The 72,089-nt window shown below is 39.2% G+C and overlaps 1 long non-coding RNA gene across 1 annotated transcript; it reads right to left on the bottom strand.

Moving 5' to 3' along the window:
• Positions 1-30,940: 30,940 nt before the first annotated feature.
• On the bottom strand, positions 30,941-49,001 carry LOC138920416 (uncharacterized). The gene is made up of 2 exons (XR_011431567.1): positions 48,775-49,001; positions 30,941-31,057 (listed from the first exon to the last, which is right to left on the bottom strand). It is a non-coding gene; the product is annotated as an uncharacterized lncRNA (long non-coding RNA).
• Between the last annotated feature and the right edge of the window lie 23,088 nt (positions 49,002-72,089).

Below are 72,089 nucleotides of genomic sequence, written 5' to 3'. Positions count from 1 at the left end.
AGGGTGAGGTTCATAGGACTAGCATATTTGGAAGACCAAGTTTTTAAAGACAGGATTAACCATAAATATTTGTACAGAATACGTGCCTAAAGAGACTGAGACAAAATACAATATACAGAGAAGCAGCAGGCACGATTACAGCTTCCTCCTCATGACTTAGAAGCTTCAGATGACGCATTCGTACTTTAAGGTGTCTCATCCACCTCTACTACGTTCTCCATCTCTCCCTGCAGAAAGCCAGGCCACCTACAAATACAATTTTTTTGAAATTCCCTCTCCCTTGTTGAGAGCGATAACAATTCCCAAGGTCCCCAACCACTGCTATCCACAATGCCCACATTCTCTTTCATCTAGACAAGTTGTGACTTCTGAGAACATGCTCCACATGGCTTTTGCTTTCAATTTGATCAGTCTCCTGAGTACACTATCTCAATAGCATTATTATTTTTGCTCACAGGCACCATTACGACAACTCCCCAGGACCGCAACTCCCACCTTTCCACTGAGGCTACCTGAGCCTGCCACAGGGAACTCAGAGGGCACCACGGAATATTTTAAATTGCTAAGGGAGCCTAGCAATATTTGGTCACAGGGAATTTGGGCACCATGCAAACCACTAGCTCCAGGAAGTTGACAGTTTCAACATTAGATTGCACTACATTGCTTTGATGATGTCATATCTATGTGTAGCTGGATATTAAGCGATGGCTGTAATATAAAACACGTACTGTGTGAAAATCAATGTGGACCAGGAAATGAGAGTGGCAGCATCCAATCTGATTCCAAGTTTGAGAAGTTGTGCAGTGTACAACAGGTACAACCACTCTATTAGTAAGTAATTATGATTACCTAAGAATAAAATAAAAATAATATTTTTGTCTTTCAATATATGTCTATTATTTTCTTCAGATGGTTACTAAGTTGTTAGGACATAAATGCATATTGAGTTGTTTGGGCCTAAGTACTTAATAAACAACTGTTCAGTATTTCTTTTGGCCTAGGGACACCACAAGAAAATTCCTGAGACACTAGCGTCACCACGAACTGACAAAGTTGGGGAACTTCCGCTCTCGGAGGTATTAGAGTTGATGTTGTGGTGACTCGAAGTGGTTTGAGTCCCCACAAAGAACTGTTGTGAAAGGCGTGCTTGTTCTGTGCCAGGTTATCAATGCCCCAACACACTTTGTGACAATGATGACAAGGAGGAACTCTATTACCAAAAAAAGTTGGACAACAGCAGGCAATGAAAAGCTACTCAGAAATAGCACTGCTAAGCAATTGAATATGGCTCCCAACCTGAAACTTAAAGAGATTCTTTGTCTAAATGATGTTCCTAAAGCATACTGAAGAGTCAGCCATCAGTGGCTCTGCTTCTTGGAATCGTATACCAAGAAATTCTCATTCTGTTTTAAAGCAGACAAAGTACAGCAGCCCTAAACAAATTTCCCTTTAGTCTTGACATTCCTGACCCCGCCAAAAAGCATCAACGAATCAACACCAATGGGGCACCTGCAACAATCATCTCTTGCTGAGACGCATTTCCAGGTAGGAGCCTCCAGGTAAGAATCTTCATTACCTTGCACATTTTCCTGGAAATCTGGTTTCCTGGATTCCAAGTGTGATTACAGTGTCATGATGATACTCATGGAAAGAAGTCATGTGTGGCGTTTATGTGTCACTATCAAAGAGAAAAACAAGTGATTTTAGATTTTCTAGTACCATATTATTAAGCCTTTTCTTGATGGTAAGAAAGACTCAAATGCTTGAAATGGCCCTAATTTGATTTAAAAGTCCCCTGTCACAGTCATAATTCTGTACCAGTTGGTTGCAACACATTGGCTGCCAGCAGTGATCATTTCTGACCATGTTCAGGTTTGGCCTTTCTAGTCCAATTTTTCTCATGTCTTTTGTTAGAAGCCACCTCAAATATATTTGGAAAAAAGTGGAGTAATACATTCCAGTAAAAAATTATGGTGACATTTATTTGGACTTCCTTGAAGCAGATTTGTCAACAAAATTGATTTTTCATCATTCAATGTGTTTTTCCATGTTCAGAAATTGTAGCTAATCCTGCCAAATGGGGAAACTCTTGGAGACTTGTCTTAATTATCTTCATCCATAATTAGCTAATGACCAGCAGACGTACAAGAATGTATCCTAGATGTTCTTTTCCTTGTATCTAGTCTTCATTCATTTTACCCTAAGAGATTTTCCTTGTTAAAAGCCATGTGGCTGGGACAGATGGCCCGCATGTGTTGTCTCCAACTTCATCAGCATCGAGGACACTTCTGTTGGGGTGACTTCACAGTAGTGGAATCTTCAGGAGCATCTATCCTACAGCCATCTGGCACTGATTTTTCTGCTGCAACCCCTGAGGTTTCATCAATGTCTCAACATGAAGGAAGTAATAAGTCTCTCGCCCCTGCAATTGCTGAAGTGAGTGACCGGAACTTTCTGTGCCTAATAATATAAGACAAAGATAATCTTGAAAAAGGTGCTATCTGTTTAATAGTCAAAAGATTGTAAGATTAAACTGTTTGTTTTATGTTTATGGGATAATGTTGAAATCAAAGGAACTGAGTGCAATCCTAGCCCCTGAACTTAGTAGCAGTGAAAGTTTGAGTCAGCATAAATCTCCCTGGCCTCGGTTTCCGAGTATATAAATAGGAATTATCTTAACACCTCAGTCGCAGAGTGGTTGGGAGACTAAGTTTGAAAATGATATTCAAATATGAGTTATTACAATTACCTAAGGGAGAAACTGGTATTTTGAACTCAGCAGGGTTGGGTAATCTGTTTGATTTTAGCATTTTGATTATGTTTAAGTTCCTGTTCGTATTTCATCGATTGTGAGTTACTGGTCTAACTGGGATTGCTCAAGAGACTTCTTGCACTAGGAAAGTGCTTCTGTTGAAGACAGCCCTGTTCCACCACTTCCTTAACACAACAGCTAAGTACCCGTTTGCTTAAAAAGGTACCTGGTTAGCACCTCGGTAATTTCTAACATAAAACTAGTGTTTAGATTACTTCAAAAACCTCATATTTTTAATAAAGCTTTCAGTAATGACACAGTTATAATTCCATAACCTTCTTTTAACCCTTGAAATTTTGAGTTTTGGAAAATCTCTTCCTAATTTAAATTCCAATTTTTAATTCTATCTTTTTCTCTCAAAAGCCAGAGGATATTTTCCTAGCTTTGTTTTCTCCTTAGTTGCTCTTAATTTCATTTCATGGGTAGAATCTTCTGAAAGTCATTTTCTTGTTGGAAATTAGTAAACAAACTCAAAGAGGGAGGCGTTCTGAGTGCTCAGAATTTTCCTTTCCACTTGCCTTCCTGTTACCTACACAGCACCCAGGGGCAGCACCGTCACTTGAACAATTTCAGTAGAAAATGTGCAGTCTTTTGGGTTTTTTTAATTGACTTAAGATGGACTCAGTCTGAGACTTGCTCTGGATGACATGGCTGACCATTCTGTTCCTGTCAGGGTCTGGAGAAAAGGGAGACTTTCCTGCTTCTCAGTTAATCCAAGTCACTTGAATTACATCCTTCCCTTATTGCTGACTCTGCCTGGCGGATGCAAAGACATTGATAAGCACTGATCTCCTACAGGTGAGTGAGATTGAGGTGCTTCTGTGCTCTTGACATCAGCTTGGGCCCACTTTACCTTTTGATTTACTTTCGTTAAATGGTCATTCTTTTATCCTCATTCTGTGGTGGTGGTTTTATTTTATTTTATTTTAAATTGCAATCATAAAGAATTGCCTAATAACACTTCTGTTGACCAAATACTAAGCAATTATTTAAGGCAAACCTTACACGTAAACACTTAGATGTTTTTCCCAGATGTCCACCCAGCTTGAGGTACTGCACAGGTGACCAACTTGTCCCAGGTTGCTTGGGACTCTCAGTTTTAGCCCTGAAAGACTCTAATCCAAGAAACTCCTCAGTCCCAGGGGAACCGGAAGAGTTGATCATCCTGGCACTACTGAATAGTGTGAGGAATTTGGCCTAAATTTAGCTTCTCCTAACTTTCTCTGAAATCGTTTCCACACAAAGCTCTTTTTATAGACATGAGCTCTGCATACGAACAAGTTCAACTTGTTTAATAGTGAGTTGGGGTCAGGGAACTCTTTGCAAGACTGCCCTCCCTTTATGAAAAACTCTCTTTATCCTAATTCCCAGTATCCTATTTTTATCCCTTTTCTCGTTGTATCCTTTTGTAAGCTTTGGAGGATTTTATAAAATGTGATCACTGGAACTCTGTTTTTATGACTAAATTGGTTGGTTTTAACTTAAGCAGTCAGTTCAGTTAAAAGAAAAATAATAATGCAATTTAAAATATTAACTCCAGATTTATCTCATAGTAGAATTGGGTGAATTTGTTTTCTTTTCTAAATCACACTTTGCATGTACTACTTTTACAAAGTAAAATCTTTTTAAAGTAACTTTAAAATTGGATTTTAAATAATTTCAGTTAAATAAAACTTATACTGTTCACCAAAATCCATTCATAGGACCTCACCATTTCTAGTCAGGGCTGCCCATGGGAATACACAGAGAAAATTACCTAGATCTTATGTCTAGAAGATCATCCTGCCAGGAAAGGAAGACACTGACCAGGGTCCAAGAAATAAAGTGGGAAAGCTTGAGAATTGTGAAGCAGGTCAGCCACGTGACAAGCTGACAAGGTCAATTGAAGAACAAATGAAATTCAGGAACAAGAAGGCTAGAGGCAAAATGGAATTTGGATGGGTAAAAGGAAATGTTAGGAAAATACGTCTTAGAATGTTTTTTATTGGACAGGGAAACCGTCATTCATTCATTTATCCATTGATTCACTTGAAAATATTTATTGAGTACACTCTATGTGCCAGCATTTACATTGATGAACCAAAGGCATAAAAAATTCATTACCCTTATAGAATTTATATTCTAGTGAGGTAGAGACAATGGATAGCAAATATAATAAGAATATAGTATTTTAAAACGTGAAAAGTACTATAGGAAAAATAGAGTAGGCTAGTAGCGTCGGAAATGCAAAGTAGGATGGGTGGAAGAAGGATTGTAATATTAAATTGCAGAGCAGTGAAAGATTCAACAAGTCAAAGCTCTTAAAAGGGACCAAGCTTTATCTAGAAGAAACAGTGAATGCAAAAATGCACTGGGATTCAGAGTGCTAATTGACAACTGACCTGTAGACTTGGTAGGACAAAAGGGGAACAATGGGTTAATGTCAACTGGATCCTGCCCAACTTGGGCCTCCTTACCTTCCAACTTGTCTGTTCCTATTTGTCTTCACCACAGATGAGATGAGCAAGGCAGGGATGCTAATAGTTTCCAGAATATTATGGTAAGGAACTACAGAAAGGTTATTTTCTGTGGACAAGCATCATCTAGTAAAGTTTTTTCTTCTGTGATCTAGGGTAAGATGTAACCTCTTAGTGATTCCCTTATGGAGGAAACACGTAGGAGAGATTTTTATTTTTATCTTTTTTTTTCCCTGATATCAAATACTACTGAAAAGTAGTTTATTATTTTAATATTGATGGACTTAACTGTATGTATGAATACATTTGTGTGTTGCATAAGTGGATGACAGAAATAAAAAGATTTTAAACTACATAAATAAATGAAGTCATTAAGCCAATAATAACAAGAAAGCCCTTAGGAGGGGAAAAGTTGTGGTGCCGGTAACCCGGCATTCTATAACATATTTAAAGTTTCCCTTTTTAAAATTCAGCCTTGGTCTGAGTAAAACTCAGTTCTGCAAAAAAGTGCGGAACCGATATGTATCAATTCGATGGATGAATGAGTGAAAGCAGAGGTGAACGTAACAGTGGCTACAAACCCTCCTGCACTATGAAACTTAGTCATCTATCCACGGTTGCTTTTTATTAAGAAAACTAAGCCTCCCAGAGGAGAAACATTATATAAATTGTACTGTTTAAAAATTGCTGTGTTCATTATGAGGAGCTTAATTATGGTCATCATTTACCCAAAAAAATCAAAGTCTTGTCAAAGAATTCATAATAATGAATGTTTCTCATTAAAAATTAATGAACAACTGGCTTATTCTGAAGGTATAAAGTCTGTGGAATACCATCATTTTCCTTTCTTGTTTAAAGGAATTAATATTCATGCAAATTAGGTCCAAATTACTACAGTTTAGGTGGTTACTTAGTACTAGAGATTATGGATTTGTTTGTTACCATAGAAGCCAATTATGTTTGTCAGCCTAGGCTAGATTATGCTATGATAAACAAACCCCGAAACCTCAGTGGTTTAATAAAACAAAAGGCTTCTTTCTTGCTCATGCAAGATGCGATGTAAGTCAGAGGACCCCTCAAAGCAGGTCTCCCCTCTCCAGTGACTCAGCAGGCTATGCTGTTTCCATTTTGTATCTCTACCACTTCAGCCTTCAGGATCATCATGGAACAAAAAGAGGGAGGTAGAAGGTTATGCATCAGCTCTTGAATGCCTCAGCCTGGAGTGACACACATCACTTCTGTTCACGGCCCGATGCCACCTGGTTTTGACTAACACATCTGGGATATGTGGAGGAAGCAGTTCAATATTCTGTGAGTAACAATGTGCTTGCAACACCAGTAGGAAAACCAAAAGAAGAGATTGGTAAAAAGCATCTTACCTACTAGGTAAATGTTGCTAGGGTTTTTTGCATCACATTGGAAGGAGGGAGAGGGCAGAATATTCCAAAACACAGACAGAAACAGCTCTGTATCTTGAAAACAATAAAGTAATGCATGAATCCACGAGTTAGTGATGTAATTGCCGTTGTATTCCTGTGATGGGAAAGGCGCTATAATAAATGCTCACAGTCCAAGAGGGACCAAACCATCAGTACAAAAGACATTTGGTAGATCCATCTCTCAAAGAAAAATGGAAAGAGTTACTTCCTTGAGTGTGGGGTTATCAATGACACAGTCAAAGCCCCACTCGTCAGGTGGCTGTTCCATTGAGTTAAAGTCTGAGGAATGCTTTCTTGGGCAGATTAACAAGAAAGACAGTGCTTCGATGGGAAAGGAAAAACTCTCCTTTCCGAAGTTTTGTTCAGGAATGTGCACAATTTAATTTCACTTTCTTCTTCATCCCTAGGCTAAAATAACAAATAAATGAAGGACTGAGTTAATTAAATGCATATTTCAACAGCATTTATCTGGTATTGATTGGCTGAGGCCACTTACAGTAAAGTGTGGAATAGTTAATACAAGTGCTGGCCATCTCCTACAGGAGGTGACCTCAAGGTTACATAATTGTTGCAGTAATTTATTTAGCTGAAAATGAATGGTTCTCAATTAGGTTGGTAGGCATTATAATAACACAAGTGGGATTTATCTTTGCCTATGTCTTGGCTGTGAGGGTTTAGTTATTGGATTTGTTTGCCTATATTTAGTCCTCCAATTCATGATCACTCCCAGTAAAGATCAGGAGGCTTGTTCATGCTGATTAATAGGGGCCCAGTCCTAACGTTGCAGATACTGGCCTGATCTCAGCAGAGGCGGTGCGGGAGCAGACAAGCAGCACAGCCACCAGAAGACTAGATTATCTGGGGGGGGCTCTGTTCATGGGAACTGTTTCTCCCCCCAGGACAGATCCATCAGCATCTTTGCCCCATAAATCGGTGCTTAATATGAAAATATACCACTTAGGGGCATTGCAGGATGCATCACAGGATTCGTTTTGCTGGGATTTGTATTTTACACAGATGCTTCTCTTCCACTGATCTTCTGGTCCTCAAAGAGAATAACAGTTATCCATGCTCCCCTGCTCTCAAATTTGAACTTCTGATTGTACTTGTTTAGATAGGGGAACTGAAGCATCTTTACCATTCCTTGGTCAGATGTGGTAAAGACATTTTAAAAGTCAAAGTACAAATGGCTGATTCTTTACCAACCCCACCTACCTAGACCTCTGTGAATTTTTCCATCTTTGCATGCATGCCAAGCGTGCAACTAGTAATTCTGCATGAACGCATTTCATAATTATTATTATCCTTTTCATTTGTTTACAAGCTGTCAGAGATGAGGGGTTGGTCAATCCCAGGGTCCACAGAGACTGTTCTGGAAGCACAGGACTCAGCCAGTAGGTGTCTCTGTTAGACTCACAATAGTGAAGTATTCATGCCCCCTTGGGAGGCTGCCAGCCCTCTCAGAATGAGGATGGCCTGCTTGCAAAATGTGTATTTCTTTCCAAAAATTTTAAAAATCTCAAAAGGAAGTCTGGCACTAGTTGTGCTTATGTTCCGGTTTAGATGTTGGCTTCACACCACAGTTTGTTTAGATCACCCAGTGAGGTGGAAGGGCCCACTCATCTCCTGATGGAGAGCTGGTTATTGTCTTCCACTGCAGCCCCTGCATAAAATACAACCTGTGTGCAACCCCTGTCCTCTGGGGGAGCAGAAACTCATACTCACCTCACTGTCTGCTCAGAGGCTTTGCTATGTGGGCTTTCACCAGCACCAATTTATGGTCCTCGGGAATAATAGACTTTTTTTTGGACTGTTATGCAAAAGACTCGAGTAAGTGATCAAACCTGTGAAACTGCTGGAGATGAAAACTGTCACCAAAGCAAGCAGGCAGGTGTATAGATATGTTCTCCGAGGCCAAGAGTGCTCGCTACCAACTCATTTTTGTTTGTTGTGCATCAGTGGCTTTGCAACCCAGAGAAGCAGTTTCTTCCAGCATCTCCCAGCACATCAGTGGAGCATATGAGGGCTTTATATTTAAAGGTTGCATAACGGAGGCTCAATTGCTATGATGCTTCCAGTCTCAGGAAACACTGTCCATTGAAAAGAAAATTGGACTGGGCATTAGGAGACCTGTGTTCAACTTCTAATTCCTCTTTTCATTCTCTGTGTGATGCCGAGTTACTTAACTTCTCTGATCCTGTTTAGTTTTCTGTGGCATGGGGACAAGAACAAGAACAAAGGAAGGAAAACTTTTCGGAAGAAGTTGAAAAATTCTTACTTCTCAGGATTGTCCCAAGGCATAAATAAGTTCATATATATAATCCTCCTGAATCATACTCAATTACTGTTTATTCCTTTTCTGCACCTTCTTTTCTCGTTGATCTGATCCACAGGAAGGCTAAAAGTACTTTTAAAAAGTTAATGATGGGATTAAGTAACTAAAATAAAGCTTTTGGATATTAAAATTTATCAGAGACTTTTATTTACTATGCTTTGTAACACCCTCTCTATTCCTTTGAACATAGAACAGGCGTTCAGAGTCAGAAGAACAGCACCGGTCCTATGCTGTCAGGTTGTTCACATATTTTTGGTTTGAAAGTTATTGATTAAGCTATGTTTTCTTATCAAACTGTGATAGAAGGACAAGGACATTTGCACCAACCAATATAAAATATCAGAAGCAGAGTATGGATAACTTCTCTACCATCCATGAGTTCATCACTCTCCCATTCCCATGTTTATTGACAGGCCCCTTTATTCCTGGCCCAATACTGATGGGAAGATGACTCTCAGATCGTGGTTCTTGCTATTAAAGGGATCACTCCGTAGCCTGGGAGGAACATCTCCAAATGAATATTTCCAATGCTAACTGATAAGTTGGATGCTAGATAGAATTTAAAGCATTAAGAGAACCCAAATGAGGAAATTTTGCATGCTCAACATAGTGATAGGAGTGGGTCAGAGAAAGTCCCAGAAAGAACTAATACAACAGGTAGGACTCAATTGATTAAAGGAAAAACAGTTGGCCAATGGATGGAGGAAGAGGAGGATGGCATCTTAGGGACTGGGAATAAGAGCAAAGGAAGACAAACGTACTGGAAGAAGTTGACAAACTTCCCCGCACTTCACTGTGAGAAAGTGTCCTGGCGTTGAAGGGTATGCGCACTAAACACAGATGCGCGGAGAAAATGCAGATCCTTCATTCCCTAAAGCTGCCGTGATCTTCACGGATAGTCAGGAGAGGAAAGAGTAACTGCTTAAAACCTCGTCCAATCCAGTATTTCAGCAGCCTTCTTAGGTTTGACTCAGTCTCTTTGTGATGGCTGATCAGTTTTCCAGAATGTTCCTCTTTTCCCTAATTCTCTCCTTTCCTAGCCTCTGATGCAGGATCCCTTTGCTAGACTACAGAGGCCTCTTTCCATCCAGCATCTCCCTCCTCTCAAAGGGCAACCGAGACCTCTCAGTCATCCGATAAAGCTCTGAATACCGGAAGGCGAGGCACAGTTCTGACCCTGGCTGTCCCTTGCCTCAGTCCCCTCTCTCCCCTTCTCAGATGACCAGATTGTGGAGTGACATCTGTCCTCTCTTTTTCTAGAGGCATATATGTTCATGAGATGTCGTAGGAGAGAAACTGACTTGCCCATCAAAGAATATAAATTGAGAGATAATTCAAAAATATATCGATTTCAAAACTATGCAAATTAAACAGAGAGTTCTTATATGTGTGACATCAAAGCACTTTTAAAAATTCCTCTTTCAGCACTACAGTGGGTGCGGGTCAAGTCTGCATCTTGTTCACATTGCAGATAATCAGCCTATAGACGGGATACTTCTACTCTCATTGTTTTAGATTTTTGGCTCCCGAACAACAGATGGGAATGAGCTCATATTGTATAGAAACTCATCTTTCTCTTCAGCAGGGATGGGAATGCCATATAAAATTTACACCTCAAACAATTAGGATAGAACCAAACATTTGAATCCGTTTCATGCCGAAGATTTTTCCGAATATCCAATTTGTGATGCTTACGAGCCAGGCCAAATGGAAATGCTATGCAAACGTTATAACTACAACCACAGCCTCTCAGAGAGTAGTATCCTTTTTTTTGAAACAGAACTATCTAGAGAAGAGAAACATCGGGAAGGATGCAGCTCTGAAACACGTATGCTAAATCTGCAATCGCTCTGATCAACAGAGCTTGTGAAGTTTCACTCCGGGAAAGCGAAGACTTTCCCCAGAAGGTGATGGAGGCTGGCCTTGTCCTGCAGCCGTTTTGTAAGAGCCTGGAATAAATTTAAATTCCAATTTTAATAACTTCATTGGCATGACAGGGCAGATGTGTTTTGTGAAAGTCAATACAATTGCAGCCCTGTCGAGGGACTGGCTTCACAGCATCTCCATGTCCACGTCTGACTGTGTAGCAGATTGCTGAGGCCAAGGTTAACACTTTTTTCCCTACCTCCTTACTCCTCTCTTCTAATTTTCTATAATAAATGGTGTTCGGGAAAAGGAATTTAAGCAAATATGCTACTTTTAAGTGTCTCCAGTCCTTGGATTTTTGCCAAATATATTCCTATGTTGTGGTCAGTGAGCCTGAAATGGATAAATCTGCAGAGAGTTTGTGAATTGGCTTTTTAGAAAAACAAGGTAGGATATTTGTGAAATGTTCCTTTTCTGGCATGGCGGGTATGAATATTTCTACGTTTACTCTACCATTGCTCATTTGAGGACCTTTAACAGTCATGCCAGGATTGTAACTTGCTATGGTGTGGGAAAAAAACTGTCAAGAAATATGTAGCATTCATATACAGGGAGTCCATAAAAGTACAGAAAGATAGGCAAATACATATAATGCCATTAATGACATCTCCAATCTATAAGAAAAATAAAATAATATGGAATAATATAACGTCTTTGCTAATGTCAGCAAATCTAGTAATAATAATAATGATGTTAGCATAACTGATATCTTTTTTTCACCTATGTTTCCATACTTGGATACATGGCACAATATGATCCCAAATTTATTTTTTATTTTGTTTTTTTTGCTGAGGAAGATTTGCCCTGAGGGAACATCTGTGCCAATCTTCCTCTAGTTTGTATGTGAGTTGCTGCCACAGCATGCCCGCCAACAGTGGCATAGGTCAGCACCTGGGAACCAAACCTGGGCCACAGAAGCAGAGTGCCCCAAACTTAACCACTAGGCCACAGGGCCAGCCCCCCAAGTTTATTTTTTAATGTGTGGATATATGTGTGCATATTTAAAACACAAGAAAAACATATAACAAAATTTTAACAGTGGTTTTCTCTGTGAGGTGAGGTTATTTATCATTTTAATTTTCTTCTTTGTTTCTGAGTTTTCCAATATTTCTAACATTAGCATGTGTTACTTTTGTGTTGAGAAAAAAATTAAAAAACAGCAGAATAAACTGTGTGTCCACACGTCTACCACACAATGTAAGTACTGGCAGATAAATTCTACCATAGACACATTCAGCTACTTGGAATAATAGTTTCGAGGCTCACACTTTGATGCTAAATGACATGTTTTAAGACTCTAGGGAGCAAAGAAATAAGAGAAAAGAGGAGTAATAAGAAGTACCAGAGCATCCAAATGCCCATCTCCTGATGCATTTATAATAATCTTAATGTAACCATTTTCTCCCATAGACAACATTCTAGGAAAAAGACAGAGAGTAACAGAGTCGTTCCTTCATCTTTGATTTCTTTTGTTTTCTTTGACCAAACCACCAAAAGCATTCTGAAAACACAATAAATGCTCCATAAATGTTTGTTAATTGAATGGCATAAAATTTGCTCTTGAGAGGCTACCAGAAAGAGTGACATATATGTATATATACCTGTGCTAGATATTTTTAAATATGAAAGTGGTTTTAACTCATGTGGTAACAGAAACAAACTATTGGTTAGATTTATGAGGATTCACAGAGGAGAATATCCTAGTGCTGGTCTACCACCAGTTCTGGGAGAGCTTTTGTGTGACTCGGGTGTGTGTGTGTAGAATTAGTACAATTATCTATAGCAATGGTTGGTTCCAAGATGCCCTGTGCTAACACAGATTGAATTACGCAATCTAATAACTTTGGAAAGAGCTTTGTCATGAAACTGAACGTGTCCAGTGGTTTTTATACAGCTCAGACCTCTTATAGATTGTTTTCTCTGACACCATTTCTATAGCCTTATAAAACCTGCATGTTTAACCTCTACGTATGAAACTCGCAAGATGAAAGCCCGATACGTCGAGGTAGCAATTGCTTTCCCCATAAGGAAGACCACATGTTCCCTTAAACCTTAAAGACAGAACATAATTTTACTTTGCTCTCGTGGAATATTTCCAGTGCTTAAATGTAAACATGACCCAAGCACATCTGAGGTGCATTTGAAAGCTGCACAAAGACAAAACTGAAAATATTCAGGGACTCGAATGTTCTGTGTGTTCACAAAGGGCTGGCCGTTCCATCATAGAACACTGACTTTATGTCTCATAGGCATACGTTTCTCTTGCCTTTGAGAAAACGACTTGTGGGCTGTTGTAAGGGAAGGGTTTTCATTGTGTAGACACTGGCACTAGCGGATTAAGATCTAACCCGAAGAGAAAGATCACCACTACTCCACAGAAGACGCTGACTCACCTTCACTGAGCCACCTCTGAATTGTAAGAACTCTGCAGAGCACTTTGGTTGGAATGACAGTGTCACCAGCTATTTCAGTACATTTTTAATAAAAATTCTCCTACCTTGATCAATCCATGCTCTTCAATTTAGAGCTGAGATTAATTCTCCAAGACACATTATGGTACAGTATTAACACTTGAAATCATCTTATAACTGCTTGCTTTCATATTTGGCATAACTATTGTACCACCTTAGAAACTGCTTCTATTGACCTTTAGATTAAAAATATGTTGGATTATCATGATTGACACTTTCAAAAGGACTCATTCTTGCCAAACACAGCATAACAACTTTTTAACATTCCCTATTCTTTACAGCTGCCTCTCCTTTCATTATATGAAACACGGCTGTATTCTACACCACCTCTCATTGCCTAACATGCTCTTTTTTTCAGAGTTCAAGAAGATTTACATTTGGAGTTCAATGTTTCAGTGATTGCTCTGTTGGGTTTCATTATACCAGTATAGTCAATCAAAGCAAGTCTGGTCTTGCTACCATGATTCATTGTATGGTTTTTTGAACTTAATCATTTATACAGAATGAATATACACATTATCACCAGGGCTGGATTTCTTTAACAGCCTGCATGACACGGTACTGTAATGCCTTTGTCAACTGCTGGTTCTCGAGAACTCCACAGTTGCTAGGGTTTTCGTTAAGACATTTCTTTGATGGGCTTTCCATCAGAAAAAGGCAATAGGAAGCCCCTAGGTGGAGCTACAGAGAGCACAGCAAATGCTGGTTGACTTTACTTATCTCCAAGATGGGCTAAGTGGGAATCCTTTCATTTGTACATAACGTTTCTTTTCAGGGTGTGTGTGGTCTTCACAGTCATAACTAACAAGTAACCTTTCTTCACTCTCATTCCTAAACCTATCATAAATTATTAGCTGCTGGCATCTGGGTAGGATTTGGCAGATCTCGTATTTTAAGTACTGCCTGAGGGAATTGCTGGGATTGTTGTTTTTAAACTAAAGAAGCTAATTGTGTAAGTATTAACACATGTGAACCAGGTCTAGCAAGTCTAGTTTCTGCGTCTAACAAGTCAAGTCCGCTGATGCTCCCATTGGCACCCTATTCCTCAACAAAAGAGCAGATTCCCATTTAGTCAGAACCAGCAGAGTGCAGGAGCCTGCTCCAGGCTCATGGAGGTTGACTGTCAATTTTTCAAGAATTTTATAAACTGGTTGTTAAACACAGTCATTACTAAAAGTCAATAAATTTTATTTTTTTTTAAAGATTTTATTTTTTCCTTTTTCTCCCCAAAGCCCCCCAGTACATAGTTGTATATTCCTTGTTGTGGGTCCTTCTAGTTGTGGCATGTGAGACGCTGCCTCAGCGTGGTTTGATAAGCAGTGCCATGTCCGCGCCCAGGATTCCAACCGACGAAACACTGGGCCGCCTGCAGCGGAGCGCGCGAACTTAACCACTCAGCCACGGGGCCAGCCCCCTAAACGTCAATAAATTTTAATTAAATAAATATATATTTTAAAAGGTAATAAATACTCAAAACTCATCACTTCCTAAATATTTTACTGCATGTACTATTATCTATGCTCTTGAGCTGATTTGTGTCCAGTACACCTGTATGGTGGAAATACCATATGGCGGCGTGCTGCTGCACGTCTCTGCCCAGCTCCACGTAGGTTCAGTGACGTCATGTTGGCAGCCTGAAGTCAGCCATGATGAAAGTATGTACATCATAGAAACCCCAAAAGCTACAAACCACGACTTGACTTGTTGTTTTGCCTTCTCCTTGTGTATAAAGCAAGTACTATTTTATTTTACCTACCAGAAAACTGAGTCTCAGAAAATGAGTTGGCCATAGGATTTCACTTTTCTGACTTGAAAATCCATTCTCTTAAGTCTTGTGTTCTATACTTCCCTTCCAGTGGACTTTCTGCCTGCCACTCTACCTATACACTCATAAACCTACTAGTGGTATTAACTAGTGTTTGGTTGGTAAATTTGTTGTGTTCCTTGAGTAAGGTACAACTTAAGTAAGTTTAAGTCTGCATTTTTTTTTCCAGAGAGCCAGTTGTTATACATTTACCAACACATCACTATCCAGAATTTGGAGGTTCAATTTAAACAAATCCACCCCCAGGAATGACGGAGCTCAGCTTCAGCAATCCTGTCACTTTCACATCCTCATTGCCTATCTCCCACATCCTCTCCTAACCCAGAAAACACAGAAAAGGACTTCCGAGAAATACCTATCTTTTTTCTGTTAGTAAAAAATCCCAATTACTAGAATTTACAAATTGTCAAATCTCTCAACTTCTCTTCTTCAACCATTTGTCAGGACTCACTGTCACTACCACCGATTTCATTTTCTGCCATCAGCCAAAACGGTCCCCTTTGATTCCAACATGTAAGCAACATGAAGGCGACAGAATTAGAAATGAGAAAAGGAGGCAGTTACACAGACATGCAATGAAGAACCAGCCCAGGCTTAATGGGCTTTGAAAGAATCAGATACCGGCCCACTTGAGCCTGTCCTCTCTCTGTGCCATTCTGATTTGCTTTCCATGGAGAAAACAACCTCTCAACAGGAAACTCAGGGTCATTTTTTAACCAAATGCTACCTTGCTGATCTAGGATGAAGGAATTGAGTGGAGTGGTAGCTGAGAGACAGAGACCACAAGTCTGAGAAAATAATATGGGGCCCACCCACTTCCGTTTCAGATTTTCTGAGCGTTATTTGTGAGTACACTCACAAACGAAGTACCAAGTCCCTCTGTGGGTGTGTTCAAACATCTTACAAGATTTGTCTGACATTCAAATTGTGTTGGGAGTGAGGACGAAACACGCATATGCTCTACTGGTGGAACTTCTCCAATAGGATATTTCATCCCCACCCCCACCTCAAAGTGCTTTAAATGGTGATCCCAAAACCTGACCTCCTGACACATTTCAGTCTTTCTGCTCATTATTGGTACCATATGCAGCCAGAATTACCTTCAGCTTTACCACTGACCCTGGAAGTCATGGCTTTCTCACAACTTTATCTACTATGGCAGGAAGATTATTTCTTCAAAACTATTAGTCACAGCGAATACTTTCCTCATGTGTACCAGCATCAACATCCTTGCCTGTTTCGTAATTTCTGATGGAAAGAAATTGATAAGTTTCTGCCTCACTTCTGACTCAGAGAGACCTGTAGAGAGCTCATAATGGAAATTGTTTGGTGTGTTGCAATTAGATATAAATCACACTGACTTTCCAAGAAGCTTTGTTCTCAAACGCAGAAAAAGAAAAAGATAGCAAAACTCTTTAAGTAGTTACAAAACTTCTATATAAAAGTGATGTCAAAGAAAGAAAGTAACAATTCATTTAACAGTAAAACCTAAAAATAAAAAGCTGAAGACAGCTAATCACAAAATTGCTGTCAATTGTTGGGATTCTCCTTTTATTCTCTTATTAAAATTGTATTACAGCACTTGGTTTTCCCTGTACACCCATACATTTTCCTCCTCAGTTGGGTTAAGAATAAACTATTTTGCCAACTACTTTGGCAAATAAAGTATTTTGCAAGTAGTTGCTTGAAAACACTGGTCCACTGGCTGACTTCAAAAGCTGTGGGCTTCTACAAATTGACCCATTAAGCAGCTGTTCCCACCTAAAAGTTAGTCCTGCTAACACTAAAATGCAAGGTTAGACCTCACCTAGGCTTGGTAATGACAATCTCACCTAGTGTTTAAACCCAATAGGTCAAAATTCCAATCAGGTAACAAGATGCAGGAACGTAGGTGGGGAGGTGCCTGAAGATTTGATCTTCTGTTCTATTCCACACTATTTCATGAAGAAAAACGTCTAGCTAACTTACCTCGGGGTTGAACTGGAAGAAAAAATAAGCAGCAATTACATGCAATAAACCTTTAGGAGAAAAAAAATGAACAATGAGCTTTGATTTAATTCAACTTGGTCAAATGAGCAATTTCTATTCTGGAGTTTGGCTTGAGACTGCTAGCATGTTCTACAACTTTGGCCAAGTCACTTTAACCACCCCCCCCGCCCCCGTCACAGCTTTTGTGAAAAGGGGGAAATAATACTGTCTTCATCTGTTCAGGCTGCTGTAATGAAACACCCTGTGTGACTTATGTGTTATGACTGATGTGCTGTGCCGAGGTACCAAAGTGACTTATGAACAACAGAGATTTATTTCAGTTCTGGAGGTTGGAAGTCCAAGATCAGCTTCTGGTGATGACCTGCTTCCAAGATCACAGATGTCCATCTTTTCCCTGTGTCCTCGTGTATAAAAGGAACAAGAGGTTTCTGAGGTCTCTTGATAAGGGCACTAATCCCATTCATGAGTGCTCCATCCTCATGATCTAATAGCTGCTCAAAGGCCCCACCTCCCATCGCCATCACATTTGGAATTAGGTTTCAACATATGAATTTGGGGGGGACAGAAATATTCAGTCTATAGCAAATGCATCGCTGAAAAATTCCCCTGGAGTTCCAGGAGATGAGAGTCCTGGTCTTGATATCTGCAGGTGCTCAGAGGGCTTGGTCTAGGAGATTCCAGCGCATTCCTGGCACAGTGGCAGGGGAGATAAAGAAATCAGTCTGAAGGGGAGAGGCACAGCCGCAGCAAGAAGCTTTCTCAGCACAGAGCAGGATTCCGGCCTCTTGAGTCTCTGAAACATTCAAATTCATTGAACACAGAGAGGAGGAGGATATATATATTTATATATTGATCTGCATGGTGGGGTTTCAAATGTGATTCATTATGTACCATTTTCTTTACCCTAATCCATCTGCTAAGGTTTTCTTCTGCTGTGCAGAAGGAATTTGAAAAAGAAATGCAACTTTAACTGAGAAGAGAGTAACAGCATGACATAGTTAGAACCACCTGCACTAAGAAAGATTCAAGATGGTATTTGTCAAATATTGGAAGATGTGTGTCTGCTAGCTGAGGGATAACGGGATGTTTTCAGAGACTGTTTTAAAGTTCTATGGCCAAGAAAAAAAGAAAGCTGCATTTGCTTCTCATAATAGTGGTTATCATTTCTCTCGTGAAATGTTTATCTACTGGTGATCTCGCTATGGCTTCCTTTGGATTGTCTTCTTGTTTTATTTTCTGTCGCTGGAAAAAGCAAACATCTTGGTTGCTGTCTCTTTCTGTTATAAGTACCAAGCATGTGCAAAGTTAAAACAAAGGCTGCCCATTTCCGAGGAACCGGATAAGTACAGTCAAGTGGATCCTAATGGGAATGCCATGGTGTAGGCGGCTGATAACAAATGCTCGTTGATTCTGTAAGAAGTGGAGGAGAGCTGGCTAAAGGAGGGGGGAGGGGTGGGGAGAGAGGACAGAATAAAATAAAGACTTAAGGACAAAGCCCCTTAGGTGAGAGTAAATAAAACACTATTCAGCTCAATTTAGAGCTGGTCAACCATGCTTTATGTAGCCATCATACTAAATGTCATCTGTTGAAACTGGCTGATCTTCCATCGCGGATAAGCAAAATTATGTATCATACCTATATTGGCATTTAAGTTTTAGTCTGCCAATGTGATTACTATCCACATAAATTGGAAGACATTAACTTCATAAAATTGTATTTTTGGGCTTGCCCAAGGTATTTATTGAAGCTGCATATTTTCTTTCATTCCTGAATCTAAAAAAAATTTCTTATCGTAAAAGTTATATAACCACGTTACTAAAAATTCAGAAAGTAGTGAAAATGAGACCAAGAAGATATCCAAAACATAACCCCATGAGCACTGTAGGAATGTTAGTATATGCCTTTTGCTTTTTTTGGTCTTTTTTTTTACTTTGCGTTTTTACATTATACTGTAATCATTTGCAGATATATCTATTTATCATATATTTATAAATTTCATATATATGCAAATTTCCTATTCTATATTTTCTCCATAAAACTATATTTTCATCATTATCATGCTACTATATGCTTTAAAAATAAAATTTAATGTGTGCATATTATTTCTGAGTGGATTACAATTTATTTATCTTGGCATTAAGTCCATAGAATATTAATATATGTTATTTCAAAAACTGGGATGCAAGAGTAAATAGATTGGAATACACCTAGTTGGAAAAATTTAAAGATGTTACATCATAATATCTCCCCTATACGGTTAAGGACTGTGAAGCTCCAGGAGAGGAACCTACTGTGCTCATCTGTCAAACATGGAACCATTTTCATCATGGAGCATTGTACGACATTGGTGTTCCCCAGAGCACACTTTGGAGAACAATGGCTTAACCATTTCCTTATTGTTGGGTAGCTAGGTTGTAAGATATTTTTCACTAAAATAATAAAAAATTTAACATCACAGGCAAACAGATTTTTTCATATTTAGAATTATTTCCTAAGGATAAATTCCCAGAAATTAAAACAAGTAAAAAGGTTTGTATATTTTTAAGGTTTTTGATATATATTGCCAAATTTGCTTTTCAGTTGCTTCATTGGTGTATTAAATAGCCTTTTGGCAAATATAACATCATTCCACAGAGTTGATTATGACTCTAAGGATCATCACTGGTGCTCTTGGATTTGGTTATGGCCAAGGAAACCAACCAATATACAATCAGCAATATATGTCCACACTATACCAGGTGCACATACTGTTAATCTCCTGATGTATATGCCCTGTGAGACATAGTGATTTTATGAGCTGGAAAAAGAGCTACCTACTTCTGACTATCATACACTCAGATTGCAGGCTGAGATTATTTTCTGCTGTTCATGAAGAGGCTGAAGATTGTGGTGTTGTATTTTTGAGATACCTAGGAAGTTGCTGACACACAGAGTTCACTCAACAAATATGTTCTGAGTGAAGGAATGATTAAATGCTTGAATGTATACCCACGTACCCACAAAATGCTTCCTTCCGATCAGCTATCTTCATATAGCCCTTATTTCACCCATGACCTCCTCACCATGGGCCTCACCATAGAGAACTTAGCTAATGTGCTAAACCCTGGGTGATCCAGGTTTGCCATAGAACTTAATAATGGCTGACAGGAAGTGGTTGAGATACTTGAAAACAATTATGGAAAGGATGATGTAAGCAGCAGGCTTTGGGAGCTACAAGTCATTTGCTGGCTGTATGACCTCTTCAGCAAATCTTATACCTCTCTGTGTTTCAGTTTCTTCCTGTACAAAATAAAGTTAATAATACCCTTTCCTGGGTCTGGAAGCTCAAATACATGCAAGAGCACTTTGAAAAGTTAATACTACATTGAAAATATGAGGTATAATTATTATTTTTTACCAGCTATATAGTACCCACCCCAAAGAGAAATTCTGGAGAGTGGAGTGTTAGGAGTTTGTAGATTAAAGAGAAAAAGTAATGGAAGCCCTAGGCATTCATTTTCCTTCAGGTGGCAGACCTAAAGACAGCAGCAATGTTTTTTCTGGAAGAACAAAGAGTTCCCTCTTGCTGGAGTTTCCAGATTCTTCAGAAGTTGCTAGGAGTAGCAAACCTCAGAGTAATTCATTGACTTAAAAAAAATACATCGTTGACAACTGGGATTATGTGGTACCTCCTTTAGCCTAGACTTTTTCCTGATATTAGTTTTATTGGGTTTTAATCAGAGATGATCTCGTGAAATGCTTTGAAACCCGATTTAAAAGCATCATGAGTAAAGGTGAAGGAGAAATAACAGCTGTGTTGCAGACCTAAATAATAAATTAATGAAAATACAGTGGTAATTATATGTAATTAGGGTAGATGCTTGACATTCATGAGGGATACACTGAGACCTTTGGAATCCCCAAATTTGTGAATTCGGAAATATTCATACAGGCATTCCTGTTGAGAGTCATACATTTGTTGAACATGTCTTCATATCAAATTAACCATTATTTCAAACTTTGAGGTTTAGATCTTACTCAATTAGTAATTTTGACTAAGACTGGCACAGTTTTTTCTGAACGGTTTCATGAATCTAATTTCCTGATTTCCCCATAGAGTTTATGATGGTTCTGTTTATTTTATTTACTTAAGTTACTGCTAAATAGATAGTGTACTTTTCCCCCCACTAAAACTCCCAGTTGTTGTCCAAGAACTCATTATTTCTTCTTTCTTTCTTTCCTTTTCTTTTCTTTCTTTCTTCTTTCCTCTGTCTTTCTTCTTTCTTTTAAACCATTGCAACTCTGAGGCCTATAAGAGTACCAGGCATATAGTAAGTGTGCTCCATGAATATTTGTGGAATGCTTTCTTACACGTCTTTGCTTCCATACCAGTACCAATGGTCAACTCTTTGGGGAGGGTAATTTTTCCGCTGTATGCATTCCCACCCCCGATGTTTCCTTCCCTGCGGAGGCTGTAGTGGAACAACACCCTCTTGGCCTCTCCCTTTTACTCTGGTGTGGTGGTTCTCGATCAGGGCTGATTTTGCCTTGGCAATGTCTGGAAACATTTGTCACCACTTGGGGTAGGAGGGATGCTACTGGCATCTGGTGGGCAGAGGCCAGGGATGCTCCTAAACATCTTACAACGCACAGGACAGGCTCTTACAACAAAGAATAATCTGGCCCCAACGTCACTCATGTCAAGTATGAGAAACCCTCATCTAGGGTAACTTTGAGTAATGTTAAACTTAGGAATAGTTGAGGATTCTTAAACCAATCCCTTGCCCTTTCTTTTTCTCTTTGTGATTTTCCTGCTTATGGAAAACACACATTTTCACCTGTTTGCACTATTCCATTGTGTGAGTCTGGTGGAGCAGGATCTGCCACCCACAGGGCAGACTTGCCGTTTGGGGGTATACACTCAATTCAGGGGAGTGATAGCAAGCCCATATATCTGCACTCCCTAAGCTTTATTAGTTAAAAAAAAAAAAGAAATTAATCTCCATCTGCTTGAGTCCTGAATCTCTCTCAGTTCATTCCAAACTTGGATGGGAAAGGTTACTATTTTGGGGGCTCCTCGAGCTCTAACATTATATATAATGAAGACATCTGAGATATGGAAGCTTAATGGCCAGCTGGGTTTACTGACTAGGAAAGGCTCTTCCCTCCTCATACCAGCTCTTCTAACAAACAGTTGAAATGGTGATGATATAGCAGTAGATGCTAAAGGCCTGACAGTTGGGAAGATTAAGATCTTGTAGAGGCAGGGAAATTGAAGAGCTCATTTATTTAAAGATGGAAGAATAACTATAAATGGAAACAAAATATTTTGAAATGGTACCCATTTGGGATATACTCCCTAATATATCTACCCCCAACTTGGGTGCTAGAGTGAACATGTGTTATTTTTGTCTGTCCAGAATATATCTTTTTCAGAACAGAACCTACATTTCCCCTGGGGAGCCACCTTTCTTACACTCTTGGTCCATGTGGGCCAACACCATATGTGGCTCCAGGGCCAGGCATGAAACATAGACCCAGCCCAGGACAACCTTGACTCCCCTGGGCCTCAGTGAGCAGTTTAGCAGTGGTCACATACGCCAATTAGAGTCAAAGCAATATCAGGATTTTGCTAGAACAAACAGGACAGACATTTCTTATTTCTGCTGGACTTGGGGTTATGAGTATGTTAGCTTGAGATGCCATCAACAGGATGCATGAAATAGAAACCAACATACGGAATTAAAACCGCCAAGAGATAGAGATAAAAAATCCAGGACCTAATGGTATCATTAGATCACTGAGATCCAGTCATGCCTAAATTTCCGATTCCTCACTTATATGAGCAAATAAATTCCACCACACCACTCTGTGAAAGGGAAAAAAAAAACTTTACAATAAAGTCCTGAGTAAGAAGGACATCAGTTCTGGACTCACCACTTCAATTTGTCCCTAAATAAAATAATTCCTCCTAATTCTGGATACTTACACGTTGCCCATTGTCTTCCCGAATTATATACTCTTAACTCTCCCCTTGATTTTATTTGTTCAACTGCTTTTGGTCACATTTGAAAACATTTCCTGCTGGTCACTAGATAGTCTGGGTAAACTGATGCCATGAACCAGGTTAGAGGTGAAACACCCTATAACAAAGTAATCTTGGCTCTTACCTGACAAAACCCGGGGAAAAATCCATCTTAACCAATAGTCTACAATGTTGGTTATTCTACAATAATGACTAAAATAACAACAAAACTAATATTAATAGTACCTACCATTGATTAGAACTTTGATTTTCACGTACTACGCTAAGTGCTCTCTGTTTTATCTCATTTAATGGTCTCATTAACCCTATAATGTTGTCTTTATTTTCTACTTTACAGAGACAGAGAGAGATTCAACAAATTACCAGAAGTTACAAAGCGAGCAGGAAGTGGCAATATTGAGAATCAGATCAGACTCCAGACTCTGTGACTCTGACCACTGTTCTCTCCTACCTCTCAAGACTACCCACTGGCGGGTACCTTTTGTAGCAAGGTTTCACAGTGATCAAGGATGGGAATCAACGATAGGCCCTCTTATCATCTTTCCTGGAAAATTCATTCGTAAAGTGATTCCTTTATAACAGCTACAGAGAACAAGTGGAAAGTAAAAAACTGACAGGTAAAAAGTATGGTAGGAGATGGGATGCCCACATAAAAGACACAGAACCCGGTGGCTCTTGTCGTTATCAGCCTGTAACCTTGGTCAATTGCTTACCTCTCCCAGTCTCAGTTTCCACCGCTGCAAATAGAAGAGGCTGTTGTAGAGTATAAGGATAATGCTGACCATTGATTGAGGGCCTACTGTGTGCTAGGCATTATTGGCCTTTTGCATCGATTTTTTCTAAGCAATTGCTTGTGTCCTTTTTAGATTTAAATCTTCCGTGATTATAGGTTTTTTATGAATTAAAATGTTTTTGAAAGGGATGTGTGCAAATACAAAAATGCAACTGCTTGAAAGAGTTGCATTAAAAATTCCAGATAATACAGTCCCCCAAAAGTTAATTTTTACTTTTATTCCTCACAGGGCAGCATTGTTTGCCCTTGGCAAGCATGCACACTGCAGCCTTTATCCCTGTTCCAGCACAGCAACCAGTGGATTTGGTGTGACTAAAAAATAAAATGCTTAGAGCTGAGCTCTGGGTGGCCTGCTGAACCTTTTGGCTGAGTCCTATTGCCCTGCTGACCCAAATGGACACGTGAGAAGCCAGAGCATTTTGTTAATATGCAGGAGTTTCCTCCGAGGGCCACGAAAAGCCTCTATGACTCAAAGAAAATTAGGTTCCTCAGCAGTAAACTGCCCTTTGGGGAAAAGGAAAAGAAATTCCAGAGGAGGGAAGGGAAAAAGAAAGAATAAATTTCAACTGCTCCTCTCAATTATAATTAAAAACACCAAGGGCAGTAAATGGCAGTTGCTCATTTCAGATGTTCGCTTGCCTCTGTCGTCTTCCAACTGGTTTCCACGGTATGTATTTATTTTTCCTTAAATATCCTGGGACACGCACATTATTATCTTCTGCGGACATCTTTAGTAAACAGGGAGCTTGGGCATGTTTGCATTGTTCTGGCTTGTTGCAGCTGTTGACCTGATTGGATCCCGCACTGCTTTGATCACTTAAAAATGAAAATAGTTTTTACTGCAAGTTGCGCTGGATTGATTTGAAAACTAAACAAACCAAAAGGACATGTTCTATTTATTCTTTATTACTTACACATTTAAAAGAACACACAGACCTCCCTTCTCTCACTCCCCAAAATATGAACGTGTTTAGGACGTACTTTTTAACCACCTTCTCTTTGAACATTCTAGGCAAAACCCTCTGGAGGGTGCTTCTGAAAAAGGGTCAGCGGGCTGGCAATTTCAGTTTGGAAAAGCACACTTGTTTTTCGGGAGACCCTCCCTGCAGCCCTGTTTTACAGGCTCTGGAGGTTTTGTCTTGACTCCAGTACTCACTGGCCATATAAACTTAGCCTCAATAGCTAAACTCTCTGAGCTTCACTTTCCTCATCTGTAAAATGGGGAGAGTGGCTCAAAGTCTTATTGGAAGGATTCAAGTATTCAAAGTACACGGTAAGCATTGAAGGAGGGATGGATGCTGGTTTTATTGTTGGTGTTATTTTCAATTTACAAATGAGGAAATTGGATCTCAAAGAAATTAAATGATCTGTCCAAGTACTCATAGCTTATGAATGGCAGAATTTAGAAACAAATCCTACTCTTTTGCCTTAAAATTCCTATTTTCTTCATATGAAAGAAATAATCTAAGTAAAAACTCTGTTCTTGCTATATACATATCACTTTAAGATGAGTCTCTTCTCACCCCCCCCATTAAATTGTCAATGCAAAGTCCTTAGTAGAAAGACATTCTAAAGCTGACATTTTCTCCCTCTTTTTTTTTTTAATTAAAATGCCCCCTAATTAAAAGATAGTATTAGGAGAATGAATTGAGCGGTAATGGTTTTAAAACCATTCTTTGCGTAATGATGTATCTGTTGCTGTAGTTGCCTTTTCTTGTCTTTTTGATCAACAGCCGTGATAACCTTATCTTTTCAATGCAATAGTCATGAGGTTATTAAAAGGGACCAAATACCCTAACAGCCGTGTACCTTTGATTTTCTGCCATACTCTCTAAGTTAATGAGTAAGTGGGTCAAGGGAATTTATTTCTGTGCTTTAGGAAATCTACAAATAATATTAAAAGAGAAGTTGGTGGCAGATTAAGAAACTTTTAATAACCTTGTGCAAACCTTCCAGACACTCATTACTCAGTTTCGGTTAGCGTGTATAGGTGATTGAAATATGCAATTTCCAAATATGCTGTGGGAGTTAGGAGACAGCCAGCGGCTGACAGAGAGGTAGTTTGGGCAAGAAAAAATAGGTTTCAGGGCCAAGAAGTTCAGTGAAAGAGTTAGCTCTTTTATTTTGCTGCATTTTTGACTAGAATAACCATATAAGAAGGAATGTTGGAAGCCTTGGAGGGTCTTGCATGCACACCATTTTGAAACTCACTAAGGACCACTGATTGATTATGTAAGGGGCACATACTCTGGTTGAAAGAGAATGCTATATTCTCTCCCCTCTCTCCCTTTCTCTCCTTTTCTTAAGATGCTCTTTTTCCAGGCAAGCAAACAGCTTCCTAACTACTTTATCAGTTCCAGTCTAAGAAATGGAAATTTCAAGATATTTTCCTATTAATCTTTGAATAGATATTTATCTTCATAATGTTGTTTCTCAGAGCCAACTGTGAATTTATCCATAGCTTGAGATTATCAAGTTGGATTCCAACTCTAGCCTGAGTACTTCCTAGTTCTGGGAACTTGTGTGAGACACACAATGGTTTAATGTGGAGCACATTAAGTATTTTGTCCACATTTGACAGATGAAAATCTGAGGTTTAGAAAAATTAAGTAACTTACCCAAAGTCACACAGCTACTGAGTGGAGTTTTGAACATTCAACTTAGATCAATCTAGCTCCAAAGCCCTTGATACTGAACTCTCCCTGGTATGAGTTTCCTGTCTATAAACTAATAATAATAATAATCTCTGCTTTATCATCTTGAAGAATTCTTTGTAAGAATCATACTAATATTTCTGAAAGTGTTTTATAAGCTCGAGATAGCAATAAAGGAATGTGAAGGTTTCAGAGAGAAGAAAGGGAGCACAATTCCAATGGAGGAAAAACATGATCAAGGGCGTGACAGGAAGAGAGATTAATATCCTTAAAAGACAGTCAAGGTTTTAAATATCCTGGGACATGCACATTATCTGAGTGGGCACTCATGAGGTAGTACCAGGGTCTGCAAGTTTTCTCTGTAAAGGGCCAGAAATAAATATTTTAGGCTTTGTTTGGCCCATCTGTTCTGTCTCAAATACTCACTTTTGCATAAAAGCAGCCATGGATGATAGGTAAATAGATGAAGATGACTGAATTCCCATAAAAGTTTACTTATGGACACTGACATTTGAATTTCATATAATCTTCACGTATCACAAAATATTATTCTTGCTTTAATTTTTATTTCAATCATTTAAAAATGTAAAAACCATTTTTTAACCTGTAGACCACCCCGAAAAAGGCAGTGGGTCGCTGGGGCATAATTTGCAAATCCTTGTTATACAGCATGGAAAAAAGAGGCAGTGGCTGACTCACTTGGATAATGTTTGATAGGCAAACACATGTCACTAAAGTTCATTAGCAAGAGGATTACACAACTATATAAGTTTGGAGTGTTTTGGGCTGCAGGGAACCAAAAAAGTGACTAACATCAGGCTGGACAACAAGAAATTCTACGGTATAGTTAATAAGAAATCTGAATGCACATTCCAGGGTCTGTTCAGGAGTTTAACAATGTCATCAGTGACTCAAACCCTTCCCCTCCTTTTGCTTCTCCATCCTCAGCATGTTGACTTTCCACATTTATGCTTCACACCTCTCAGTCCTAACACTGCTGCTGTGGCTTGAAGCATCGTGTCCTCAGAATAACATCACCAGCATGAAAGGGGGTAGGATTGTTCACCAATAACTTCTCCCCATATCAGTCTCTCTTGTCAGAAAGCAAATGCCTTCCCAGAAGTCCTTCAGCAGACTACCCTTTGGCTAAAATTGGACCACATGGCCACATCTTTGCATTGCAAAGGAAAACTCAGTTGACATGACTGGCTTACATCAATCATCATTTGCCTTGGTACATTCGGGCTGCTATGACAGAATATCAGAGACTAGATGGCTTAAGCAACAGAAATTTATTTCTCCCAGTTGAAGAGGCTAAGAAGTCCAAGATCAAGTTGCCAGCAGATCCGGTGTCTGGTGAGGACCCTCTTTCTGGTTTGCAGATGGCCGTCTTCTTGCTGTGTCTTCACATAGCCAAGAGCAGAGAGCAATCATAATGTTGTGTCTCTTCTTATAAGGGTATTAATCCCATTCATGAAGGTTTCACCCTCATGACCTAATTACTTCTCAAAGGCTCCACTTCCAAATACCATCACACTGGGGATTTAAACTTCAACATATGAATTTGGGTAAGATACAAACCTCAGTCCACGGCAATAATTTATCACATTGACCCAAACAAAATTAGTACTCCGTTAGCAAGGAGGAAGTGGGGTGATGACTGTTGGATATGCCACTGACAACTGACAACATCTGCCTCAATGAAAGAAGCAGTGTCTTAGGGGAAATTGAGCTAGAAGCCAAGCTGAGGTAGGATGAAATTTCTGTATTCCCACAGAATCTTCTATCTTACCACTTGCCATGTACTATGGAAAGCATTAATAAATACTTCCATTTTTCAAGTTGACTGTAAGATTGCTGAGGACCGGGACCACACCTTATTCATTAGGTTGCTCTCAGTGTCTGGCACATGCCTGCAATTCAGTAGGCTTTGAGAATGCTTGTCAAATTGAAATGTTAGAGCTTGCAGGCAGAGTCAACGAAATCCTCCAGGAAAAAAAATGAGAGTCTGAATTGGAGAGGAAGAAGAAAAAATGGAAATAAGAAAGAGGAATGTTCATGAATTGAAGCTCGTTGACCTTAACTCTTTGTTCTCCCTGTGGGAAAGACTGAAGTCGCCCTCCCATGGCGGCAGGTCCTGTTGTATCCTCAGTGGAATGGAGAAGACTACTTCCAGTCTCCTGGCACCACAGTGAGTCAGCCAAAAAGTTATCAGTGTCCCACTGAGAAAGAGCCAAGGAAAATCTGAATAAATTTAAAAGAAATTTCAGTAAAAATGAGAAGACACACTCATAGTATGAGTACTTCACCAGTAACAATGGAGGCTAGATTCCAACTGCAGAAAATTAGGTTTTTCATCTTCTGTTCTCTCGTTTTATGAGTGATTTGTTATAATGTGTTATAGTCTCTTCTAACTTGTAAATTGGTGGCCGTGTTCTCTGAGCAGATGGCAACACCCCAGTGAGTAAGGTAAGCAAAGGTTTGTCTCCAGAAAATTAAAGAGAACCGTAAATACCATTTGTTTCCAATGTTTGAGATCATGTATTGTATGAGTTCAATACTGTCATCAAACAAAATGTACAACAAAGTTAATCTATTATACCATTAACAATATGCTTATCATTTGTCATGCTCCACGGTAAAAAGACAAAAATAGTAAGCAGTTCATATACAAGGCTGTAATTACTATTAATCTTATGTAGCAAAACCTAGGTTTCACAATTTATCTTTCCTTTATTAGTTCACCATTCTCTAGAACCATGTCAATGTTTACTACCTTCCCTAACATTTTATAGTTTTTCCCCATCACACGTAAGGACACATGTACTCACACAGCACAACTCATACCAAGAGTCACACGTGCTCATCTACAGACAAATTTCCAAGATCTGCTTCCTTCATAGCTAGAGTTGTCTACGTGCCTCACCCTCTTAGCCTCAGGGCTAAGGCCCCTTGTTCCACCCACCCCTCACATTCTTCTTCTTCCACCCCTCTTACTCCTTCCCATTTCCCATAACCTCAGACAGGGATGACAAAGGAGTTTTCTCTGGAGTGCCATCTCCAACTGAATAGTACTGCTTGGTAGCACTGTGTTTAGAAAAATCATGAGCAGTGTCTACCTTGGGTTTGGGACATAAAGAGAGACAGGTGTCTGTCTCCCCTTGTCTCAGTGGTTCTTAGAGGTATTGCTTGATCCTCTCCACATCTAAGGAGGACTTGCCCTCAGTGTCACAGCCATGGAAAAACTTAAGACAGCAAGAACTAAGGGGCATGAGATGGCAGTGGCCCAGACCAGCAAGAACATCCTTTCAGTCTGCACCAAGTAAGAGAGACATGATAGCCAAAATATGTGCTGAAAGCAAGCAGGGGCAGCAGGAATCGACACAGAAAGAATGGATTGGAGAAAGAAGCAGAAGAGGAAAGAATTAGAAAGCCATTTGAGCAGGAGGAACTATTTTCAGGCATGACATCTTATGCCTGCAAAATCCATTCTCTATGCCCATGATCTTTATGAGAACAGCTCTTAAATAAGCTCCGTCTAAGGAAAAAGTATCTAGTGACTGCACCATTCACTGTGCGTGAGAACAGGCCTACACACACACATACACACACTCACACACAAGCACACATGCACATGTAGACATACACAGTTTTCTTATCTTTTCACCAGTCAGGCTGCTTCCGCTTGGATCTTCACACTTCTTAGAAACATCATCCTTCTCTTGGATTCCCCTGTCACCACGGAGGAATTGGTTGTGCAGCCCCGGAGCTGAAAGCTTGCCTGTTTTCTTATCTGTATGCTGTACTGGCCTAGAGGTTTATTTTCATTTTAGTGTATGCGTGTGTTGCCAGGAGAGCCAAGTGGGTGGCAGATTACAAATAGAGGCCTTAGGCAGTGGTAATTGAGGGCTGGGGCAACCACAGCGGCACACAGCTTGGAGGGAATATCGTTCCTGACTGGGTGGGGCAAGGCTAGAAATTTTCCTGTGGAAATAGGAAGTGCAGACAATGGTCAACGACTCCAAACAGCAAGTGTTAAAGTGTCTGGGGAATCTATCTGCAAGGGTGCGTTCCAGTTAAAGATCTACTATTGAAGGTAATCCCACATGTTGTGATATTGACTGTGGTGCCCTCACCTAGCAATTTACCAGAGGTCGCTGAAAGCCCATTCTCCCTTCTCTCCACCCCAGTCATTGATTCCTGGGATTCTCAAAACAGAAGCTAAAAACTTTTATTCCACAATTCAGTCCGTATCACTGGAGTACCTGTCACACGGTAGGTTTTTTGGGAGATGAACTGTGCTTGTCTCAAGGAGTTTACAATCTGGAAAACTAGAAAAAACAAATTAATAAATTAGACAGAAAAGGAACATGTTGGCTTCAATTGGCACTCAGCTGCTTATCTCTCTCACCGTCAGAAATGTGTTCGGTGTATCACATTCAGATGTATCTCAAAATTGTACGCAAAAGAACCTCAGTGACGAGGAGAACGATTGCATGTGATTGACAGACACTCTGGGGACAAAGCCCCAAATCGCCCATCACAACCACACAAATGTTTTGGAAGTGTCATGCCATGTATCAGTGGTTTTCAAACAATTGTGACCTTGCCCCCCCTCCCCAGAGGACATTTGGCAATGTCTGGAAACACTTTTGGTGGTTATAACTGGGAAGAACGTGCATTTAGTGGTAGAGGCCAGGGATGCTGCTAAACACACTACCATGTAAAGGACAGACCCCCAAGACAAAGAATTATCCGGCTCAAAATGTCAGTACTGCTGAGGTTGAGAAGCCTGGCTTTGTGTTAAAATTCATGCGCATTTTGCATTCCACTCAATGCTGGGAATAATATTACTTTGTATGTTTTTTTTCTTTGAGTAAAATTGACACGGAAAGAAAATGCGGTCATGTTCTTGTGATGCGCTGGCCCAGCCTCTGGCCCATGGCCGGGCACCACGCTTTGAAATGCACAGGCCCGTCTTTGCCTCCCCATTGATTCCACTCATCCTTCAGCTCAGCTCCCACCTCCACTGTGAAGATATCACAGAAGCTTGTAGCTAAGGGTTGCCAGATTAGGCAAATAAAAATACAGCTTGCCTGGTTAAATAGCCTTTTAGTAGAAGTATATCCCATACAATATTCTGGACAATTGAAATTTAGAATTTTAGTTTGAATTCGGGATTTGAATTTCAAATAAAGAAATAATTTTTTAAACATAAGTATACCTCGTGATATTTGGAATATATTCACTAAAAATTATTCATTTTTCTAATCTGAATTTTTCCTGGCTAGTCTCTATTTTCCCTCGCCGCCCTGCCTGCCCCTGCTTTCTTTGCTGTCTCCTCTCACCTCCCATGATGGGCTGGGTTGTATTCCTGCTGTGGCACTTATGTTTAATAACTGTATTTGAGTAATTATCTTTTAGCAAGTGTGCTTTGGCCTCCTCCGTACAATCTAAGTTTCAAGAGGCCAAGATCAGGCCCCATGGTTTTTGTTCTTTTTGCTTAGAAAAGTGCCCTGAACGTTGCAGGAACTCAATAAAGACTTTGTGGCTGATGCATCACGTCTTTGTAATGCTATGCTTAGAAACTGGAAACTTTATCAGGTTCCATTTCATTACATGTTAGGTGCTCATAAAACCAAGATTTAAGCAGTGGGTATAGACTCCATTGACTAGGATTAGCTTGGCTGTTAGGATTAGCCAAGACAAAAAATATCATCCCTAAAACAGGCAGAAGTTTATTTCTCTTTTGCATAAAAGCAGGCAGAGAGGAGGCCAGCCCAGTAGCTTAGTGGTTAAGTTTGCACACTCTGCTTCAGCGGCCCAGGGTTCACAGGTTCGGGTTCCTGGCTCAGACCTACATATCACTCGTCGAGCCATGCTGTGGTGGTACCGTCCAATATACAAAATAGAGGAAGACTGGCACAGATGTTAGCTCAGGGACAATCTTCCTTACCAAAAAAAATAAATAAAAAGCAAGCAGGAAATCAGGAGGGCAGGGCTAGTGTGGAGTCTCCATGGTCAGAGACCCAGGCTTCTTCCAGTTTCTCACTCTGCCATTCCTAGGGTGTGGCCTTTCTCCTCATATTCCAAATGGCTGCTGGAGATCCAGCCCTCATATCCACATTCCAAGAACCAGAAGGAGAGAAGAGAAGAAGATGGACTTACCCTCTGTCTTTAAAGACAATTATCTCCACTTGCATTTCATTGACCAGAACTCAGGCATATGGCCACACACAGCTGTGAGGGAGACTGGCCAATGAGATCTGCATTCAGGGGGAAAGTGTGCCCAACTAAATGTGAGGTTAATTTGAGAGCAAAGTGCAGAGTGAATATTTGATAGGCAAGGAGCAGCCTTTGGTACAGATCTCTTCTGGCCTCAGTCACTAATTCCGTTCCCACTTTTGACTTATATCCCTCATTCTGAAAGTAGCTGGGAAACAGACACTGGAAGAATTCCTGACCCTTGTCGCAACAGTTCAGACCTTTGTTGTTCTTAAATGCCGCCTCCTTCAGCCTGTCTTCTTAAGTTCTTCCTCTCTTTATCTGCCCCATATGAACTATCCAAGCACTTTGTGTACCTTTTTGGGGTATGCACGATGTTTACCCGGCATCATAGTTATTTCTGTGAGTTCACGTTTCTCCCACTAGATTATAGACATCTTGAGGACAGAGTCAATTTTGAAATCATGTCTGTGGCCTCCTGATGTCCTGCACACACCAGGGGCTCAAGTATTTGTTTCATGGATGAATGACTGTCTCCTACCCATGGGACAGAAGTGACAGCCTGACACAGGCACACAGCACACCAGGGAGATGTCCACGTTATCTTTAATGCAAAGAAAATGTATTGTGGAGATTATTTCATTTAGTTAAGCGGATTTGGTAAAGGGGAAAAATGAGTTTTTTTGGGGCCGACAGAGAGCTTTTTAATATAACCAATGTGAGAGTCTCAAGATTTGGGATAAAATTCTAGCCTGAACTGCTCGTGAAAGCAGCATGTCTGCAAAACCTGCCATTACTGAATGACATGGTGTAGAAAGGCTGTTAGTGGAGGCTAAGGCCTATACAGATGGTGTAATGAAGAAATGGGAGGGTTAGGCACGGAAACCGCAGCTCCAACAGAAGGAGCTGAAAAGATATAGATAAGATTAGTGACATATGTAAAAGGCCAGATACCGTGTGACAAAGTCTACCCAGCTGAATAGGCTGAAGCCAGAAGTAATAGGAAGGCCATGTACTCCCTAATCCTCCAAGATAAGCTGTTCCATCCAGAATTATCAGCCAACAATCTTCAGGGTATCAGGCTGAAAATGAAGTTTCAGACTACTTTGATTCCTCATCCATAAATGAGAAAGTGCCTGAAGGATCTTTATTTATTCTCGCTCCCACCGAAACACTCTTCAAAAAGTGCCAATATACCAGCAACAGATGCATAAAGCCTTCCTTCCTTTGATTGACAGAACATGATATAAAGCAACCCTCACTTGACATTTCAGTTTCATAAGTCTCCTAGCAGGGGGAGGAAAAAAAAAAATCCTGAAAAAAATCCACTAGAAAATAAAGAGGATTTATGCAAACTCACATGAATGTTTTCAGAATCGAATTTAACAGTTTTCTTTCTCTCCAGCCCCTATTTGAGATTTCGGGTTGCAGATGAATACTTTCAGCAAGAGCAATTTCAGCCATGTGCTTATTAATGTTTATGGCCTGTTAAAACAAAGTATTCACATGGTAATGTTTGTTGATTACTGCATGTGTAAGTTGCTTAGTTGTAAGTGATTAGGATATTCACTCTGGGGAGGAGATATTTAATTTGGTGCTGTGTGCTTTAATTTTGATTTCAAAATAAGTAACTGAACAAGAAAATGTCATCCACACCTATGCATTTCAGTTTTGAAAGGTCATCCTGTGGTTAGTTTGCACATTTAAAAATTCTTGTCACATTGTTCAATAAGATATTAAAGTTAACTGCAACCCCTATGTATTTCTTGCAATTGACATATAAATGTTCTGTTTGAAATAAGAACTGAATTTAATGGCTACATATTTCTTAGGAAAGAGGGGTCAAAACATTTTCGCAATGAGCCTTTAAGAAAGATACTAATTCTTCCTGTTTTATCGAAGGTATTTCTTTTTATAGTTAATTTCTCCCTGAGTTTCTGCGAAGCTTAGCTGGAGTTGCAGTTCATGTTCTGCAGCAACCATGTGTGCTGGAACTCCAGCACGCCAGCAGTTTCCTGACAAACATCAAAGGTTTGGATCCCAGGGTTGACCTTCCGTCACTCAAGAGCATTTCAAATGGTAATCTTCAGACTGCAACGAAAACTCTGGGTGAGTAAGAACAAGAGAAGGATATACCAAATTTGACCAACCTTGGCGCGATGGAAGTCAGTTTTACTTCAAAAATAATTTACTTATCTGTGTCTCCTGCTTTTCCCACTTTCCAACAAGCTAAACAGCAGAGAGCAAGCAGGTGTTGCTAATAATTATATTATCACTTGTTGTCATGCTATGGGTGGTATTAGTTTCGAAGTGGCTTAAAATCTTGGTTATTTTACCAAAGAGAAGTGGCAACTTGAGGAAAGAAAGGTGATAATGTTCCTGTTATGAACTCCATGTTTGCGTCCACCAAAATTCCTGTGTTGAAGCTTAGGTCCCCAGTGTGATTTATTTGAGATGGGGACTTGGGGAGGTAGTTAGGTCATAAGGGTAGAGCTGTCCTGATGCTATTAGTGTCCTTATAAGAAGAGACACCATTTACCTCCACCTCTGCCCCTCCTTCTTCCCCTCCCCCTCTCCCACCTTCTTCCTCTCTCATGTGGGGATACAGCCAGAAGGCAGCTGTCTACAAGCCAGAAAGTGGTCCTCACCAGACATCAGATCTGCCTCACCTTGATCTTGGACTTCCCAGCCTCCAAAACTGTGAGAAAAAAGTTTGTGATTTAAGCCACCCAGTCTGTTTTGGAGTTTTTTGTTGTTGTTGTTATAACAGCCTGAATTGATTAAGACAGTTCCTAATAATAGCACTTTTGCTGGCATAAGATGCGCTCAGAGAAGCCAGAAAAAGTTATTGAGTTGTCCCCCTCCTTTTTTTGTTGACTGCCTGAGAGATTCTGTAACGTTTCCAGATTCAACCAGTGATCAAGAAGCTCTAAGGACTCTCTAATGATGAACAATCTTCACCTGGGAAGAGAAAGTTTCGACTTCTTGCAGCAGGAAAAGAGAGGAATTCGATTAGAAAGAACGAATAAAAAGTATACAGACAAAAGTATTTACATAAATTCAGGAGAACCCATTCTGAAAATAGACTCCTGAGCCAGCCCTGATGGCCTGGTGGTTAAATTTCAGTGTGTTCCACGTTGGCGGTTCAGGTTCGGTTCCCCAGCACAGAACCACACCACTTGTCCGTCAGTAGCCATGCTGTGGTGGCAGTTCAGATAGAAGAACTAGAAGGACCTACAACTAGAATATACAACTATGTGCTGGGGCTTTGGGGAGGGGAAAAAAAAAGAGAGGAATACTGGCAACAGATGTTAGCTCAGGGCAAATCTTTCCCAGCCAAAAAAAAAAAACAAAAAACAAAAAAAACAATAAAATGTATATTCAAAGAGAGTTGCAATTTAAAAATAAAAAAAAGACTTCTACTCCCTCTTTCATTTAGGGTCCAAATACTCATCTTAAGTACAATAATTCAAATGTTGCCTGTAAAATGGATGGAGAGTATGGGATGGAGTGGACTATTGGGGTTACACAATTCAGCCCCAGAAAAAAAGATCTGATTAAATTTTGCATATATGCTCAACCGCGGGCCCTGAATCAGAAATAAATCGTTAAAATTTTTAAACTATGTAAAATTGGCTCCTAGGAAGTTCCAGGTTTGCCTAGCAAAGACATCAATGGGGAGGAGATTTTGATTAAGTGTAGTTCACCATGCCTCTACTCCCTTCTATCTAGTTTATCAGTCTACATGGTGATTAAATAAATTATATTATGGCACAAAATATCTTCTTTTCGTTTAAACCTTGCAGAGACACCCAAGATGAGACAGGCTAGGAGAGACGATGTAACAGCAGGAATTTCCATCCTCTGGGGGAAATGCGGAAAATGTCCTGCAGTGTTTTAGAAGCACTTTATCATAACGGGAGCTTAAATAAGGACAGACACTTAAAATCAGCAAACAATATTCAAACAAATGTGGTTGGCATAAAAGTTTCTCCTAAAAATTAATAGTCCTTTTTTAATGCAGATTGTGAGACGGGAATTCCGTATAGTTTATCTCATTTTAGTTTCACAATAATCCTTTGAGGTGAGTACTATTATAATCCCCATTTTACACAGAAGGAATCTGAGGCTTCTTTCTGAGCCTAACTGAGCAAAGTTCGTTAAATTGGTCAAGACCACACAGCTAATGAGCAGCTGAGTCCAGCTGACCCTCAGCTCTGCCTGGCTGTAAGCGCAGCCTGCAGTCACCACTTCTATTGTTAGTTTCCGATTCTTTTGGTTGGGAGTTGCTTCGACACATCTCTTGCACACACATTTATTTTATATTGTAATGAAAAAAGCCCAACCATAGCCTATATTTTACTTCTAAAGTCTCTGGATCATTGGACATGATGAAAATATTTCAGAATACGAAGTGTGCACAGGATTGCTGCAATATGCTTATATGGTAACAATTAAGTACAATGTGTCCGTGTGAGTGTGCATGTGGCTGTTTAAAAGAGTCATTCTGTTATTCTAAAATGTATTTTCCATACATAGGAATACATGCTTTGCTAAAGGCAGCATGTCAGAATGACAGTTATAATTTCAGGATAAGTGCAAATGAAGTCTACCACATAAAATACTAAAACCTCAAATAGACAGACTAGATTCCAAAAATGGTCATTTAACACAGAATTGTTGGGCGATTCTCTCTGTGCTGTATAGTCAAAGCCTGCATTCAGTTGGCATTGGTACAGGTCATGGATAAGCTGATACATTTTACTATAACTCATGGCCACCATTTATTGTCCAAATTTCTTACAAATGCATAATGCTGCCTGTAGAAGGACCAGATAAGAATGTGGATGAATCAATGAAGACTCCTTGACTCCCTTACCATGTCTTCTGTACAAGTCAGCAATAGATGATCTTTACCTATAAAGATTACCCTTTTTTTTTAAGGTAAACATAGGCATACCCTCATTAGAACAGGAAATGCATTCCTGGAAATGGGAGTGCTAAGGGAATTAGTACCCTCTATGTTCATTATGGTGTAGCCCCTGTGAGGATGTGGTGCCTATATGGCATTTGTTCAATCATTAACAGTGCCTAAAATAGTCCTTGTTCAAGAGCAGACACTCAATAAATATTTGCTGGATGAATGAATGGATTATCCACTCACTTCAGCTTCCTGAAGTCATCACATGCCTTTGAAAATTGTTTCTTCTGGGTACCAGCCACACCACTATAGTCTGTCTCCCTGTCTGCGGGGATGTTTATCTGTCCGAGGGCTTCTGCCCATCCTGCTTGTGGGTTGATCTTTACCCTCTGTTTCCCCACATGCAAGCTTGTCCCTTGAAGGCACCTCCGGCCATGGTCAACTTCACTTCTCAAAAACCCACTTCGTAGTTTTACTTGCACACTGCCCCACCTCTAGCATGTTTACAAATACACTTCTTATTAGCTATTGACTCAAAGTTGTTCAGCTGAACATGAAACAACAGCAGAATTAGATACTCAAGAGAGTCAACAAACTGCCTGACAAACACCCTTCAAACTGAGGCAAGTCCCTCAGTCTTTGGGGTCTTTGACAGAACCTGGAATTCCAATGCTCTCTCCTCTACCGGCTGCCCTGTCATAAGAAAATTAGGTACTAATTACATTATTCACTATATATATATATATATATATATCTTTAGTGAAAGTATTTCTGAGACAGAGAGTAATGTAGCAAATCAGTCATATTGGAGGCAGTCCTAAATAAATGCCTGCATTTTAGTTAAAAAACAACAGATTTGTTTTGTCTTGCTCTGTTATTGCAGTATTGTACACACCATAAAGTATACAAATCTAAAACATACATTTTAATGAATTTTACAAAAGAAACATAACTACCACACAAGTCAGATATAAATTTTTACCAGCAAACCAGAAGCCTCCCTCATACCCTCTTCTAGTCATTACTTACCCCATTCCCACTCCACAGCAAAAGAACTCTGCAATCTGTTACCAAAGATTAGTTTGCCTATTTTTTACTTTTTATAAATGTGCTATATCTGTAGACTCATCTGTGTCTGCCTTCTTTCGCTCAATCTTTCATCTGTTGGATTCATCCATGTTGTTGCAGGTAATTCATTCATTCTCGTTGCTGTTACAGTATTCTATTGAATTACTATATCACAATTCATTTATCCATTCAATTTAATGAACATTTGGATTTTCTTCCAAATTTAGTGCTGTTATAAACATTCTTCTATATGTTTTGGTGCACATATGTAACATTTCTGTTGGGTATATATCTAGGAAGGAAATTATCGGGCTACAAGTTAAGCAGATTTTGAATTTTTAGAAGGCATTGCCAAACAGTTTCCCAAAGTGTAGGAGAATTCCAAGTACTTTACACCCTTCAAACACTTGATGTATTCTGGAGTTTTTTGGGTTTGGTTTATTGTAGTCATTCTCGTGGATGTGTACTAGTATCTCAGTGTGGGTCTACTTGCATTGCCTAGCTATCTAGTGATGTTGAACATCTTTTCATATTTTTATTGACCATTTAGATATATTTTTTCATAAAATGCTTGTTCAAATTACGGCTCATTTATATTATGTTGTCTATTTTTTCTGATTGAAATACACAAGTTACAGATATATAGATAGATGGATCATAGGAGTTTTTTATTGGAGATACATATATAGCAAATATCTTTTCCACTCTTTTATCAGCCTTTTTGTCATCTGAATTAGCAAATGATGAACTAAGGTTTTGAATTTTAATGCAGTCCAATCAGTCAAACTTTCTTTTTATGGCTAGTATTCTTTGCATTCTATCTAACCAAGGTAAAAAACAAACAAATAAAAACTCTTCTATATCTTCTAAGAAGTTGAGTTATAATTTGTCCATTAAGTCCCTTAGTGCTTCTGCAATTGATTTTTGTGTATGGTGTGAGTTGGGGGCCAAGATTCATTTGTTTTTTTTAAATAGGGATATCAAATTGACTTAGCACTGTTTTTGGAAAAGAATCTTGTTTTACATTGCATTGAAATGGCACATTTGTTATAAATTTATATTTATATGATGCTTCCAGACTCTCTTCTGTCCTTTGATCTATTTGTCCATCTTTGCATTAATACTATTTTAATTAATCTAGTATTAATAAATGTCCACATAAGACCTCTTTCTCCCTCTTCTTCCAGATCTTTGCTAATTTTGGACATCTGCATTTCCATATAAATTTGAGAGTCAGTATGTCAATTTCCACAAAACATATCTTGGATTTTGATGGGGGATTTTCATTGAATTGCTAGATAATTTTAGAGAGAATTCACATTTTAACAATAATGCATCTTCTAATCCTTAAGAATGGTATGCCCTTGTGACACCAACATCATGGTGAAGTGAGCTCTTCCTTAGACTCTCCCTCTTAAGGTACAATGAAAAGGATACTCAAAAACCAATAGAGGGGCCAGCCCAGTGGCGCAGCAGTTAAGTTTGTATGTTCTGCTTCTCGGCTGCCCAGGGTTCGCCAGTTCAGATCCCGGGTGTGGACATGGCACCGCTTGGCATGCCATGCTGTGGTAGGCATCCCACGTATAAAGTAGAGGAAGACGGGCATGGATGTTAGCTCAGGGCCACTCTTCCTCAGCAAAAAGAGGAGGATTGGCAGTAGTTAGCTCAGGGCTAATCTTCCTCAAAAATAAAAAAAAAACAACAGAGGTCACTCACACAACACAATAGATGCTGGAGAGATCCACGCAGCCATGTATCTGAAGGGAGAGGTGCTGGATCCTCCTGGAGGCAGTGAAAGGAGGGTAAGAGATCTCCTCTCCTTCTCCATATAGCAGCAACTAGGGTGTGGGACTGCATGTGGCTCTGAGAGGAGATGGGGAGGGGGCAGCCCTCCAAAGAAACGCCTTCACTCTCAGAGTTGTCTCCCAGTCCATGGGAAAGCTCCACACCAAGGATGCTAAGAAAACATGGGAGGAGTCTTCACCAAGGTGAGCATCTCAAGAGGGTAGACAGTGAGTGGAGAGTGGGACTGCCTGCAGGATCATGCACATGAAAGAAAGCACCCCTCCCCCATCTGGTGCACTGGCTTGGTCAGTTAGCCAGAGCAAAGGAGCCCCGCCAGAGTGCCTGCACATCCATTGGTAAAGCAGCAGTGGTGAGTGGGCAAATGTAGATGAGCCCTATCAGCGTAGCTTCCAAAGGACAGACATAGATGCCAGGGATCATGGCAGGCTCAGAATACAAAGCTACTGCTCACAACCCCAGTGCTGGCAGGTGGAATCTGTGACCAGATACTACCACTATCTGAAGGCACAAATCCACTCAGTCAAATAATATGAAGAGATATATTAACACTACAGACCAGAAGGAAAATGACAAGCACCCAGAAATCAATCTTGAAGGCACAGAAACTTACAAGCTAAGTGACAGAGAATTCAAAATAGCTGTCATAAAAAAACACAACTAGTTACAAGAAAACTCAAAAAGATAGTTCAATGAAATCAGGAATAAAATTAATGAACAGAGGGAATTCTTCACAAAAGAGATTGAAACCATAAAAAAAAAATAAAAAATATTGGAGATGAAAAACCCAATGAGAGAGATAAAGAAAAATCTGGAGTCCTTAAATAACAGAGCTGATATTATGGAGGACAGAGTTAGCAATTTAGAGGACAGAAATATAGATATGCTTCAGATGGAGGAGAGAGAACTAAGACTAAAAAGACATGGGGAAATTCTCCAAGAAATATCCAACTCAATTAGGAAATGCCACATAAAGATTATAGGTATTCCAGAGTGAGAAGAGAAGAAGAAAGGAGCAGAGAGCTTGCTCAAAGAAATAATAGCTGAGAACTTCCCAAACCTGGGGAAGGAGCTGGAATTACAAATTGAAGAAGTTAATAGAACTACTAATTACAACAATGCAAAAAGACCTTCTCCAAGGCATATATTAGTAAAACTGGCAAAATCCAATGACAAAGAAAAAATACTAAGGGCAGCAAGGTAGAATAAAATAACCTACAAAGGAATCCCTATCAGGCTTGCAGTGGATTTCTTAGCAGAAAACTTACAGGCTAGGAGAGAGTGGAATGATATATTCGAAATTCTGAAAGACAAAAACTTTCAGTCAGGAATACTCTATCCAGTGAAAATATCCTTCAGATACGATGGAGAAATAAAAACTTTCCCAGATAAACAAAAGCTGAGGGAGTTAATTGCCACAAGACCTCTCCTACAAGAAGTGATCAAGAAAGCCCTCATACCTGAAAAAAAGAAAGAGGCTACAAAGCATGGGGAAGGAGACAAATAGGCAGACAAAATCAGAAAATTGCAGATCTCTATCAGAACAGGTTAGCTAATACTTAATTACAACATTAAAGATAAAGGGAAGGAAAACATCAAAAACAACTATAATCACTTCATTTTAATCACAAACTCACAACACAAAGTTGTGAATAATTTTTGACGACAATAACTTAGATGGGGATGAGAAAAGGAATGGAAATTGCTTAGACTAAAGAAATAAGAGGCTATCAGAAAATGGACTACCTCATGTGGGAGATCTTTTATACAAACCTCACAGTAACCACTACACAAAAAAGCAGAACAGAGTCACAAGTGATAAATAAAGAGAAAACTGAGGAAACCATCATAGAGAACTACAAACTGAATTAGCAGTCTGAAATACATGGGATGAGCAACAAGAGAAATACAGAACAATTGGAAAACAAGTCACAAAATGACAGAATTAAGCTTTCATATATCAATAATCACTCTAAATGTAAATGGACTGAATTCTCCAATCAAAAGACACAGGGTGGCTGGATGGATTAAAAAACAAGACCAACAATATGCTGCCTCCAGGAAATAGATCTGAGGTCTAAAGACAAACACAGGCTCAGAGTGAAGGGATGGAAGACAATACTCCAAGCAAATGGCAAACAAAATGAAGCAGGTGTTGCCATACTTATATCAGACAAAGTAGACTTTGAGATGAAACAGGCAATGAGAGACAAAAAGGGGAAGTATATAATGATAAAAGGGACACCACTAAAAGGATATAACACTTATAAATGTATATGCACTTAACACAGGAACACCCAAGTACATAAAGCAACTATTAACAGACTTAAAAGGAGATATTAACAGCAACATAATAATAGTAGGGGACCTCAACACCCCACTTACATCAATGAATACATCATCCAGACAGAAAGTCAACAAGGAAATAGTGGAATTAAATGAAAAGGTAGACCAGATGGACTTAAAAGATATATAAGAGAACACTCCATCCAAAAACAGCAGATTACACATTCTTCTCAAGTGCACATGGAACATTCTTGAAGATAGACCATATGTTGGGAAACAATGCAAGTCTCAATAAATTTAAGAAGATTGAAATCACATCAAGCATCTTTTCTGACCATAATGCTATGAAACTAGAAATCAACTACAAGAAAAAATCTGGGAAAATGACGAATATGTGGAGACTAAACAACATGCTACTGAGCAACGAATGGATCATTGAAGAAATTAAAGGAAAAATCAAAAAATATCTGGAGACAAATGAAAATGAAAATACACCATACCAAATCATATGGCATGCAGCAAAAGTGGTCCTAAGAGGGAAATTCATAGCAATACAGGCTCACCTTAATAAACAAGAAAAATCGCAAATAAGCAATCTTAAACTACACGTAACAGAACTAGAAAAAGAAGAACAAACAAAGCCCAAAGTAAGTAGAAGGAGGAAAATAATAAACATTAGAGCAGAAATAAATGAAATTGAAACAACAACAACAACAAAAAACAGTAAAAAGGATCAATGAAACTCACAGCTTATTCTTTGAGAAGATAAACAAAACTGACAAACCCTTAGCCAGACTCTCTAAGAAAAAAAGAGAGAAAGCTCAAATAAAATTAGAAATGAAAGAGGAGAAATTACAATGGATACCACAGAAATACAAAGGATTATAAGAAAATACTATGAAAAACTATATGCTAACAAATTGGACAATCTAGAAGAAATGGATAAATTCTTAGACTCATATAACTTACCAAAACTGAATCAAGAAGAAATAGAGAATCTGAATAGACCAATCACAAGTAAAGAGATTGAAACAGTAATCAAAAACCTCCCCAAAAATTAAAGTCCAGGACCAGATGGCTTCTCTGGAGAATTCTACCAAACATTCAAAGAAGATTTAATAGCTATCCTTCTCAAACTATTCCAAAAAACTGAAGAAAACAGAACACTTCCTAATTCATTTTACAAGGCCAACATCACCCTGATCCCAAAGCCAAAGACAACACAAAGAAGGAAAATTACAGGCCAATATTGCTAATGAACATAGATGCAAAAATCCTTGAAATGATTTTGCAAATCAAATACAGCAATACAGTAAAAGGATCAAGTGTGATTTATACCAGGGTGCTAGGATGGTTCAAGATCCACAAATCAATCAATGTGATACCCCACATAAACAAAATGAGGAATAAAAACCACATGATCATCTCAATGCAGAGAAAGCATTTGACAAGATCCAACATCCATTTTTGATAAAAACTCTCAATAAAATGGGTATAGAAGGAAAGTACCTCAACATAATAAAGACCGTATATGACAAACCCACAGCCATCATCATACTCAACCAAGATAAACTGAAAGCCATCCCTCTGAGAACAGGAACAAGACAAAGATGTCCACTCTTATTACTCTTATTCAACATAGTACTGGAGGTTTTGGCCAGAGCAATTAGGGAAGTAAAAGAAGTAAAAGGTATCCAAACTGGCAATGAAGAAGTGAAACTCTTGCTGTTTGCAGACAACATGATTTTAAATATAGCAAACCCTAAAGAATCCATCAGAGAACTATTAGAAATAATCAATAACTACAGCAAACTTGCAGAGTACAAAATCGACTTACAAAAATCAGTTGCATTTCTATACTCTACTGATGAACTAACAGAGAGAGAACTCAAGAATACAATCCCGGGGCTGGCTCCGTGGCCGAGTGGTTAAGTTAGCGTGCTCCGCTGTTGCGTCCCAGGGTTCGGATCCTGGGCGCAGACATGGCACCGCTCGTCAGGCCATGTTGAGGCAGCATCCCACATCTCACAACTAGAAGGACCTGCAACTAAGATATACAACTATGTATGGGGGATTTGGGAAGATAAAAGCAGGAAAAAAAAAAGAAGATTGGCAGCAGTTGTTAGCTCAGGTGCCAATCTTTAAAAAAAATGGAATACAATCCCATTTACATCTCAACAAAAGCAATAACATATCTAGGAATAAATTTAACCAAGGAGGTGAAAGACCTATAGAAGGAAAATTATAAGACATTATTGAAAGGAATCGATGATGACATAAAGAAATGGAAAGACATTCCATGCACATGGATTGGAGAATAAACATGGTTAAAATGTCCACAATATCCAAAGCAATCTACAGATTCAATGCAATCCCAATCAAAATCCCAATGATATTCTTCATGGAAATAGAACAAAGAATCCTAGAATTAATATGGGGCAACTAAACACCCCAAATAGCTAAAGCAATCCTGAGAAAAAAGTATAAAGCTGGAGGCATCACAATCCCTGACTTCAAAATATACTACAAAACTATAGTAGTCAAAACAGTATGGCACTGGTACAAAAACAGACACACAGATCAATGCAACAGAATTGAAAGCTCAGAAATAAAACCATACATCTACCAACAGCTAATCTTTGACAAAGGAGCTAACAACATACAACGGAGAAATGAAAGTATCTTCAATAAATGGTGTTGGGAAAACTGAACAGCCACAAGCAAAAGAATGAAAGTAGACTGTTATCTTTTGCCATACACAAAAATTAACTCAAAATAGATTAAAGACTTGAAGGTAAGATGTGACACCATAAAACTCCTAGAAGAAAATATAGGCAGTACACTCTTTGACATGAGTCTTAGAAGGATCTTTTTGAATACCATGTCTACTTGGGCAAGGGAAACAAAAGAAAAAATAAACGAAGGAGATTTAATCAGACTAAAGAGCTTCTGCAAGGCAAAGGAAATCAGGAACAAAAGGAAAAGACAACCGACCAACTGGGAGAAAATATTTGCAAATCATGTATCTGACAAGGGGTTAATCTCCAAAATACTTAAAGAACTCACACAACTCAACAATAAAAACAAACAACCCAATCAAAAAATGGGCAGAGGATACAAACAGACATTTTTCCAAAGAAGATATACAGATGGCCAACAGGCACATGAAAAGATGTTCAAAACTACTAATCATTAGGGAAAAGCAGGTCAAAATATCACCTTATGCCTGTTAGAATGGCTATAATTACCAAGACGAAAAACAACAAATGTCTGCGAAGATGCAGAGAAAAAGGAACCCTCATACACTGCTGGTGGGAATGCAAACTGGTGCAGCCATTATGGAAAACAGTATGGAGATTTCTCAAAAAATTAAAAGTAAGAATATCATATGACCCAGCTATCCCACTACTGGGTATTTATCCAAAGAATTTGAAATCTACAATTCAAAGATACTTATGCACCTCTATGTTCATTGGAGCATTATTCACAATAGCCATGACATGGAAGCAACCCAAATGCCCAGTGACTGATGAATGGATAAAGATGTGGTGTATATAAACAATGGAATACTACTCGGCCATAAAAAAGACAAAATCGTGCCATTTGCAAAAACATGGATGGACCTTGATGGTATTATGTTAAGCAAAATAAGCCAGACAAAGACAAACACTGTATGATTTCACTGACGTGGATGATAAACAAACACATGGACAAAGAGTACAGATTAGTGGTTTCCAGAGGGGAAGGGGGCTGGGGGATAGGCATAAGGGGTAAAGGGGCACATATATATGGCAACTGACAATAATGTACAACTGAAATTTCACAGTGTTATAAACTATTATGACCTCAATAAAATAAAAATAAAAATAAATGGTATAACCTTTCATTTATTTACATATTTCAAATTTTCTCAGTAATTTTCTTTAGTTATCTGTGCAGAAATTTTGTACATCCTTTTTTAAATGCGCCCTTAGGTATTTGATTTTTTTATACTATTGTACATATATTTTTTCAATTTTATATATAATAATTTATCACTAACATATAGATATATAATTTCTTTTTGACTCTGTTTTTAGATTTGCTATGTACACAATCATATCATCTGCAAATAAGATGGTTTCCTCCCTCTCTTTTCAATCCTCATACTTTCTAGTTTTCTTGCTCACTAGGACCCCCAGCACAAGGTTGAATGAAAGTCATGATAACTGACATCTTTATACTTTTCCCAAACTCAGGGTAAAAACTTTCAATATTTCAACCTTAAGTTGATTATTTTTTGTATGTTTTTTAAGATACTCATGATCAGATTGAGGGCATTTTTTTCTATTCCTAGTTTGCTAAGAGTTTTTATTATGAATAAATGTTGGATGTAGTAAATGTTAATACATCTATTGAAATGATCATATGCTTTTTCTCCATGATTCTATAAATGAAGAGAATTTCATTGTTGATTTTTCAAATGTTAAACCAACTTTATTACTGGAATACTCTAACGTGCTGTCTATTATTCTTTTTATACGTTTCTGGATTTAATTTGCTAAAATTCCATTTAGAATTTTTGTCTCTGTGTTAATAAGAAGTATACATAAGCAAACTAATCAGTACCTACTCCTGATTTAATGACATCAAGTAACTTCGTACAGATGTTTGGTAAGCAGAATAACCTTTTTCAACTAGAAAACTGGCATTCAGTGCTATGTCACTTGAAAACACTAAGGTTTAGCTATCCATGAGCAAATTCAGCTAATAGTTTTATGAGTCCTCTCATCTATGGATTGGAATAGCAGGAAGTTGAATGGAGACACTGGCTTGGTACTTTTTGGACATGTCTGTTAGCCCACTATTTTCTCTTGGAGATGGGTATGATGAATCCATGTAATGGCCTTCCTTTAGGATAAAGTCTAAACTCCTTAACACAGAATCCAAGGCCTGTGGGATGCTAGGGTCTACATGCTTCTCTAGTCTCACATCTCACTCTTCTCCCCAGTTCCCCCCAGAATCCTCTTGCAATTTGAATGATTCAGCCATACTGACTTCCTTGAAGTTTCTTCAATATGCCAGGCTTTCACTCATCTTGGAGACAGTGATTTGCTTCTCTCCTGATAGCACCTACATTCTCTGTTTAGGATTCCACTGAAATTTCCTCATGGTGTGTCCTATTGTGCAGGGATATGACTGGGGATAAGTAGATGTGTCTTACTCATCTTTTTATCCTATAAACTTGACCAGCATATAGGAGGCACTCTAAAAACGTTGTTTGTTTGAAAGAAAGAAACAATGAATGAATGAATGAAAGGATTAAAATGTATTTACTACAATTTTCCTATGTCCATTGACCATCTTAGTATAAGAACTAAGGACCAAAAAAAAGTGAGAAAAACAAAAATACCTCTAATTTACTCACCAATTAAGTCAGCAAATAATTATTGACCACTGACTGTATGCTAAACACAATTCTAGACGTGAGAGATAGAACAGTGCATAAGACAGAAAAGCTCAAGAAATTTATAGTCCAGTGAGGGTGACAGCCAAGTTAACATAAAGGGGGAAAAAAGAGGTAAATTTTGAAATTAAAAATTGGAATAAGTTCCATAAAAAAAAAAAACAACCACCCAATATTAAGCTCCAGAACATTGAGAGTGCAGAAGGCTTACTCCAGAGACAATTATCAGGGAAAGCTTCTCTTAGGTGGTGACAATTAAGCGAACTTCTGTAGAATGAGAAACCAGTCAAGACTCTTACCTTTATCCACTTCTGAACGAGGTGTCTAATGTGGTTTTAGGCAAGTTTCATTCAAGTTTGTTTATCACAGCAGTTCTCAAAGTGTTGTCCAGGCATGAACAGGAGTCCTGAAACTCTTTCAGAGAATCCGTGAGGTCAAAACTACAATACTTAGATCATAACACTGAGATCATCTTGCCTCTTTCCTCTCATTATTCCATGGTGGTATGGAGGAGACTTCTAGAGACTACATGGCATGTGATGTCACAATAGATCGAAGGAATAAGCTGTCTTTTATTAAACCAGACATTAAAGAGATTTGCAAAAAAATGTATAACAATGCCACTTTTCTCACTAAATATTTTTGTTTTAGACAATACAGGTATGTTGATAAAATAAGTTACTTACGTTAACATGTTAGGGGTTTATGATTGCTGTTTTGTAATAATTTAATAAAATACTTTAGAAACTTGCCATTTTTAATTTGTCATATAGTAAATATCGATAACTAAAACCCACACAAACAAGAGCTCTTTCAAGTTCTCAAACAGTTTTAGGTGTATAAAGGGGTCCTGAGAGCAAAATGTTTGAGAAACACTGGTTTAGCTGGTAGCATTAACATCAGTAAAAGAAATACCATCAATAGATGAAGGGAAGATACCCAGGATGATATACAAAAAATGACCCCTGTGAATCCTCTGTGGATGCAAAATGACAGCATCTGCCTGGAAACTGAAGCATTCAGTCAAACATCTCCAATGTTCTTAAAAGCTCAATATTTAGCAGGTCTGAACAAAACATTCTGGGTATTTGCGTGAACATGGGCAGGGCTCCGTGGTCAGGAGGGTTCTCATCCAATTATTTGGAGCCTTATAAACCCAGCCTGAGTATTTTCTATTTTAATTGGGAAAATTTGCAGCCTCTTGTTTATAGCACAAGGGATAGGAAAACAAGCAACCTGAAGTGAAATAAAGATAGCACCAACACCTCAATTTAAGTTTCTGGAATCTTTTCCTTGAAATGTTGCCTTCGGGTCTCTCCCACCCAATTACTCTGCACCAGGCCTGCTCAGCCACTGTCCAAGATGCTCAAGCCCGACACCATAAAATATTCAAGCACACCACGCCTCCGCCTGCTCTCTGGGCACCATGGCGCAGTATCTCCATCGTATTTTAGTCTGATTTGCACTTTCACTGGCAAAACCAAAAGCAATGAAACTGCCAGCCATAAGAGATCAGCTATGGAGGAAACATTTCTTAAACATTCATTAAAAAAATAATAGTAAAATAAAACAGCTAACTTCAGGCTTGTCATTCCAAAGAAAAACTATTTATTTCTCTTTGTAAAAGTCATATATACATTACACTGTATCTGAAACTAAACTAGAAGTCAACAATAGAAAGCAGCCCACCAAAAAAAAAAAGAGAAAGAAAATAGCAGAATATATTAAATTAGCAGAGTTTGGGGGGCTATTTTTATAGCCTTGTTTAATGTGCTCTACCGTAAGAAACAGTTATATTTGCTCCAGATGTCCAAGCAGAAATTACCATATTACTTTAAGAATCCTTTTGTTTAAATTTAAGGTCAGAGAGACTGTTACTTCTGCAAGGTTCTAACTTTTCCTGTTGTAAATATGCCTGTGCAGATTGACACAAGGTAGTGTATATGAAAAGTGCTTTACACTATAAAGATATATACTCACATATTGGATTATTATTGTAAGTAAGGAAAGCAAAATAAAATACAATCTCTCTAAATAAAAGCTATTGACAATATTCCTATCTAATCCCTTTCCACTGATCCCTAAGATTGCCTTACTGAATCCAAAGTCTCTTGACTAGTGGAACTTTCTAGACCGACCCTTTGAAGTATTCATGTCATCAAGCAATCAATCTGTAATCTGGAGCTTTTTTTGTCTAAAGATCTCTAAATCCTTCTTGGGTACTAATTAATCTATTCCAGAAAGAGTCTCAATTAGCAAATTTCTACAATATGCGTTCCCCTATGTCCCTAACTACTGAAACACAGTAATGGTTTGTAGCTGTTATAATAGACAATGGCCAACCTTTATCACTATGTTTATAATTATTTACACTAATTTCTTTGAGCACTTGGGTACATTCTCCACAGCTAGATTTCCCAATTCAGAGAACCAATGAGTTCTCAGAATTTTAGGGGAAAAAGAAACATGAAAAGTCAAGCACTAGAATAACAAACTCATAAAAATTGTCATTCCTCTTCTGAGGACTCAATTTCTTTGAACAAATTTGACTAGAAAAATAACATTCAACAAATGTAAGGATACGGGATCATTATTGTATTTCCTTGAAATAGATTGTTAATAATAGTTAAAAAGACATCATGATACTGTAGGATGAAACTGTTTCAACGTAATTATTCTGTTGTTAAGGACTATGAACACTTGAATACAAATTTTGTCAACAGAATTTTATAAAATCTTCCATAAAGTAGTCATCTACCCAGAGGCCCTTGGTCATCGTATCTCTTTAATGTTCTTAAGCTTTTCCGCATATTGGGATTATGACTTGGGAAGGGAGGAGGCGTTGCAGAAAATATTTACTTCATGGACTTGCTTGTGTGTGATATAATCTTTTATTCCAGGAAATTTCTACATCCCATCTTCATTTCCCTGATAATGTCACTCTAAAATGAAGAAAGGGAAAGAGGTAAAAATTCTTTTTCTTCTTAAATCTTCTAGCAACTTCAGCAAATACTGTTAATAAGTGAGAACCTCACCCCTGGTTATTAAAAAAAGAGAGAGAGAGAGAGACTCTTAGAGTATATTTGGGACCCAGGCATCCTAAGGAGACACCTCCTATTCTTAAGAGCTTCGTATGCTTAGAAAGAAAGACAGCCTTCTAAGGAAAAAAAAAATGAGACAAAAGTAGAAGTCCAAGTTTCAGCTTTGTGATTTAAGTGCCTTTGCTTCAGAGAAGAAAGAAGAACCAGGCAACTCTGACAGTCCCTACACATTTCTGGGAGTCTACACTTGCCCCACCTTGCCCAGCTTTCATAATCACTCACAACAATGAAATCATTGATTTTGCGCCAGATAAGTCCATCCGTCAATCATGCATGATAAATTGGATTACGAAATTATTAGAATGAATTCAAATGTATTTAAACTGCCATTTGTACTGCTAATGGAGATTTAAATAAATGTACACTAGCGCCAAAGCCTATATAACAAGGAAAATATCATGCTTAGCACCAATCAGGCAAAATATTTGGTTTAATATTTGATGCATCTGAACATTTTTTCATTAGTGCTTCAGGCTTTTCTTTCTTCAATTACATGTCAATGAGTAATGCAGACAGTATAAAGTATCCAACCAATTTTATTCCCCTTGATTGGAGCTGAGCAATCAGTTGGCACATTCAGTGGGGGCAGTTGGCAAGGATAGGGTGCAGGGAAAAGCCTGTGAGATCAGGATTCGGCTATTTAGGGGTAGAGAATAAACAAACAGACAGACAAACACTGACGATCATGGGAAACAGGTTTCTCACCACTGGAGAAGGGAGTTACAAATATACAAAGAGGGAATGCTGGAATTAACCGTGTAGTATTGAATTGGCATTGGAAGTGTCAGTGTAGAATCATGGTTTTTAAATATGCATAAGTGGAAATAGACACAACTGTATGTGTGCATGCGTGTGCATGCATATGTTCCCTTACTCTGTCTGCACGAAGGGCCTAGATGTGATGACACCCTGGTAGCAATAAGTATCCAAGGTACTCAGATCTTGAGTCCTAAGTAGCATTCCCTACGTAGAGGAACCAAGGGTCCTGGGGAAATGGCTGAATCTAGGGCTGGGGCAGGAAAACAACAAGATGAGCCTGGAATATCTTGTGGCAGAAAGTAAAAGAATATCCAAAGAATTATCGCAAAAGGACATCAGAGCCAGCTTGAAGGGGATTTCAAGGGCAAAACCTGGGACAGTTTGATTATCAAGATACATAATAATAATAATGGATTGTAAAATATTAAGTAAAACAGGAATCTGAGTCAGTACAGGTATAGATAGTAGATACGTAGGTAGGTAGATAGATAGATAGATAGATAGATAGAGCTTCTCCTATAGAGAAGGGAGAACTCCATCTTACAGTGGAATGCCATACATGTAAAAGGAATGATAGAATTTACAAAATCATCATTTGCCAGTCATTATAGAAATAATTGATTCAGGCAAGACTCATCAAAGGATAATAACTGGTGGATAAAAGTTTGGTGAGGAACAGGATATTTACATAGTGTCAAACTTTTCTCCACAAAATACTTAATTACTCATTAATTGATAGATACAAAACACATATTAAGTAAGCTTACAATGGAGAAACCTGCAAAATATCATCAAAAACAAGTAATAAGGGTTAACAGCACCAAGAAAGAGACGTATGGATAGCATGTACCTCCAGAAATGAATGCACTGAGAAGAACACACATCGCTTCTATGATACTTCTGCCAAAAATGCATTAATCACAAGAAAACATCAGATAAACCAAAACTGTGGGCATTCTACAAAATAACTGACTTGTATTCTTCAAACATATCAAGGTCATGAAAGACAAGGAAAGACTGAGAAACTGTTCCAGATTGATGAAGATTGAAGAAATACAACAGCTAAACACATGCGATCATGGATTAGATCCCGGACTTTATAAAGGATATTATTAGGATAATTGACAAAATCTTAATGCGTCTGTGGATTGGATGGTACTGTTTTATGAATGTCAATTCCCCATTTTAAAGGTTCGTGATTATGTAGAAGAGGGTCCTCATTTTTAGGAAATACACATTGAAGTATTAAATGGTAATGGGGTATCATACCTGAAACTTACTCTCAAATACTTCAAAAAAACATCTCTCGGGGGCCGGCCCAGTGGTGCAGCGGTCAAGTTCGCACGTTCCGCTTCGGTGGCCTGGGGTTCGCAGGTTCAGATCCCGGGTACGGACATGGCACCACTTGGCAAGCCATGCTGTGGCAGGCGTCCCACGTATAAAGTAGAGGAAGATGGGCACGGATGTTAGCTCAGGGCCAGTCTTCCTCAGCAAAAAGAGAAGGATAGGCAGCAGTTAGCTCAGGGCTAAGCTTCCTCAAAAAAAAAAAATATATATATATATATCGTAACGTGCACATATATGTACAGTGTGTTTGGTGGGGAGAGAGAATATAAAATAAATGTACTACAATGTCCGTATTTGAGAACCTGATCGAAGGGTATACCAGAGATCTTTGTGCTGTTTTGAACCTTTTCTGTTCAATGTTAAATGCTAAAATGCTCAAATCATTTCAAAATGAAAAGTTAAGAAAAAAAACTTAATTCTACTCACCCCTCACTAAAAAGGGCACGAAACCATGATTTCAAAAAAAAGGAAAATAAAACCCTACAAACACACACACAAATACAAGAAGCAACAGTCCACAGGGTCTACAAAAAATAATTCAGTATTATATGAAACTATCAAACTACAGCAAGGAAAAACAGTTGTCTATTTTACCCAGTTCTGTCTCCAAGGAGATGGATATCAAAATTTGAGTTCCAAATTTATGTCCTCTTTTCTCTGTTCCCATTTATTGATTTCTAGTTTCTCAGAGAATCATTTTGGCAGAGTGGATCCCTTTCCAATATTTCTCAAGGAGGCCACTTTCCAAACATCCTGTCTAAAGCCTTATAAACGTTCTCAACATGACCACATAGCATATCTCTCCTCTGTAGGGAAACAGATTTTTAAAATTCCTAGACAATACCTAGTATCTTAACTTGAGATACTGTGCCTAAAAATTATCTCCTTTTCTCCCCTAGACTTTATATTTAAAGGAGGGGCCTCAGAGAGTAGGCAGAAAAGAGGAATATTATCAGAAGTGTTTTTTTAATATGGCCAATTTCATGTTTTTTCTGTGATTTTTCTCTAATACCAAATTTTTTTTTTGAGGAAGATTAGCCCTGAGCTAACATCTGCCGCCAATCTTCCTCTTTTTGCTGAGGAAGAGAAGACTGGCCCTGAGCTAACATCCGTGCCCATCTTCCTCTACTTTATATGTGGGACGCCCACCACAGCACGGCTTGCCAAGCGGTGCCATGTCCACACCTAGGATCCGAACCCACAAACCTCGGGCTGCTGAAGCGGACTGTGCGCACTTAACCTCTGCGCCACCAGGATATTGAGTTTCATAATTAAAGTTTAATAACATCTTCTAGATATGATTTTTCTAAAGAAGGAATCTTGGTGAGCCTCAATATTTTATTTGAGTTATAAACTACAATAAGCAATATCTTATAAGTTTTCAAGTTCTTGATCAATTAGCAATTGAGTTTTGGGAAGTTAAAAATTTCTCCTGTAAAAGAAATTAAATAGTGTGTTTGCTATGTTGAGAAGATCAAGAAATTGAGTTTGGGTAGAAATCTAGCATTACAGAGGTCCCAGATAGATCCGAAATGATGATGATGATGACGACAATGACAACGGTAGTGGTGGCGATGGTGATGACTTTTGCAACTTACGACTAAAGTCTTAAAGTAAAGGTTCATTCTCAGATCCACACGCTCTTGGCACACAAGAACACTTGGGTGAACACTAATACTGAAGAGATCGCTCTAGTAGATTTGCTTCCTATCATTGAGTTCCTAAGATCCCTACTTTTATTTCATAACTTTCTATTGTAAAAGATGAGCCCAGAACAAACAAATTATGATTCTGTGTATTTTCCTGACCAATTGTCCAACCATCCAAATGTGAAAACTGCCCCTTAGTTACGTGGTTGTGTCTGTGTGTGTCCTACAGACGTTTCTTTATGTAAGGACAAAAAAAATGTGAATACATTATTTAATCCCTTTTAAACACAAAAGTAGCATAGCGACACTGCTCTGTACTTCCACTTACTCCACTGTCTTTTTAAACAGATCCTTACCTATTCCCCTAAATTCTCCAGCTCCTGCCTTGCAGTGAAGGATGTGACACTAACAGTGATCTTTTCTCAGCAGAGATTGGGACTGTGGAACAGAGTTCTTTAATCAGGGTTTCAGTTAGAAAGGCTACAGTTTGACTGCAGATGACAGAAACCTGACTTACAGAGACTTGAACAAATAGGCATTTTATTCTTCACTTATAACAAGTACCCCCGAGGTAGGTGGTTGCTGGCATTGGGTCAGCAGCTCAGAAATGAATCAGGGCGCTGGCTCTTGTTTTTTCATGCTTCCATTCTTGAAAGCTGCCTTTTATCCTCTTATTGTCGCCTTGCAATTGTAAAAGGCTATTGCACCTTTGGAAATACTCTACATTGAGGGGAAGGGGACTAAAAAGCCTCTTTCTCAAGCCAGCCCTGATGGCCTAACGGTTAAAGTTCCACTCTCTCACTGCTTCGACTGCCCAGGTTTGGTTCCCAGTCGTGGAACCACACCACTCGTATATCAGTAGCCATGCTGTGCTGGTGGCTGACACAGAAGAAGTAGAAGGACCTACAGCTAGAATATACAACTGTGCACTGGGGCTTTGAAGAAGAAAAAAAAAAGAGAGAGCTTGGCAACAAATGTTAGCTCAGGGCGAATCTTCCCCAGCAGAAAAAAAAAAAAAAGCCTCTTTTTCAAGTAGCTTTGTATTATTATTTGGGAAGGAAAGTCCTCCCTGCAAATCCTCCCATTACACTCTATTGGCCATAACTGAGTCACATGACCATTCCTAAACCAATCACAGGCCAAGAGGAACAATGTCACCTGACCCATACAAACCAATCAGCCCTAGGGGCTGAGGGGAAGAGCCCATCCTCCCAGAGATCTGGGGATCTTTGCCCCCTACCACCAAATGGGTTCTTTTAGCAAGACAGAAGGGGGTCTGGAATGATAATTAGGTAGGTAACAGCTATGAGGACTACTGTGAGTACTGAGTGACTACCATGTGTAGTATTATGAAATTGCATACATGTTCTAGCTCTGTTTTTATTAATATTTACTAATTACAAAGGGAAAAAGAAGAACTTTCCAGTGTAGAAATCTGGCAGACATTGCCTTAATCAAGGGCTCGAGGCTAACTTCACCAGTCATGAGATAAACTGAAGCCATGTGCCACCAGATAGGATGCACTGAGAAGAACATCTTGCTAAATATGTATGACCTATATCTAATCATGACGAGACATCAGACAAGCCCATAAAGGAAACGGTACAAATTGGCTGGCCTGCAATCACCAAAAGTGTTAAGTCATAAAAGTTAAGAAAAGACAGACAGGAATTGTTTTGGAGTGAGTAAGGAGACTAAAACGCAATGACAGCTAAATGCAACAGCCTTCTGGACTGGATCCTTTCACTGTAAACGACAGTATTAGGAATTAATTAAACTGGAAAGGAGTCTGAGGATTTGATGGCAGGAACATACTGAGGTTATTTTCTTGATTTTAATGTTTGCATTAGTGCTGTGCAGGACAACGCCCCTTTTTTTTTAGTGTGTAGGAAAATACACACTAAAAGTATTTAGAAGCGATGGCGCATTTTGTCAGCAACTTACTCTCAAAAGGTTCAAGGAAAAAAGATTTTTGTATTATCCATGCGAATTTTCTGTAAGTTTGAGATTGTTTCAAAATAAAAACACTTTTCTGCTGTTTCCACTTACTGATATATAGCAATGCCAACTCTTTGTCATGGCTGCATAGTATTCCATTGTATGGAAGTAACTAGTTCTCTATGGAGAGACATTTAGATTGCTTCAATCTTAGGCTATTACAACCTATGCTGCAATGAATATTTCTGTACTTATACTATTTTCCACATGTGCCATTTTATTTATAAAATAAATATCTAGAAGTAGAAGTTATTTTTACTAATTATAAATGGAAGCCATGTTCCCAGATATGTAATGCACAGCACAAAATGATGAAATATTTACTATGAGTATTTTTAGGAGCTGGCTGGTGGCATAGTGGTTAAGTTTGCACACTCTGCTTCAGCAACCCAGGGTTTGCGGGTTCAGATCCTAGATGAAGACCTACACACTGCTCATCAAGCCACGCTGTGGCAGCATCCCACATACAAAATAGAGGAAGATTGCCACAGATGTTAGCTCAGCGACAATCTTCCTCACCAAAAGAAAAAGCGTTTTTAGGCCAGATTGATCTGGTTTAATATTTTCATTCATTGATTCAACAATTATTTTTTGTTTGGCTACTGTAATGTCAGCTCTGTATTAGTCCTAAAACACAACCATAAACTTTGCCTTCAAAGGACATAAAAGTGAGGGATTTAGTGGGCTGAAGCTAATTAATTTAAAACTTTTTTCAATCCAAGATACGTCTTCATATTGAAAGTTTTTTAACAGAGGCAAAGAAGAATTGATAACTCTGTTTCCCCTAACATGTATATAAAATTTTTTCCACCACGGAAAGGAAACCCTTAAAAAGTTTAGATACTTTACTAAAATCGCTTATGAGGCTTAGTGTTGCTATTAATATTACATTAATTAATAACATCATTGTTCTGGTCACTTCAAATAAGTTCGGTTGGCACTTTGACACCCTGATTCCTGTGTTTTTCCTTCACTTGAAGCTTTCGCTGCTTCCTTGGATGTAAGTTTTGCTAACCAGCTCCTGAAAGATGGAGAACAATAGCCCATCTCTTCAAGAACAAAATATTATTTTCGAGGTTGTTCTTTCCACATACTTTCAGAAAAGAGTTCAGAAGTAAATACATTCATAAACATTTTTCAAACATAAGTGGAGGCCACTAAAGACACCCACTCTAGGAAATTGACACTTACAGAGCTGACAAATTGCATAAATGGCCTTTTATGGATATTGATACCAGCTGTGCAGACAGAGGAGGCTCTCTGTCAAGAATTTATCAAGGAGATCCACAAAATAAATAATTGTGTGAATCTCAGAATATTCCTAGCCAGTGTTGTTAAGGAACAAATAATAACAAATAATTAAGACACCAATTATGAGGAAATAAATCTCTTAAGGTCAAAAAAGTAATCCCTCTAAATTGAAGGCCTCGGGCAAAAGGTTTTGAGTTGAATCTAGAGCTGTAGTCCAAATCTGAAGGCAGTCTCTGGTTTTTAAAGGGCCAGGCAAAGCCTTGGATGCAGAATAGTGTAGCAATTGGGAGCATAGCCCTGGCTTGGAAACATATCCTCAGTATTTTTTTTTAAGTAATGCTACTTTGTTTTCTTTTTTCTTTTTTGTTTTTGTTTCTTTGTTTTTCTTTGGTGAGGAAGATTGGCCCAGAACTAACATCTTTCCAACCCTCCTCTTTTTTTTTTCTTCCCAAAGCCCCAGTACATAGTTGTATATCCTAGCTGTAGGTCCTTCTGGTTCTTCTACGTGGGACACCGCCACAGCATGGCTTGATGAGTGGTATGTAGGTCTGCACCCAGTATCCCAACTGGTGAACTCTAGGCCACCAAAGCAGAGTGTGTAAACTCATCTACTTGGCCACGGGGCTGGACCCCTCAGTATTTTATAGTGGAGCATCCCATGGGTCAATGGTTTACCTTCTCCAAGACTTAGTTTCTTCAGGTATTTAATGGAGATAATAATGCCTACTTTTATCCAAGACCTGAACGGAAACAATCTAATCTAACCAGTGGCCCTTCTGCAATGTGTTGAAATTTGCATACGAGTGTGCAGTTTGTTTTCTCTCGGGTGCCCGGTCAGCATGTCATTAATGAATGGCCCTGAGCCTGCTTTCCAGCTTCACCTGTTTCCGACCTCCCCTAGTAACCAACACTTTAGAAAGAGTCCCCACAGTGCCACATTGTAGCTCCCCATGCTCCTTCCCCTGTCTGTTCCTCTAGCCTGAAATACAGTAGGCCCCTTATCCAAGGGTTCGTTTTCACGGTTTCATGTCAACCACAGTCTGAAAATATTAAATAAAAATTTCCAGAAATAAACAACTCAGAAGTTTTAAATTGCTGGGCCAGCCCGGCGGTGCAGCGGTTAAGTTCACACATTCCGCTTTGGTGGCCCAGGGTTCGCCGGGTCAGATCCTGGGTGCGGACCTACGCAACGTCTGTTGGGCCATGCTGTGGTGGTGTCCCACATATAAAGTAGAGGAAGAAGGGCACGGATGTTAGCTCAGGGCCAGTCTTCCTCAGCAAAAAGAGGAGGATTGGTAGCAGATGTTAGCTCAGGACTAATCTTCCTCAAAAAAGTAAAATAAAATAAATTGCCTTCCATTCTGAGTAGCATGATGAAATCTCCAGGTGTCCCACTCTGTCCCCGCCCAGGGGGTGCATCACCCCTTTGTCCAGCCCATCCACGCTGTAGAGACTACCTGCCTGTTATTCTCTTAGTAGCCATCTTGGTATCAGATCACCTGCCCTGGTGTCCCAGTGCTTGTGTTCAAGTCACCCTTATTTTACTTAATAATGGCCCCAAAGTGCAAGAGTAGTGATGCTGGCGATTCAAATATGCCAAAGAGAAGCCATAAAGTGCTTCCTTTAAGTGAAAAGGGGAAAGTTCTCCACTAAATAAGGAAAGAAAAAATTATATGCTCAGGTTGCTAAGATCTATGGTAACTTTTATTACAGTGTATTGTTATAATTGTTCTATTTTATTATTAGTTATTATTGTTAATCTCTAACTGTGCCTAATTTATAAATTAAACTTTATCATAGGTATGTACATATAAGAAGAAACATAGTCTATATAGAGTTCAGTACTATCCGCAATTTCAGGCTTCCCCTGGGGGTCTTGGAATGTATCCCCCTGAATAAGGGGGCACGACTGTGCCTTCTCTATGTTCTTCATGATCAGCTCAAGGGTAGCATCCACGAGGAAGCCACCTCTGGCCACTGGCTTTCCCACCCAGCCAAGTCCAACATGTGCCTGCAGGCGCTGGGGGCGGGGAGAGGGGAGTGGAGACGAGGGGTGGGAGGAGGGCGCACCAGAAGTGAGAGAGACATGAGGCTGGAGAGGTCCTTGGGGGCCCGACTGGGAATTGCCCTACGTGTTATGCTAAAGGGTGCGGCCTAATCTTAAGGGCCAAATCTTCTGGAGGCTACAGAGGGTTTTAGTCGGGGAGTGACAGGATCAGCTCTTCTTTATGTAAGAAGGTGATCTGGCTGCAGGGAGGACAGAACGGAGAGGGAGAAAGTGGCACGAAACCAGACTGGGCCAGCGGGGGGAGGAGAACAATTCTCCCAGAAGCTCCCTTCTCCCCTCCTTCGGGGCTTCTCAGGAGTTGGTGGGTTGTGGTCAGGCCCAGTGCAGGTGGCATTTGATGGTAGTCCTGGAGACCTACAAAGCATCGGGCGGTGAGCGTTGGGGTCCCTGGGGCACAAGTCTGATTGTGGCAGCCCAGCCTCCCTCCAAGTTCTGCTCTCGGCCCTCCTTTCCTTATAACAGAGCAGACGGAAGGCAACCCCAGTACATTCTAATACTGGAGAAGTGGAGGGAGAGCGGGAGACGTGGGAGAAGACAGCAAGTGAAGAAGGAGCAGGCTTAGAAAGACAGTTGGCACTTTTGCACGTGGACTCCGTGCTGCCGGGGGCCTTTCTTATTTCAGTGGTTCTCAAATTTTAGCATGTACCATAATCACCTAGAACCGGCTCATTAAACCATGGAATCAGTGATTCTGGTTCTGTAGGTCTGAGTGGAGCCAATTATTTCCATTTCTAACAAAATCCCGTGTGAGGCTTGTGCTGTGGTCCAGGGACCACACTTTGAGAACCATTGTCTTCATTTCTTTCGATCCTCCCAATAACCTGGCTAGGTCGTATTTCAACAGAAGAAGAAACAGTTATTGGAGGACTAAGTAACCTGTCCCCTGCCCTAGGTCAACTAGTAAGTAGGAAACAAAACTTTGGAGCCAGTTTGTGTTTGGCTCAAAAGCCCACGTTTTCCCCGCTTCACACTCCCCTTTCCTCCACAGCCATCTGGAGACCTTGAGCAGGACAGAGGGAGCTCCCAGCTACTTCCTTCCCAACAGTGCCCTCACTGCACACATCGCTGAAGTGTGAGGGTGGAATGTAAAGGAATGTATTGTTCTTCTGAACATTTCTTCTCCAAAGACCATTTGAACTCCTTGAGCTGTGATTTCTCACTCTGGCCTGAAAGGTGACATCCAGATGCTGCCCGTGCTATGGCTCACAGAACGTTTTTTCTGAGGGAGGCACACAGTGAGCATCCAACTCTTCCACATACACCATGATGCCTGGAAGTTTGCCATCTGCCTTCAGCCATCTTGCCCGGGATGCCTCTTCCGGTAAGTTCGAGCCTCCCCTCTGCTGGCATTATTGCCCCTTAGCACAACCATGACCAGTTGGTTGTATACAGGATTGCCCACTGTGTTCTCCGCAGGGGTGCCCCTTTACCCTTTGTAAATATTTCCACATGCTACGGGTGTCCTGCCAAGCCTTGTGCTGACTTTGGATCATTCGTTTGAGCATCTTTACTTGCCGGTTGTCTACTTTGGGCTAGAAAGAAAACCACCACCACCCAGGAAAAGCATTCTCTTTGAATATACCTGTGCTTTGGAATTAATTATTTTCTCTACAGGTAATAAGTATGTAAAAAGCCAAGATGCCTGTTTTTGGCCAAAGAAAACATTTTAACCCAATGTTTCACTGCTATTGGGTTTTGTTTTGTTGTGTTTTTGGTGAGGAAGATTGGCCCTGAGCTAACATCCACTGCTGATCTTCCTCTTTTTGCTTGAGGAAGATTGTCGCTGACCTAACATCCATGCCAATCTTCCTCTATTTTATGTGGGACACCACCACAGCATGGCTTGATGAGCAGTGGGTGGGTCTGAACCCAGGATCCAAACCCACAAACCCTGGGCCACTGAAGCGGAGTGCGCAAACTTAATCACTATGCCACTGAGTTGGCCATATCATTGCTGTTTTTTTAATTTTTATTTTGTAAAGATTAGCACCTGAGCTTACCACTGTTGCCAATCTTATTTTTTTTTATTTCTGCTTTTTCTCCCCAAATCCCCCCAGTACATAGTTGCATATTTTGGTTGTGGGTCCTTCTAGTTGTGGCATGTGGGACACCACCTCAGCGTGGCCTGATGAGCGGTGCTGTGTCCATGCCCAGGATCCAAACCGGCGAAACCCCAGGCCACCAAAGCAGAGCATGCGAACTTAACCACTGTGCCAAGGGGCCGGCCCCCGCTGTTGTTTCCTTAAAGGTAATATTCAACCTGTAAAATAGACAAGGTTTGCTTGAGGAATTTTATGAAATCTTTCTTTTTGTGTTATTTATAATGCACGTGTTCCCTTATTGCAATAATCTAAAGAAGGCTATTTGCCCTGAAGTTTTTTTCTGCATCAGATTTTTTTTCTGAATAGAGAGGTAGTAAGCACCAACAGCAAATTTTGCCCACCTAATTTTGCCCAAAGCAGGACTTGATAATTCTCCTGAACTTCCAAATTTATCTCATCAGTAGAGTTCTTATGGATTTAGTTAGCTTAGTTTTAGTTGATTTAGGCCTGCCATGGTTTAGTATTCCTTGATTCTAGGTGGTATTTTTACCCATTTTTAAAAAAAAAATCATCAGATTGTATATAGTTTACATAAGGTAAGTGAAAATTTTTTTCATAGGTTTAAATTTTTAAAAATCTAAAGTATTCTTTCTTTTCCTCTCCCTTGTCTCTTTCTCTCTTCTGTCTTTTTCCTCTTCTCTTCCCATCTCTTCCCTTCCCTTCTCAACAGTTCAGCCCAAAAGCTATTAGGTAGGGCTGAGCAAGGCATGCACAGTGCCGGAGGGGGCAGCTCATCTTGGGATGTTAAAGCTGCAGTCGTGAGGAGGGTTCCACACTGGGGGTGCCCCAGCATGTGAAGTTGCCAAAATTAGCAAATAAAAATACAGGAAACCCAGTTAAGTTTGAGTTTCAGTTACACAATGGATAATTTTTTAGTATAAGTATATCCCATGTAACATTTGGGACAGACTTATACCAAAAATGTATTGTTTCTCTGAAATTCAAATTTAACTGGATGTCTTGTATTTTCTCGGCCAACCCTACTAGTGTGGGATGCCACAGCCCAGTGCAGATGAGAAGGGGAGGGGGCAGCAGGAGCAGCAGGTTAGCACAGGGTGTCAGAGCCGAGCAGGATGGCAAAGACATCCCTAAAGTAGAAGGATGAGGGCCCAGGAGATTATATACAGGGGAACTGATCAAATAAAGAAATATATTGAGGATATTGTCAAAGATGGGAGTTACAAATTTGAAAAGGGAGAAAACTAGAACAAGTCCTGTGTTGTGTGATTGGAATTTGACGTATCAGTGTGAACTCATGGTGGATCATTTGAAAATACATATATTTGCTTGTGTGCATAGAATATCTCTGGAATGCACACAAGAGAGTTGTAGCAGTGTATACCGCCAGGGAGTAGAATTGAATGGCTGGGGTATGAGATGGAAAAATTACTTTTCCTTATATTTTCTTTGCTATTTTAAAAATTTTGAGCCATATGTTCACATTACCTGCACTAGACGATATTTTTTAAATATTTAAAAATAGAATTGGTTCTATTTCCAATCAGAATATTAGAGGTAGCAGGGACCTTAGAGATTTTTCTAAGCCAAATTCCTGAATTGAAGATGGTGTAACTGAGGACTAGAGAAGTGAAGTGCCCTTCAAAGTCATAAACCAACTAGTGTGCTGCAGCGGACAGAGAAAGGGCTCTGAATTCAAATCCTGGTTCTATCACACGGCAGCCTGATTATCTTCACTCATGTCTGCTTATTTCTCAACTACCATTGGTGCATCTTTTATATTATGTATCTTTTCCCTTTGGTAAATACCATTATATTACATTGACTTTAAGATACATATTTTTTCACATTTTAACATCTCTGAAATCAGCGTGCATCTCCCGGTGGTTGCCATCTTACAATTAATTGCAGCACTTTTAAAATTTCTTAGTGGAACATAAAATAATAGTGCATTTTAAACAATAAGGCTTCTTAGATTTGAGGAAATAAAGCCAATATAATCATAACAAATGAAGAGTCTGCAGTTTTGAGAGGCCAGCCGACTTGCCCCAGATCACGCACTGTGACAGGTGAAGCTGGGTGGGACTCTGAGCAAACCCACTCAAGCCCTTCCTTTGTGATCTCCACTGTGGCGAAGGAAAGCGAGGTTCAGAGAGGCGAGTGACTTGCCCAAGGGCACCATGCTGCCATGTGATAGAACCGGGATTTGAATCCAGAGCCCTTTCTCTTTCCACTGTAACATACTAGTTGGTTCTATGACTTGGAAGGGCACTTCACTTCTCCAGTCCTCAGTTACACCATCTTAAATTCAGGAATTTGGGTTAGAAAAATCTTTAAGATCCCTACTATGGGGGTGAAGTTGGAGAGTGGGTGTTCAGAAGGGAGTAAACGCTTACCTCATAGAGGTGGCATAAGAATTAAATGACATCGACACATCTGGCAGCTGGTAAGGTACCTATTGTTAAAAAAAAAAAGGAAAGCTTTGTCAACCATAAAATGCTATACAAATATTTATATTGTATAGTCTTTTTTAAGCACCATCACGATTAGATCCTGATTCTTGAGGCTCGCAATCTAGACTCCTTTGCAACATGCCACATTTTGCTTATTTCATGCACTATTACTTTAAATTGAACTCTTTTTCAATAAACTGCATTATATATACTTGTTCATAAACAATAGTTTTGTGCATGGGGTGCTGTGTATTTTTCAGATATTTCCATAATACATACACACAATGTAACACAGAAACATAGATTTTTCTTTTGAAGAGCAAAGCTTCAGCAGTTTCTCTTGAATTTTATTCTGTCGTTTGACTACATTATATTTCTGATGTTCAATTTGCACTGAGTACATTATGGACTTCTCTAGGGAACAGAAAGAAATTTTTTTAAGTAAACATAAAATGCTTTGATAAATCAAAACATGTGAATGAGATTTCTGTTAAAAATGTTCCAATCTGTATTGAGACTTGAAATAAAGTTCTGTCTTTAACATAATAAAAACTGTTAACCCAAAGGCAACAACAAAATAATAGTAATGTATTTGTTATAGAAGTAATGCATAAGGCTTATTTTAAAAGTTTAGTTATATAAAATACAAAGAGAATCTTGCCATAAACTAATTGTAAAGAGACTTAAAAAGATGTAACATCTGCTATCTGATTTAAGCTGGCAGTGAGAAGTGCAAATTGTTTGGAATCCATACATAACGGCTTGTATCATAAACTAGCCATAGTGTCTCCCATGCTGAAAAGTCAACTATATTCTAAATATCGCCTCAGTGTTAGGTCTCTGAGAGCAGGACCTTGCCTGGCCCATTAACAGCCATGTTACCAGTAGCTAGAACAGTGTCTGCCATAGTAGGGCTCAATAAATATTTCTTAAATAAATAAATGAATGAATAATTCATGTAGACATTCAGCGATTTAAGAAATCCTAATAACCAAAATTCCGACTATAAGCAACAAAGAATTAGGGAATGATCATTTAAAAGACAAAGGGTCCCATGAGCTTGCAAGTTTGGTACAGGTCAAAGTGCAATGGAACAGAGATCTGAAAAATCTCAACTCAGCTAACTAACCAGCCAGGTTTAGCAAGTCACATAGCTGAACCATTTCACTTCTCTGAGTTTTAGTTTCTTCACCCCTAAAATGAAGGGGGCAGGTGGTGGTGGCTGGCACTAATGATTCTAAGGGTCCTTCTAATTCTAAAATTCTATGATGCGGCAAATTATAAAGCACCACCTCCAGGCTTTTATGTGTATGTTTATTTATTTTTACTTGAGATGAAAACAGAGGAAATTATAGCTAAATCACTATCAAAATTGGCCATGTGGTAGAGACTTCTGAGTCTCACCCTGAGTGCTGTGGCATGAGTAATAAAGTCATTTGTCTCTGACCCAGAAGTTTCTTGTCTTCTGCCACCTTCCATGAAACTGTGGTAGGCAACTCGTGAGCTTGAGAGTAGGGTAAGATCTCAGATAGTCACAGTTCTTGATACCCACCCACTCTCCCACCCCAGAAAAAACCTGGACTCTTATGTGAGCAAGCCATTACATTTTGGGTCTGTTTTTTGTAGCCTTAATCAATACAGTGGCAGTCACATTCCTATTGAAAAATCAATAAGATAGTAGAGTAAATGACCCTATCTTTGTCAAATAAGATGAAAATAAAGAATATGAGTCTGTTAAATGAAAGGATTGAATTCGATAAGTATTTTCAAAATGTATCAGAGTGTATACTAGTCCTATCAGATACTGGATAAAAATAATCTTCTGTCTTCAAATATGTTTACGATACACTCACCATTTAAATCTTATTCCCCCTCCCTCTCTCCCTGGAGAGTCACAAGGCACATAAGTTTATTAAAGACTCTGAGAAATCCTGTAGTAAAGAAACTTATTTACATTATTTAACCAGCAGTATTTCCTAAATTTTTTCAGCATAAACTCTGTTGACATTCTATGATATGCGTGTTCCGTGGAATACACAGGGGGAATACAGGGCTAGACCATTTCTAAAACGTCTTTATGCATCTGTGATTGAAATGTCTGAAAATAAGTAAGAAACACATTTATTCATTTATTAGACAAAGGTAAGTATACTCGGTGCTTCCTAAACTGTAATATACACCTGGGAATCTTGTTAGAATGCAGATTCTGATTCAGACGTCCATGAAGGACCTGAGAGTCTGCATTTCTAATGAGTTTCCAGGAGATATCAATGCTGCTGGTCCACAGTCCATTCTTTGGGTAGCAAAGATCTAGACAATACGAGACCTAAAAAAATAATAGCCACACTTATGATGATTGTTTTAAGACATTTAGCTAATTGCTAGATAAGGATATGTTACTGCAAATAAGTTTTTATTATATATTTTTAAAAATGGTCTAAATTTGTGGCTTCATATTCGACAATTTGGGGGTGATTTCAGAATTTCTCGCTATTACCTGATGAATTTAGGGTCATGTTTACTTACTAGAAAAACGTATGGGGGTCAGTTTGAGATTCTGCATCCTCATGCAGCCTATTCCCAATTTAGAAGTTTGAACACACAGCCAGGATCTTCAATAAAGACATTGACAAATAGTTTGTGATTCAATCCAGCAGAAGGGATTAAGCTGGCCAGATTTTTTGCTATATGCTCTGGATTAAAGATGACTATACTTTTTTCTCTGAGGAAAAAATGTTTTTCCGTCTTTTGTTTTCTCCCAGCTCAGATTTGAACCTCCTTGGCGGATGTTTCCAGAATCACTTTTCGCACTCCGCTCTAACAGTTCTAAGGCAGGATTTTTTTCAACAAAATAGAAAGGCCTATGAGATCAGGTAGCAAGGTTATAAGGAGATGAGCTTACCGGAGCATAAAAACTTAGTATCAGTGAAGTTCCTTCCAACAATGAAAAAGAGAGAAAGTTTGGCATGTGCTAATTAAGTAATCCGATATGTGTGAATTTGTCTCCAATTATGAGATCTGAGTCCAATCATGAATTCTTTGAACCTGTTTCCAAAGTAACATATTTGGTTCTATAATCAAATTTCATACCAATCCCTAAATAAAAATAATTTGCAACCTTCATGATAGAGAGAGGAAAAATGTCAAAGAAGGGACCCCACATGCTCTGAAAGGAAAAACAGTTTTTAAAAAATCATTTAACATTGTAAGAATCTGGGGGACATTCATGATACAACATTATGTGAAGTAAGAATAAAGGAAAGTATATCTTTTCTATAAGTAGACGATAAGAAAATAAAAACAGTTTATCATAAGGGATAATAAAATCATGAGTGAATTTTTCTTTCATTTTGGTTTCTGTTAATACTGTGTTTCCACTATTACTAGACATTACGTTATTTAAAATAAGTCTATTAAGATAGCTGTTGCTGGTGGGTCTGTGGAAACAGTACTAGTCATGTCAGTGGAAGTTAGAAAAAATATCATTTGTTATGTTAATTTTCTTAACATGGTGGAGTGGGAGAAATGTTGGTTGATCAGAACTTTCCATTCATATAGTGCATCAGACTAAACTACCTAGGGAATAGATAAGAAATTCAGCAGAAAACAGTGGCACGCTCAAAGCGAACAGTTGAAGAGGATTTATAGACCATTTACAAATGTGTGGGCAGGGTTTAGGGGAACCAACATGGATTAGGGCAGTTCCTGGGAGGGTAGCAAGAAGGGAGCTGTTGTCACCATTGGGCCTGAAGGAACAAGGATGGAGCAGTCACTGGGACACAGGTTGGGTGGCTGAATGGAAAGGGCCAATGAGGGAGGGAGGCAGCTAAATCAAAGCACAGCATCCTGGCTGGAGGAGCCCGAGGGACAGATACCCCAACCTCACATTCCTCCTGCCCCCTCGTCTCCCATTGATGCATCCTAATCATAGATCCCAACTGAAGCCAAAGGACAAGGGCGCTGGTTGGTGCAGGTCAACTTCCCAGGCTAAGAGCAGGAATAGAGAGGGTGGACCATGGATCTGGAGGGGGAAGAGGAAGAGAAGTAGAACAAGAGGCCATCCAGCAGGGCAGGGACAAGATCTGTGCATTTACGCACATGAGGGCTCATGCTAAGTGCTTCAGGCTAACGCTAATGAAGAAAAATATGGCTGAAGGCATTTCTGAAACCTGGAGCATTGCATAAACACGTTTATTTCTCTTTATGTGCAAGAGTGCCCATGCTATGTTTGCTTGGCCGAAATAAAATGTTCCAAGACATCCTGCACTCTCCTTTGCATTAATAGCAAGAGCTAATGGATCTTAAAATAAGAAGAATCATTCAGACCTTTGTTTAAAAATCACTCCTGATCATTCTCTTGTGGCAAATAATATATATAATATAAAATTAGCAAATCACTCTATACCCTCGCTGAGACTCTCTTGACTTCCAAATTTCCCCCAAAATGACACCCTTTTTTTTTTGCTGGAATTGTAAATTATTGACGATGGTGATGATGATGATGATAGCTATCACTTATTGAATGCTTAATATGTGTCAAAGCACCTATGAGGTCGGTGCTATTATGGTCTCTATTTTAATATTGTATGGATGAAGAATTGAGGCTGAAGGAAGTTCATTAACTTCTTCTAAGTCATATCACCAGAAATAAATGACTGGGGTTTTGGAGACAGTCACACTATAAAGCCCAAAATTTTAAATACTCTATTGCTTCTCTCTCTGGAAATAGTCATTATACACTTTTTAAAAATATATACTGGAAAAGATGATTGGTGCTCTTTGAAACTTTTCCTTGAAAGCTAATCAAATAAAATGCAAGACTGCCAACGATGGAGGAAGGGCAAGAGAAAAGACATCAGAGGCAGGATGAACTGAGGGCAGAGGTCAGCTGAGGAATGCCCTAAACTGCTCTCAGTCTCCTTACTGGCTCCTGCCATTCACAAACGTTCTCTGTTCTGTGGCTTTCCATCTAAACGGGAATATTTGTCCTTCCCTCTCCTGAATGATGGCGGTGAACACTTGAGAGCTAAGTTTGATTATTTTGTTGAATCTATACTAAAGTCCTACATACAAAGCTCTAATAGAATGGTTTTGCCATGGGCCTTAAACTTCTCCCCTGTCAGCTTCGTTCAATAAAATTCTGAGAAATGTGATGGAATCGTGTAACATGCAGATGGCCACATTGCATCTGTGAGTGTAAACCTTCTCATGTTAAGCTGCTTTTGGAAAACATACTGATCAACCAAACCAAATATGAATAACCTTTGGCTATCCATATTATTCCACAGACTCCAATGCTCAAAACATTTAAAAATTATAAAGAAATTAATAATGCTCACTCTACTTTGGAATATCAAGGGGTAAATAAGCAATTATAGATTATTAAGACTTGATACTTCTCCAAATCTGGACTACTTGGCCCATTTTTCTAATTATCAGATGACAGTCCAAAAAATATGTAAAAATGGAACACTTCAGTAAGTTAATTTAATGACTTGTTAACAGAGAAAAAAGGTTGGTGATGAAATTAAAATATTTATGTAAGATGACATATTGAGGTTAACAGTGGGATTCAATTATCCATGATACCCATTAGCATGGAAGGCTGAGAAGTTGCTGTAAATTTCCTAAAGCTTGGACTGCCCCACAGCTTAAACCATATTTAGCAGAAGAGACAAGAAAGAATTCATTGGCTCCAAACTGATCTGATGCGCCCTGTGGCTGCGTGCCAGTCTGCGCTAGTGCAGATGTGTGAATTGTAGGCTGCCGAAGGTGATCCTGTTACAGCCCTGTCTTTGCCGCAAGCTAGAAGAGACTTTATCTGGGCCAGACCTGGACTTCTGAAATAGCTTCCCGTAGTGGTCATTTGTTGTTTTTGCCTCTCTGGTATCCATTCTCTTTTTTCCCAGGTTACAATACTTCAGATTTCCTTTGGGGAACTATTCCATCCCCAATCTCAGATCATATGGTTTGAGATTGATCACGTGACCCATGCCCAGGGTACCAAAGCACTGAATTTCATTGGCCATATTGATCTGTTCAGAGGTGGGCTCATGAACCAGGCCTGCCTTGGCATCTAAATTCCATCCTCTGGGCACATTGATTGGTTTAGAGACAAGCATAAACCCATGTTAATCCAATCATAGTTAATACAGAGTCTTGACAAGGTACACACACACACACACACACACACACACTCACACAAGAAGAGTCTTTTCTACTAAGATGACTAACACTACCAATGATACAATCTTAGAGCTATAGGGTAACTATAACTCAAGTTCAAGTCCACCTATAATATAAGTTCAAGAATGAAGCCATGTATGTAATACTGAGAGGAAGCCGAGAAACTGATACCTGATAACATTGTTTGAGCCCCTGGATCAAGCCATGCCTGAAGATATGAGTACTGACTTTCAGTGATATTAGCTAACTTATCCTTCTTTTTGCTTAAATGAGTTGGGATTGCTTTCTCTGTCACATACAATAAGAGAGTTCTAAATCTTATACCTCCTAACTACATTTAGTCTCAACTTCTAGTTCTTCTAGAAAAATCTCGCTATGGATCTCGCTTTGATCTAGCACTCTCCTGTTAAAGAACATTTAACAATGACTCTTCAGTGCTTTGTCTGACAGGTACAATCTGGCCTCTGCCTTACCTTGGCTGGCTCAGGCAGATGGCTTAGCTGCATGGGGCCAGTTGGGAGGGAGAACAAATAGGACTTGGTGGGAAGCGGTCAGGAGGCTATGGCCTGCTTGGGAGAGGACAGTTTGTGGTGTCTGGGAACAGTGCCCTGTGGTCATTTCCAAAGTCAGGAGTAAAATAAATATAGAGGATTGGAGACATAAAACAAATATTTTAGAGACATCCTTCTGGGAAATCTGGGTCATCAAAAGGAGTGGCAGCGATACTGTTTCCCTCAGCACA

Source organism: Equus caballus, chromosome 23 (genome assembly GCF_041296265.1).
Source record: "Equus caballus isolate H_3958 breed thoroughbred chromosome 23, TB-T2T, whole genome shotgun sequence".
Classification (NCBI taxonomy): Eukaryota; Metazoa; Chordata; class Mammalia; order Perissodactyla; family Equidae; genus Equus; species Equus caballus.
Note: the sequence above shows the minus strand (reverse complement) of the source record. Positions and strands in the feature narration are given on the sequence as shown.